This window comes from Hibiscus syriacus, unplaced genomic scaffold (assembly GCF_006381635.1).
Source record: "Hibiscus syriacus cultivar Baekdansim isolate YM2019G1 unplaced genomic scaffold, ASM638163v2 tig00111088_pilon, whole genome shotgun sequence".
Classification (NCBI taxonomy): Eukaryota; Viridiplantae; Streptophyta; class Magnoliopsida; order Malvales; family Malvaceae; genus Hibiscus; species Hibiscus syriacus.
In genome coordinates this window covers 2,087,900-2,148,847 of record NW_024062978.1, presented here as the reverse complement: position 1 = coordinate 2,148,847, position 60,948 = coordinate 2,087,900, and the positions used below count along the sequence as shown (strand labels likewise).

General features: G+C 33.4%; 3 protein-coding genes and 1 pseudogene across 5 annotated transcripts in view; 3 read left to right on the top strand and 1 right to left on the bottom strand.

Moving 5' to 3' along the window:
- The first annotated feature begins 864 nt into the window (after window positions 1–864).
- On the top strand, window positions 865–32,516 carry LOC120152185 (floral homeotic protein APETALA 2-like). 2 transcript variants are annotated; one of them, XM_039164457.1, is made up of 12 exons: window positions 865–1,442; window positions 1,562–1,587; window positions 1,677–1,707; window positions 1,801–1,888; window positions 1,987–2,132; window positions 2,237–2,281; window positions 2,384–2,478; window positions 2,566–2,717; window positions 2,797–2,949; window positions 3,026–3,249; window positions 31,410–31,422; window positions 32,483–32,516. In XM_039164457.1, the coding sequence occupies exons 1-10, from the start codon at window positions 925–927 to the stop codon at window positions 3,221–3,223; spliced, it is 1,452 nt and encodes a 483-aa protein (XP_039020388.1). In that variant the 5' UTR covers window positions 865–924; the 3' UTR covers window positions 3,224–3,249; window positions 31,410–31,422; window positions 32,483–32,516. The 2 variants fall into 2 exon arrangements, with proteins under 2 accessions (XP_039020388.1, XP_039020389.1); XM_039164458.1 differs by lacking the exons at window positions 31,410–31,422; window positions 32,483–32,516 and having other exon boundaries at window positions 866–1,442; window positions 2,800–2,949; window positions 3,026–3,316.
- LOC120152385 lies at window positions 17,528–31,373 on the bottom strand (annotated as a pseudogene).
- Window positions 32,517–34,340: 1,824 nt separating the features above from the next.
- Window positions 34,341–36,575, top strand: LOC120152384 (PI-PLC X domain-containing protein At5g67130-like). Its single transcript, XM_039164609.1, has 9 exons — window positions 34,341–34,376; window positions 34,459–34,695; window positions 34,776–34,898; window positions 35,108–35,245; window positions 35,375–35,473; window positions 35,563–35,866; window positions 36,017–36,240; window positions 36,307–36,393; window positions 36,528–36,575. Exons 1-9 carry the CDS (start codon window positions 34,341–34,343, stop codon window positions 36,573–36,575), a joined length of 1,296 nt encoding a protein of 431 aa, XP_039020540.1.
- Window positions 36,576–58,785: 22,210 nt separating this feature from the next.
- LOC120152402 (nicotinate phosphoribosyltransferase 1-like) overlaps window positions 58,786–60,948 on the top strand; it is a 7,492-nt gene continuing 5,329 nt past the window's right edge. For both annotated transcript variants that reach the window (XM_039164623.1, XM_039164622.1), the window contains exons 1-6: window positions 58,786–58,975; window positions 59,305–59,452; window positions 59,571–59,690; window positions 59,792–59,926; window positions 60,007–60,068; window positions 60,232–60,307. In XM_039164623.1, the coding sequence (XP_039020554.1) occupies window positions 58,821–58,975; window positions 59,305–59,452; window positions 59,571–59,690; window positions 59,792–59,926; window positions 60,007–60,068; window positions 60,232–60,307 (696 nt within the window). In that variant the 5' untranslated portion in view covers window positions 58,786–58,820. The remainder of the gene's footprint in view (window positions 58,976–59,304; window positions 59,453–59,570; window positions 59,691–59,791; window positions 59,927–60,006; window positions 60,069–60,231; window positions 60,308–60,948) is intronic.

Genomic DNA, 60,948 nt, shown 5'->3' with positions numbered 1-60,948 from the left:
AAACAATGTGATTATGTTTGTATTCTGCATTCAAAGTTGTTAGGTCAATCATTTATACAGGCTACGTGTTGGAGTTATGAACCACACACATAAACGATAAATTATACTAAAATCCAATATCTTTTAACTAAAAACACTATTATTTTGAAGTAGGCATATTTGATTAATTAATCAAATTATTATTTTTATTCTTTCGTGGTTTCTTAGTTTATAGGCTTTTAACCTACTAAAAATACTCGCATTATTTTGCCTAAAACCTCTGATTCTTTATTTTCTATACAGAATAAAGATTAAATATAAGATTTTACAAACTTATTAGTTATTTAACAGTAAACACGTGTATAATAGTTAAACCCTAAATATTGAGATATAATAAAGATAATAATTCTTTAAACATTAAAACCACCCCAATCAAAATAAACTTTATGACTTTGGAGACAATGTATCGGGACATTTCAAAAGAGACTAAAGATAGCTGAGGTTTATTTTCATTCGCATAGTTTTATATACGCAAAAAAAACCTGAAAGGCCTATGGGTTACAAAGCGAAGAACAAAAATAATATAGATATATATTTATAAGCAAGTGGTAAGAAAGAGAAAAAAAAGAAAGATATTTCCTAATAAAGGATGAGATTGTGGAACTACAAGTTTTAACTCAAAATTGCATCGTCTATTTTGCATTGAGCAGAGCAGCTTGAGTTTTTTTTTTTTTTACATCCTCCCCTCTTCTCTAACCCTTTTCTTAGCTATTACTATCTTTTAGCTATCTCACAATTCTCCTACCTTTCCGCAACCCTTCACTCATTGGTTTGTCTTCACTTTGTATGCACAAAAATTTTCTGGCCTTACTTTCGTTTGGTGATGATATTTGTTTGAGTTTGTTGGTTTTTGGTCGAGATTATAAGTTGAGAACAAGGAAAAAAATGTGGGATCTTAATGACTCGCCGTATCAACAACCTAGAGATGATGAATCCGAGGGCTGTTGTACGTCGCAGAAGACTTCCGTAGACGGAGATCAAGACAAGGGAAAACGAGTCGGATCCGTGTCGAATTCGAGCTCTTCCGCTTTGGTGTTCGAGGATGGGTCGGAAGAAGAAGATGGTGAGCGATTTAAAGCGGGTTTAAAAAAGAGAAGTAGCAAGATTTTCGGTTTCTCGGTGCCCCACGAAGAAGAAGAGTGTTCAGTGGAGAGTGACTGGGCTCCCGTGACTCACCAGTTCTTCCCTCTGGATCAGGACCATGAAACGGGTTCCTCTACGGGTTTCCCCCAGGCTCACTGGGTCGGTGTCAGATTCTGCCAATCGGAGCCTCTGGCACCAGAAAGATCCGGCGAAGCTTCGCACCCGATGAAGAAAAGCAGGAGAGGACCTAGGTCGAGAAGCTCGCAGTATAGAGGAGTTACCTTTTATAGAAGAACTGGCAGATGGGAGTCTCATATTTGGTCAGTTTTTTTTCTCATTGAAATCACAACAAAAAACCTGAAAATTTCCCTTTTATATTTTACAATATCTAAGCCAATCAGAACTTAAGGTGGTTTTGGGTTTGTTATTTGACGTACAGGGATTGTGGAAAACAAGTTTATTTAGGTATGAGTACTGTCCTTCTTCGCATCAGTTTTATTAGTTCTTCAGACAAATTTTCGTGTCTGATTTCTTTGTTTTCTTGGCCGAGTTAGGTGGATTTGACACAGCACATGCTGCTGCTCGGTGAGCTTTCGAGTCTCAACTTTTTTTTTCTTTTATTACGCAAAGAATAACAATGGGAAAAAAAATTAACAAAAACATCAATATTTTTGGCAGTGCATACGACAGGGCAGCAATCAAGTTCCGGGGATTAGAAGCCGATATAAATTTTAGCATCGAAGATTACAAGGAAGACTTGAAACAGGTGATCTTAAAGACACAAGTTGAAAGAATAATTGCGTAGTTTATCTTATCTTGTGTTACAAAAAGGTAAAGATTCTTTGTCTTTTTATTGCATAACAGATGAGTAACCTAACCAAGGAAGAATTTGTGCATGTTCTTCGCCGACAAAGCACCGGTTTTCCCAGAGGAAGCTCCAAATATAGAGGAGTTACTTTACACAAATGTGGGAGATGGGAAGCTCGAATGGGCCAATTTTTAGGCAAAAAGTAACCCTTTTTTTAAAAGATACATTTTCTTTGTATCTTAGCAAATAATATTTCGTAGTTTTTTTTTACGATCAGTATTGAGCCGTTAAATTGTCTTCTTACAGGTATGTTTATTTAGGCTTGTTTGACACCGAGATTGAAGCAGCTAGGTTCGTGTATATTCTTTGATGTTTTAAGTTTTAACTGAAAATCCAACTGTGTTGTTTTAAGATAAGGCAGTAAAAAAAGTGTCTGGTTCAACATTATTGTAGGGCTTATGACAGAGCTGCAATTAAGTGCAATGGCAAAGACGCTGTTACTAACTTTGATCCCAGCATATACGAAAACGAGCTTAATAATTCTGGTGGTAAGTAAATTAAATATCGTCGTATCATTCATTAATCATTATCCCTTGAAAAGACTAAATCCGACTTCATGCTTCTTATTTGTGTAGAAGCTTCGGGTGACGCCGGAGATCACAACCTTGACTTAAGCTTAGGGAATTCAAACTCGAACAATATAAAACCGGGGGCTGATAGTCAAAGTTATCAGGATAATCTACCATTTGAAGCGACTGATTGGCAACATCAGGGATTTAGGTCTAAGGTGGGTATATAATTTTGTAGTGGTGACTGATTTCATTTATGGTTGATCAATCGGTTCTAAAACCAGTTAAAATCTGCAGCAGGGACAACTTGATGAACCTCATCAACGAAGACCGAATGGATATATGGAGGAAGAAACAATGCAGCTGTTGAGTCGAACACGCATTCAGTCTCCGACTACAACCAACTATAATGGACAGCTCCACATTATTCCTCCTCCGTCAACGTATCAGGTGTGTGTTTTGACTGAAGTGGACATTAAAATTACTTTCCTTTTTTAAAAACATATTTGTGTGTGTGAATTATCAGATTCATTTTCCAAGATGCAGCAATGGAGACCGCATTGGGAGTACTGAGCTTTCACTCTCAAGCAGTGATAATCAACAGTGGCAATCAGGTCCTCACCAGTTGTTTGGAAATTCTGCAGCATCATCGGGATTCCCATCGCAGATTAGACCTTCTTCACAAACTTGGCCTCACCAAAATGGCTTCCATTCACTTATCTAAAAAAAAAAGCAGCCTACCTCACTAACAAAATTATTGAATGTTTTTTTATTACATCAAGTTCCTGACTTTTTATGTTGTAACTTGTCTTTAATGGCGATGTTTTGCAGCCTTATACAGGTGTATATATTGGTATTATTGATATAATAACAAGACCCCGTTTTATATAAAAGGTGAAACGTTATCAATAGATTTTACTGTAAAATCTAAGGGGAAATTATGAATGGGGATGAATAGTCACCATCATTTATGTCCTTTGAATCAGTTCTCTCAAGCCAAAAGCAGTCAGACGTGTGGTTATAATGACAAGATGGACTTTTGTCATCTTAACCCTTCCTCCCCACTCTACCCAATGCCATTTTACTTTAAAAAGGACATCTCGAAAGGGAAAGCAATCAAGGCAAGGGAGTCTAAATGTACTAAATTGAATTAAGAGTTATTCTCATCATCAGTCTATTTTTTAGTGACCTTTGGAATTAAGATAAAGGTTCTAAACTGAATAAAATAAGAATTTCCCATTCGTCATCCGGGTCGTCATTCTTCAAATTTTTTTGTATCTGTCTGCATACGGAGGAGAGCATAGGGTTTTACCCTATTTTTTCATTTAGAAAGGAAAAAGATTCTATATGGAGAAAGGTCACGATATATTCTTTGGCTTAAGAAGAGAAGAACTGGAATAAACCACGAAATATATATGAATTCGAGATAGATTTATCAATATTTGGTAGAGGAATATTCTAACCCTAAAATCATGGGGTTTATACTAGGTCATACATTATAAAAAAGGATGAAAAGTGAAAACATTGGATTAACTTTGAAGTGATAATATGAATGGTTGGTAAAGTGAATACAAATACAGTGAAACAAATCCTGTTGGCAAAATTCACGTGCAAGAAGCAGGAGGAGGATGAAGAAGCATCAGTTTTAGGTTTCATGTCAGAATCTGAATCATAAATTTGCATGTGATGTGCTGCTAGGTTCCTGCTGCTATATTATATACATGTGTGTGAAATGGGTCCATTGAGAAGCTAGCTCTCAGGCAAAGAATCGTCCCCTTCAAGCTGCTCTTTCAATCCCTAAAAGCAAAGAACCAATTAGTGTTATCATTTTTTTCTTTTCTTTCCCTTTATTTGTGGTTTCTGCGTTATTTTCTACATGAATCTATCTTTAATCACTTTTAATCGGAATGGATGAATATGTAGGGGGGAATGTGAAGTATCCACGCGCCAAGGTAAAGATTGGATAAAAGACGAAACAAATGCAAAAAGAAGTGGCACCGTAGCATCTTCAAAACCAAAGAGTAAAGTGACTCATAATATCCTCTCTTCCTCTGCCATAGGATCTACGAAACACTGCCAAATCTTCAGCCTCCTCTCCTCTCTCTTTGTTTTATTTTAATTTACCCATTAAAATCTTTCTTCTTCATTTTTTTAATATTTATAAATTATTTTTTTATGTTTATTTATAAAATAGAGCATAGCCTTAGTTGGTGTAGTGGGGGCAAAGTGAAAAAAGATGAAGCAAAGACCAAGGAGTGAAGGTAAAAAAAAACCCCTAATACCCGAAGATGTTTGCCTTGCTGTTCGGTGTGGGATCTAATACGAGTACTAATTTTGCCTTTCCATTTATAGAATTTCTTCAACCACTATAACTTTTTCAGTCTACTTCCTTCGCAAAACAATAAAAGAAGTCGTGCATTCAATAAAAGATATGTTTAATACATGCATGATTATGTTACACTCCATCAGCCGAGGATTATTATTAAATTAATTCAAAAAACGTTAAAATTATAAAGTATTTAATGTATAATTATAAATTAGTTGAAAATCTAAATGTAATTTATTTAAAATATAATATAATTACATTAAATTTTATAGTCTTATTTTTTATTATAATTAGATCAAATACTAACTCTTAAATTAAAAAAAATCCTAACTTGTTTTAAAGCTTTGAAGTTCATGTCGCCATAAATTTTTGTCGCCCTCGATTGAATCTTTACTATTCATCCCTCCTGACGTGGACGTTGTTCACCGTAGTTCGCGCAACCATCATGTTAAGGTAAGCATGATTAATTTTATTTTGTTTCGAACTTGATCGATCGTCCAAGCTGTCACCAACGGGTGGGGCCTCACCGACTGTCGGTGCCTTCACCGACAGTGGTTGAGGATGTCGGTGTGGGACTGTCCCCTCTCATCATCTTTCCCTAATCCCTTAAGTTTTAAATCCTAACCATAACCCTACCCCTGATGTTCTAATTAGTCTAAATATAGAACCCTAATTCTAAAAAAAGTACCATGATTCCCAAATTAGAACCCCAATTAGAACAATTGAACCTTAATTCATACCTTCAAACCATAATTTTGAAATCCAATTCTGAATTCCCAATTTGAATCAAGCATGCCATATTGGTACCTTGGCTCATGTGTACTGGTACGCGGACATTCGAGCATTGGTACTAATAGTATACCGCTACCATACTAGTACTTAGTTTTTTATTTCAAATATGTGTATCAATACACTAGTAGAGTGTATTGGTACAATATACTTGATTTGTAAATTTTTTGTTAAGTTTGCATGAGGCTTGGATTTTATCTTTTTAACTTAGATGATGGATCTAAACTTAATGCTTCAAAACAACTTAAGATGATGAAGTGTAAGCGTCATATCGATGATGAAGTGTAAGCGTCATATCGACATGAATTTAGAGAAGACAAACAACAAGGCACATTCATTATAATTAACTGGAATTTTAATAATAGTAATGAATTTTTATCAGTATATATTATTTAAGATTATTGTTTTATTTTTTATTTATTCTATATACATATAGGGAAAAACTGAAGTTGTACATGAGGAAGAGATAACTTCTTATAAGAGTGATCACAAGTTTGAGACACTCATTCATTCGATGTAAACTATTGAAAAAGAATTTGCTATAATGAATTGTCAATTTGAAAAATCAAAAGTTCAATTTGAAATATTAAATGACTAATTTGAAAAATTAGTGAGCATATTAACACCTAGTAATGTTAAAAGTTCAATACAAGATGGTGATTCAATAAAATGAGAATGTATATATTGTCGATCATTAAAGGATGATGCTTTAAATAATATATCAGAAGAGACTAATTTACATATGATTCCATTGAAAGATGAGAGTTTAGAAAATAAACCACACATGGAAGAAGGATTAAGGGTCGCATCATTGAAGGAAGAAACTGAGAGTGGTATTAAAAAACTGAGTTTGTCTCTTTTTATTAATTGTGATTGTGATTATTCTTCTCCCTCATTAGAATGTAGTGGCTAAAGAAAACTTATATTTAATTCTGAAGACAACAACAAGACTGATAATGATGGTTTCCCAAAAATTTCGATCGAGGTTTTAAACTTCCAATTTAGTCCCATCGATTTCCTAGTCAATTAGTTACGTTGAAGGAAACTCCACTGATTGAAAAATTGGGCCTAAAATGTCTAATGATCCTAAGGCTTTGTCAAAGATTAAATGGTCTCAACAGAAAAAGAGTGTGAGATGTTCGACCGTATGTTTAGATTTTATTGATGATTCAAAGTTGAAAGATATGACATCGAAAAAAAGAGTTAGAACATCTAAAGTGAATATCAAGGTATGTATAACTCATTCTTTATTGATTATTTTTCATGTTAAAGTTTGATATTATTTTAATGCAGTAAAAATGTTTTTAAGAGTTATGTTTTTCATGCAGTATAAATATGAGATAGGTGATTTATTATCATAAAATTCCAAAGAAATTGGTATGATAAGTGATGCGTACAAGCAATATTTTGAGTTTTTAACGCCTGAAGAACGTAGAATTTGTATGAATGTCGCTAATTGGAATGATACATCTAGCACTCTTTACATGGTCAAGAAAAATAATTTGAACATTGCAAATGCCCGTACTATTTTTTTCCAGAAAAATGGTTATATGATTAGGTATTATAGATTAAATTATTAAATATTTTACATGATCAATATTTATTATTTTATATGTTATTAATACAAGTGTTTGTATTATTTTCAAATATTTAATAGTTTATTGATCTCTACATGTACGATTTGCACTTGAGAGAAACGTCTATGCGAAAGAAGTTATATTTGCCTCTGTCCTTTTAGGTAAAAAATAATTTATGGGCTAGAGATCACATTATTTTTAGTTTATGATTTCATGACATTTTTAAATTTAATGTTTGTCTCAAAATATCCTTACTGAATATTTCACATATGCTCAGAAGGCGAAAAAACACTAGCATTTTCAAATTTCATTCCCGATGGATTGAGACCTTTCATGAATTAGTAACAACGTTAATCTTCATTACAAATCCTTGCTTGTTGAATTAAAGACTTCATCTCTTTATAATAGTCCTCCACATATCTTTTATCTTGTCGTAGTCTTCGAAGTTTTTGTAGGTTTTCCTCATACAATAACTTGGAACAAATTGTTATCTCATCTTAAATTTGAGCTCATCTCAAGTATTGATTGGATATTTTCTGCATATAACATGTACACTCCAAAGTAGTACCTTATTTTCGAATCTATGTATAGATATAGACATTTTTTTCTTGTTCGGAGCACTTGTAGTCGTGGAATATGAATTTCATCTTCATTTCCTACTCATAGTAGGCGTGTGGGTCTTTCAAGCCATAGAATTTTGGAATGCTTGATTTTGGAACAATTGGCTTGAACATCTTAAAATATCACAACACTCAAAGCAATATTTAAAGTGATAAAAAATCAAAGAAAACAAGAAGCCTCACAAATCACTCCAAGAAAGGAATACTCTAAGAGGAGAGGAAACCGATATTGTACTCTTTAAAACTCTCTCTCAAAGCTTTTCAATGTTTGTATAGGAGTTCAATCGCTAGCAAAGAGGATAAAATTACTTAAAATCTCTAAGAGGTCAAACAAATATATCACTTTAAGAGAACGAGAAAACAAGGAAAAAGAAGTATGCAAACTCTTTTAGTCCTACAAACACAAATATAAGAATGTGTTAGATGATGCATATGAAAAAAGAAGAAAATGTAAGACAAAGGAACCTAAGGTACTAAAAATCAAATAAAAGTTGAAAAACCTAAACCCAAAAAAACCTGAATCGCTAGATCAACTTGACCAATGTTTTTTGACGGGGTTGTCAATCTCCAAAAAATTTGAATTTTTTTTGCGGATGTTGTCCAATGAATGTAGTTGCAATTTGGAAAATTTCATCACCAAATTCTTTCTGGAAAATTATTTGAAATTTTTCAATGACCAGTGCTCAAATCCGATAAACAATATTGAATGATTGGCTTAAATTTTGGACTACTAATCTCTCTTAGAATGAATAATCTTCCTGTAAAAATTTCTGGATATTTTTTTTGGCTTTTTTTATTTTTGGCTTTTTCTTTTAAAAAAAATGAAAAACATCAAACTAACAAGAAATAATTGAAACTAAATTAAAAAAATGTAAAAAATAACTTAAAACGATGAATCTTCGTGAACTAGCTTCGTTGGGGGTACTTTGATGAAGTAAGTGTGCAAGGAGAAGCAAATTCACTTGATTCTTTCTAAGAATTATCCCAAATCTGATACCAATTGGTAGAGAAGAGACAACAGATTATGAACGTTGCTCGTCGTTCAAGAATTAAAGCTATAGACTCGTTCAAAGAATAAGAGGGAAATAATGGGAAGTTATGGGCGACGACAAAGAATGTAGGTATTTGGACACTACAACAAATTTATCAATTTATGACGAAATTTCTATATGATATTGCATATAATGTCACAAAATATACTATAATGTGACGTTTTTTTTCTTTTCGTCGTATTTATTGATTAATGGTATATTTTTATGACAATTTCAAAAATGGTCATTAATTTTCGTCACTATATGCTTGGCGCCAAAATCTTCCCACCAATATTTTTAATGGGAAACCTTTTAATGACATTTAGATAAAATAATGACATTGTAAAATCGTCTCCAATGAAAAAAATGTATTAGTGACAATTTATTATAATGACGATTCAATTTCAATTAGTGACGTTGCACATTTGTCACAAATAAATTTTAGTCATGACAATTTAATTCGTCATATTTTATAAGACATTAAAATGATGTTTTATTATTGTCACAAAAAATAGTTTTAGCATGACGAAATCAATATTTGTCAATTATTGCTATCTTTTTTTTATATGACGATTTTAAAAGACATCATGAAGTTACGTCACTTAATGTTAAAAAAAAAAGATAATCTAAAAACATTATTAAACAATGCAATTTACAGAGATTTTTTGTGCTTTTAATTTTATTGACATTATTTTGTATTAGATTATCTCATATTCAAATGTTTCTTTATAGAAAAACTTAAAATAATAAATCGTAAAAAAGAAATGATCAGATGATTTTTTATATATTATTATACTTCAATGATTTCCATGATGTTACATCAAAGTGTTAAGGGAAAAATGATATTTATATTTGATCATAGAAATACCCATAAAGCTCCAATATATTTAGATACATATAACATCAACAATCTTAAAATATAAAATATTACTCTTGTAATAAAAATAAAACAAAAGAAAAAATTCTAAAAATCAATCTAAAAATTAATTTAAGGAATTAATCTAAATCTAAAGGTTTAATTTAAAGTTAAAATTCTAGGACCGAATTTAAAATGACCATATAGCTCAAAATAATGACTAAACATAAACTAAAGTTCTAATAAACCGTAATTATTTAAAATAGAAACTATCTAGCCTAGGGATCAATTCTAAAAATCTACTAACTTAAAACATGTCAAAATTTACATAAATATATTTACTTATTTGAAACAATCTAAAAGGAAAAAAACTAATTTAATTAATTACAAGTCCATAAAAAATTAATTAATTCTAATTAATATCCAATCAAATTAAATAATTAAGAGACTAAATCAAGAAACATAAAACCAACCAGAGTTTAGGATTAAAGCAAAACCTATATTAAACTATGATGACTAAACTATAAAATAACACTTAACCTAAAGTATTTATGCCAAATTATGGCAATTTACGACATTTCAACCTAAAGCTAAAGTGGAGAGCCGCCTCTCATCTAATGATTTCCTCTCTTCACATTTGGTCTCTCGATCGAGACCCTTCACAAAACAGAACCACCAGGCACCCCTGTAAATCCCAATCGCTAGCTTGCTTTGATCATTGGACTCCGGTGACCGGGTTTCTTCTTATCATTTCTTACAACCCAAGCAAGTTCCAGAACCACAACTCTCATCTAAACCTCCTCTCCTGCTACCATCCCAAATCCAACCGGGATTAAACCTTACCTAAAATTAACATAAAACCCCAATGTCCGACCAAAACCGACCCCTCGCTCACAACTCCGATGAAAGTAACCCGATGAAGAACGAAAACGACGCCTAAGGTATGAAACTAAATCCTTCTATATTTTTTAATATTTTATTTTACTGTTAAATATAATTGATTTTTTTGGTATAGTTTAGATGGTTTCGACATTTTTTATTTTAATCTTTACTTTACATTTTTACATAGTTATATTTGCTATGATTTTAGTTTTAGGGTCTTTTTGTTCTTACCCAAAGTTGTTGCATTTTTACATAATTGAATATTTTATATAGTTGAGATGGTTTTGTCAAACTCAAATGGAGATTATGAGATTTGCTTTGTTAGCTGTCGGAATTCTTGTGCCCTCACTTCAATTTTCAGGTAAATAATATTTTAAATAAATAAAATAATTATATAATTTTAATTATGACAATTAACGTGCTAATTATTTTTGTAGCTTCAAATGATACCACAAACTCATCATCAACAGACTCGTAGTCGACACAAGATTTGGATTGAGATTCTAGCAAAAAGTTATTCCACAAGTCATATTATTTTTATTTTCTTTGAGCATTTAAGTGTTTTTATATTTATAAAAATGACATTATTATGTTTTCTAGTGAAATATTCGTATAAATTTTATTATTTTACAATAAGTAAACTATGTTATTTTTTCTTTAGATTAATATAAGTATTTTCATTTTAATATATATTGTCATATTATTGTGACAATCTTTATTTTGTCACTATATTGGAGAAAATTGTATAAGGTGACGTTATGCATAATCATCATTCAAAATACTATTAGATAACATTATATTATGTCACTAAAAACTTGACAATATCTCTTTTGTAACATATAGATTGATTTTAATGTAGTATTCGTGACGATATAAATTATTAATAAAAATATTATATAATTTAGTGATGTAATTAACTGTCATGCAATATAAGTTATAAAATGACGTTATGCATAAGTGTCATTCATAATACTATTAGGTAATGTTATATTACGTCACTGAAAATGTGACAATATCTCTTTCTTCACATATAGATTGATTTTAATGTATTATTCGTGACGATGTGAATTATTAATAACAAAATTTTATATAATTTAATGACGTAACTAGTTGTCATTGAGTATCAATTATAAAGTGACGTTATGTATAAACGTCATTTATACTGCTAATAGGTAACCATGTATTGCGTCACTAATATTGTGATAACTTTTTCTTTCGTCACGTATACAAAGAAATTATTGAGTTATTGGTGACGATATGGTTTATCAATGAAGAAAATGTACATTATTTGGTGACATAATTAATTGTCATTGAATGCAAATTATAATGTGACATTATCTATTAACGTCATTATATGTTTAATAATACGTGACGAAATCTTATACATCGTCACATTTGACATTTAGTGACACACCTAGGGTGACGTTCTCCGTGACGTCAATTTTTATGTCACAAAATACAAATAGTGACGTAAATGTATTTTTCAGTGACAATATTTCAGATACCACAAATAATCAAATTTGTTGTAGTGGGATTAGGGTTACTGAAATTGAGACAAAGAATAAGAAAATGAAAATAATGATAATAAAAGAGATGGATAAAATAATGATAAGAATAGATAAATATAAAAGAGAGATTTGTAATGGAAGGATTAAACTTAGCCAATAGAGGTGGGCGACAATAATAAAGGAAAAAGATAATGAATTTGTAGAAGATGAAGATAGATGGATAAATGTCCTATCAAACTCTCCTAGTCACAATGAAAAGCCAAACTTGATAATACGACTCAAACCAACCCTCTTAATCGTAATGAAAAGACAAACAAGGGTGTGAAGATCTGTCTCTCAAGAACTTGAAAAGAACTTAATGGAAAGAAGCTTCAAAGGCACAAGTATCGCCACTTGCAAAAGAGAAAACTCTAAAAGTATTGTATTCAAGAAAAGATGTATTTACAATGGTGGAAGGAGCCTCTTTTATATAAGGTAAAGGAGTCTTTGTTGTAGTATGACTAATGCTTAAAAATAATAATAAAAATAACAATAAGAATTCTATCCTAATTCCTAATAAAAATAAACTAAAGATAATTGTTTTAACTCTATTTTAATTACTAATAAAATAATAAATTTAATCCTAACAGATAATGTATCATCCTATATTAAATTATATTATAAATAATCAATAAAATATTTAAAATTCTTAATATTTTCAAAATCATGTATTAATCACATATAGGAATTTCTTCATGCGTTGTCTTCACTAAAATGAGAGTATCTTGAGTTCCCGACATTGGATTGATGCGATTCAAGAACCGTTGGAAAGCTAAGAGACAGTCGGTGGTAACTTCATAAGACATATTGACCAAATAACATCAGGATCCCATTCAAAAAGTAGTCGCAAGTCTATTTCTATTTTGTTCTCCTTTTCAAGGCTTGGTCGTGTGGATCAGTTGAAAGCCTAAGTCCATCTTATTTTGATGAGAGCCTTGTGATCCATGTATCATTTATTCTAATTATAATCGTTTAACTCTTTAATTTGAAATTTGCTTTCTTTTTTATCAATCATCTCGAACAAATATGTATTTTCACAAACATAAACAAAACCAATATTATTGAAATGGTTAATGACATTATAATTGCATTAACAAAAAAATTACAAATCAAACATATCATATCGATACACTCTACTAGTGTATCGATACACGTATTTGAAATAAAAAAATTATACTATTATGGTATCGATACACTACCAGTATCGATACTCGAATGCATGCATATCAGTACACATGAGCTAAGGTACCGATACGACCTGCTTGATTTAAATTGGGAATTTATAATTGGATTTCAAAAATACGATTTGAATGTAGGAATAAAAGTTCATTGGTTCTAATTTGGGAATTATGGTACTCAATTTGGGAATTAAAGTTCTATCATTGGACTAATTAGAAAATTAGGGATTTAGGAATTAGGGAAAGATGATGAGAAGGGTAGTTCCACACCGACATCCACGACCCCTTCCGGTGAAGGCGCCAACAGCCGGTGAGGCCGCACCTGCCAGTCACGGTGGACAGACGACTAAGTTCGAAACAAAATAAAATTAATCAAGCTTACCTTAACGTGTTGGTTGCCCGAATGACGGTGAACAACGTCCACGCCAGGAGGGATGAACGAAAAAGATTTACTTGACGACGGCGACAACAAAAACTTCGAAGTTGTAAAAAAATTTATGATTTTTTTAATTTAGGGGTTAATATTTGATCTAGTTATAATAAAAATAACATTATAAAAATAAATGTAATTAATATTGTATTTTAAATAAAATGTATTTAGATTTTTAACTTACGTTGAGTATTTTATAATTTTAACATTATATAAATTAATTTAATGATACTCATTGGTTGTAAACGATCTGTAAAATTTTCTGTAATATATAATAATTTTTTCTACACTACATATTATTTTTTCTCTGTATACAATATATTTTTCTCATTTAATTCTAAGTTAAAAATATAAAATATTTTTATAAAAAATATAAAATATTTTTATAAAAAATATAAAATATTAGTTGTGATTTATATAAGATCTTAGAGAAATATAAATGTCAAATGTAAGAGTGTAGGTGCGATTGCGACATGACAATGGAGGCATTGGTCCCCATGTTTGTTTTATAATATTTTAAGAGAGGAAATAAAAGGGTAGTGATAAGTGTTAGATCGCTTTCATCATTCAACTCTGACAAAACTACTCCTTTGGGGTTTTCCTTCTATGGTTCTTGGTTTGGTTTTAACCATCTCTCTCTCTCTCTCTCTCAGCTTATTATTTTCTTTTCCTTTCTGACACTTTCTAATTTTGGAATTCTATTTTTGGGTTTGTTATATATCACTCCTCTTTGATCCGCTACTGTTCTATTACCTTTCTTGGCTTTCGTTTTTATTTATTTTCTATTTCCAACATTCCTCTAACACAAAATACTTCCAACCAAAATTTGGATTTAGTCCTTTATAATATGCTATTTTATGAAAACAATAATTATTTATAAGAATAATATTAATTATTTAAAAAATAATGAATTAGAAAAACTCTTCTACCATGTCAAATATTTCGTTGTTATATCATATTCTAAATCAAGATCGTATATGAGATGAGAAAGGCTGCAAATTAATTGAGTATGATTTAGATAAGATTTAGTTAATCTTTAAATTAAATAAATTCAAACTTGAATCAAGTTCTTAACGAGTCAAAACGAAGTGTTTGACATCCGATTTGAAAAATTCAGGAGTAACTTAAAAATTATTATGTTGGTTATATCCCATATTGAGAGGATAAATCTCTTGATAAGGATATTTAAAGTATCTTTCTTGCTTTACTTTATTGAATGTGGTTGGATAATTCTCTCGTACACGCGTGCCACCGTTGTCTTTTCGGTTGATTTTAATAAATTCATAGCTCAGACTTTGGATGTTATTAGTGAGAAGACTTATGAATTTATCAATCTATAATTGAATATTTATTCTTAATAAGTTCACAACCTAATGTTAAGTGGGTCGTTTTTCTACACTTATATGTATAGATACATTCACTAGTGGTTAAACAACTAATCTCGTGATTGTTCTTCTCTCATTTGTAATTAAAGTTGTTCTTTTAAAGGATTTTTATGTATTTGTGGGAGAATGTTAGTTATACCCCACTCTAAGAGGGTAAATCCCTTCGGAATGATATTTAAAGTTACCCTCATTTGTTGAACGTGGTTAAATAACTCTCTTGTACTCGCACGCGCTGTTGTTGTTGTCTGGCCGACTTGACTTAACTCAGACATGGACGTGGAAATTATATGTGTCTTCGATACTTTCACGTCTTTTTAGAGAAAATCTGAAATATTTTTTTTTGGAATTGTCTTCGACACATATTTTTCATCGTGGACAATTTTGAGGTCAGGTTCAACTATTAAATTTGAAAATTAAATCAATGTTTATGACTGATTAATTTTTATGTTTTTAACTCCCGTAGAGAGCTTTTTAGAATTCTCAAATCATCCAAAAATCAAAAAGTATTTTTCTCATTGACAAATCCTATTAAAGTTACCGTGGTAACCTCGGGGAATATACGTCTATTGCATCAATTACATTTATCGAGGCAAAATCAATTCTAAGACAGCGGTTTATACTACGACATAATTATTTCTTTGTTGTTTAATTTTGTTATTATAATACAGTCAGTGCTAACTGATCAATTTTGTAGTATTCATTCTAATGTATTATATTAATTTTTTTAAAATTAAATTATTAACAATATTAATATTTGTTAGAGTTTGATTCGAATTCGAAGTGACACAAATAAATTAATATTTAAATTTGGGAAAATAAGAATTATAGTTTGATTAAATGTAGAGAACTTTATCAAAGTATATTTCTACTCTATTTAGTTTTCTTTTGTGATAAAGTCTCTATCCCTATAAGTAGATACTAAGGGTAAGTGCTAGATATCAAGTTTTTTCAGCAAAATCCTCTTGTATTTTCTTTCTTTGTATTAGTGAAATTATTCTCCTATGCCCGTGATTTTTTCATTTTGGGTTTTTCACGTAAATTTTAGTGTTCTTTATTTTTCTTTTTCAATCATGTTTATTTGTTTGTCGATAATCATTCTGATATTATGATAATATTTAAAATGTTTGTTGTTTTTATGCCCATGTGGTTTAAGTTTAAATTTGAGTTCGAGTTTAAACTTAATTGAGCTAAATATGAGAATGTTCGAATTCAATTTTTTTCTAACTCTAGTCAAACTTAGTTTTTGATTTTATTTTCGAATCAAACTCAATAATTTTAAATATTCAACTTGACACGTTTACAATCCTAATCAAAACAATAAAAAATACGGATGAGCAGATTTTTGTTGCCACGTGTAACAAGTTGCACAGCCGAATGAATGGATTCTGTTTTATCTCTAGCCAATAATACAAAGCAACACTGATGCTGTGAGAAAAAGTTTACTGGTTCTGTCTCTTTAGCCTGGTATAGTTTTAATATTATTACCGTTATGTCCCTTTTGAGGCCACAGGGATATGTATAACCACATTAATGTCCTGTTCCTTTCACTACCAAATAATTTTTGGCTCATTAAATCCACTTTTTCTGTCGGCTGGATCATTCAATAACCTAAGCATCTCAAATTGTAATCTCATCCACGTTATAATAGTGTATTTACAATATTGATTTATTAAATTTAAAATAATATTGTATAAAATATATTTATTAAATTCGAAATAACATTTCCTTTTGCAGAAATATGAAAAAGAAAACGTGGTTCATATTCTCTTCGTTGGACTTGCGTTGCCCATTCTTTTCATGAATTCATTGCTCAGTTTCTGTCAAGTTGCCGAAAATGGAGCGTTGTGAGCTCTGGTCCACCAAAACAAACGTTGAACATGGCTGTTATTTTCATCTTTTTCAGTGAAAAGAAAAGGAAAAACCTTTGCAAAATCAAATAAACAACGGATTATATACATTAATCATGTAAACCTTTGCCTTTTTTATTTTCAGATGGGTGGCTTTCAGTTTTCGCCATAAAAGGGTGGCTTTCAGTTTTCGCCATAAAAGGGTGGCAATGGCTAAGGGCAGCTGACCAAGAAAAATCTTAATCTAATATGGCCAGTTTGTTTATTATCAACTGATTCTCAATTCGATTGATATTTGAAGAATCTTTATCAAAAGACAACTTTCTAATTTTAGAATTTATTTATCAAAAGACAAAGTAAGCATCTCAACTTTAAATGAAGGCAAACTCAATGAACCAGTTGCCATGAAAGACCCAAAATGATAACACCAGGTTGACACTTGTACTAGGGAATAAAACTTTGAAACACTTGGTAGTAGGTCTTCCATATGCATGCACAAAACACAGTTATGAACACTAATATATATTCTATGCTTCTAAAAGAAGCAAATGTTACCGGCAAGTTAGATAAAATTTTAAACAATGAAGAGTAGCATATTTAGACAAGAATATATACCATGTCTGTTACTAATCTTTTCACCATCATCATTCTATGTTTGCATAGTCTCATGTTTTGCCAAAGCTACATAAGAACTATTTACATGGAATCTCAAAATAAACTTGGGAGTTGAAAAGCAGAAACTGGTTATCCTGCTTGCCTGCTTAACATGTAGATGGATAAGGATCCCGAGAATAAAGGAGAATCTGACAGAGGCCACGGAGCACTCAGATTCATTTTCAAGAGACTGCCTGGCATTGGCATGTATGAGATCTCCAAAGCAAACAACAAAATAATCAGCAAGATGTACTTATCTAAAATGGCTTAAATTTTCTATCAGAAGTTCTGTTTCTTCCTCAAGTAAAATGAGAATAAATTCTCGTTGGAAATTAGAATGAATATATATATGCAATTATGCATCAAAGTCATTTAGGATAAAAATTGTGGCAAAACACTCACTAACTAAACTCATATGCAAAGTGCTCCCACGTCAGGAGGCCCTCCATCAGATCCAGGAGATCCCGCAGATTTAGCAGATACTCCTGTCTTGCCTTGTTTCCGCTCCTTTTTACCCTTTCCGACCTCATTTGTTTGGTTACTATACAGAAAAAGGTGTTCAGGAAAAAGGAGTGAGAGGGACTCAAGATCCAATGTCCGATATCATGTGCTACAAGAAAAATGTCCAGCACATGCCAGTGTTTATCTAAATTCGAAGAACTAGTATATATTGCATTTAGCTCAGATAGCACAAATAGACGCAAAAGCAAACTAGAGTGTAAGAGGTATACACTATAAGCTTATTCGAGGACCTCCTTAAAACAGATCCACAACAAGCCTTGTACTTTTTCCTTTGATCCACAAGGACATAACTTGTTTCTTGGAATCTTCTGCAGTTCGGAAAGTTAAAAGAGGGAAAAAGTGTGAAAATTTTACTTTTAAATCATACATGTAATTTATTTAAGGAAAAATATTTATTATTTTCATCACTGCATTGAACCTTTTCATCTGGCCGATAGGTGTTACCATCAAGAGTTTTAGTGCCATCACTAGATGGATCCTGTTCCGTGGTCTTCTCTACAGCTTCTTCCTTGTGTTGTTCATTGTTTCCATTTTCATCATTACCTGGATAACATATTTAAGGATAGATAAGTACACCATATATGTCAAAACATTACCTCTTCAAACATCATAGAAAGCAAAACCTCCCCAAATGTCAAGCAGGTATCAAGTAAAAAGAATCAGATTTAACAGAGGTAATAATAATAATAAGAAGAAATCTATTGTTTTAATCATCAAGAAACTATAGGCAAAGGAGGGCTTCAATATGAATATTCTACCAGTTAGCGTTGTTTCATTTGAAGTAAAAATATGAATTTCCTAATCATCTCCGAAAATCTTCACATGAGACAGATCCATAAATCCAATAAAGCTAGGATGGTGTTGAATGGCCACAACTGATAAAATTGTGGCCCTGCATTTTCAAAATTTAGGACCCATATATTGCGAATAGGATTTTCATATTGCATCTTGTAATGATCTTTCTATATTCATCAACAACTGTCTTACCGACTAAAAAAGCCTACACAAGATGTTATAAAAACAAAGTGGACTTTTTCATTATAAAGAGTAAAATGAAAAAGTAATGAAGGGAGAACCCTAACAATATATCTAGAATTAGCCTTAGTACTGAACCCGCAATTACCATAAGAGCCATTTGCATGGCAAGCATGTGAATCATTTAAAGCTGCACCTTCTTCAGACCAAGTTGTTCTGCTACCAGAAACTCTATAGCAGCTTCAACATTACCATCTACTTGTAGTAAAACCTAAAGAAGAATGCAAAGTAAGCACAGAAAAATTCCAAGCATATCAAGATTCTTGAGCATGCGAAACAAGGGACTTGAGGCCCTAACTTACAAAAGACACAGACATACAGGAACAAAGACACTATATATATGTGTGTGTGTGTGTGTGATAATTCATCACCTCTTCAACTTTTTCAGCGCTCTCACAACCACTTTCAGCCACTACTAATTTGATTGATCCTGTATTGATTTTTTGATACTGTCCTTACCAGATGTCTTCTTTGGTTTACTAACTGCAGGTTTTGCTTGATTAGATGACGGTTAGATATCAGCCTCCGCCTTTTGACAAACTATAAGTAAGTAGATTATAGTTATCAATTAAGACATTCAAACTTAAATCAGAATAAATATATGAGCTATCACAGTGAAAAATTATTAAAGAAAAATTAAAAAGCAAAACCTCAAACCTTAATTATAATTGGAATTGCTGGCCCATTACAGGGATCTTCTTTTGATCTTACACTATTGCAGTGTTCCTCATCATGATATGATCTGATAAACATTTGTATTTCGTACAGAGGAATTAGATGCTATATTTAGTAATTTACCAGGATGAAGAAACAATCAACCGTGAAAAGCATTAAACTGAAGTATCATTCAGTTATTTGGTTTCTCTTCTATCAGTAGCATTCACAAGTTGCAAAACCCAAACCCGTTTAAAGCACACAAAAGAGGAAATCAAATATCATATAAAAAATAGAAGAAAAAAAAGTAAAACTTACTTGGGGATGTTGTTTATTGGGTTTGGGTTTTTGTTGTCTAGTTTTAACCATTGGTTCACCTGATTGTTCTTCTTCGATGAATTAGTAGGAGGATCTGTGTCCTCCAGACAAAAGAGGAAATGAGGGGGAGACGATGCCGGTGATATGGTATCGAAAAGCTCGATGATGCTTATTGGGTTTAGTGAATTGCAATTCTTATGGGCTTTTAAAAGACTATCATTAAGGCTTAATCAAATTAACCCTACTAGCGTATTTGTTTCCTCGCCTTATTTTCTTTTTATCTTATTTTGAGCACTTTAGTATAATTTTTGAAAATCCAACTATAAAAGTATCGTAGAAACGAACTTTTAAAATTGATATATGAATGTGTAAATTACTTGGGATTATTGTTAAAAGTAAGTTTATAAAGATAAAATGTCTATTATAGATATTATGTTGTGAATTAAAAATATAACATTTAAATTATATTTACACTTATATATGGATCAAATCAATTTAAACTATAATAAAAATATAAAAAATACATATAAAAATATAATTATAATAAAAATCTATTTTATATAACTCACTATTAATATTTTAACATATAAATAATGAATTTTATTTATTTTTAAATTATTAAAAATAAAAATTATTATTTTTAAATATGTTAGTATCAATTTATTAAAATAAAATATAAATATATAATTGAGTGGAGCCCATGCATCAGTAAAGGTAAATTATAATTTGCTTCCAAATGCAAAGTTAAAAATTAAAAATCTAGAAATCTTAGGTCCGTTTGGTTTTAGAAAATATTTTATGTTTTTATTTACTTCTTTTATTTTTCATAAAATAATTTTCAATTTTAAAAGAAAATAGAAAACATGTTTGATTAATATAATGAAATATGGAATTCAAAAATAATAAAAATATATTTTGTAAGTATTTTTTTAAAAATAAAGATGAACAAATAAATATTAAATAATTAAATTAAAATATAATTATTTAAAAAATTATTACATAAGAACATGTGAGTTATGTAAATATAAAACACAAAAAAATTATTTAAATTTATAATAAGGATATAATGTTGTTGTATGTTACACATCAATTAAATCATAAAGTATAAAAAAGGCAAAAGGCTAACTTTTACACCTATAGTGGATCCAATTTATCACTCTTGCCCCTATCATATTTTCACATCAATTTAGCCTTCAAAGTTGCTTAATTGTATCATTCTATACCCCACCTCTAACTTAAAATCCTAAATTATAAACCCTAAACCTTAAACCATAACCATATAACCTTTAAACCCTAACTTAGGGTTTATAATTTAGGGTTTTAAGTTTAGAATTTAGGGATTAGTGTTTATAATTTGAGGGCTAAATTGATGCAATTAAATAACTTTGAGGGCTAAATTGATGCGAAAATATGATAGGAGAGAAAATGATAAATTATGTGTACTATTGGGACAAAAGTGACCCTTAAGCCTAAAAAATATTATTGTAAGCAAGAGCATACAAAAATGTCATTAACATAAAAAATATATTTAGCGGTATTTAAAGCCTCAAACTTAATGAACTAGTGTAACTCTTAATTTTTTATACTAAATGTGACCCTTAATCTGAGAAAAAAACTAATATAATCTTTTGACCAACAAAACCAAATATTGATCGTCATGCAACTTGCATTACAATTTATAAAATTTACATGATAATATACAATATTGATATGATAGTTCACAATGGATTATGATGTGATAGATGAACTTAATTGATTTTTGACTAAATTTAAGAGCCTAATTAATTGTTTTTGTAAGTTTGAGAATTTATTTTTTTGAAAAATTAATAAATTATTTAAATTTAAATTTAAATTTAAAATATATAGTATTAACAAGTATTAAAATATTCAATACATTAAATATTAAAATACTACAAAATTAAATTATTTAAAAAAAAATAGTTTAAGGATAACATTAAATATAAAAAAGCTCATGACCATATTGATTTTTTTGCAAAAGTTTAAAAGTTTAAGATACACTACAGCAAAAGTGGCTTATTGCGGCGTTTTTTTACTTATAGCGACGTTTTTAAGCGCCGCTAAAAACACCTACGGCGTAAAGACAAACGCCGCTAAAAATAGCGCCGCTAAAGTTTGCGGCGTTTTTCAACAAAAAAACGCCGCAATAGGTGACAACATATAGCGGCGATTGTTCAACAAACGCCACAAAAGGTATTGATATTTAGCGGCGTTTGGCATAAAAACGCCGCAATAGTCGTTGATGTTTAGCGGCGTTTTATTCACAAACGCCGCAGTAGATGTTTATTTTTACCGGCGTTTTTCCTACAAACGCCGCAGAATATGTCTTGAGATTTCGCGGCGTTTTTATCACAAACGCCGCTAAATAACACAGAATTTAACAGTTCTAAAAATTATACTTAATACCCCAAATCTGTTTTTTCAACCTGTTCCATTATCCAACAAACAAAACAACAATAACATCAAATCCAATATAATAAATAAAAGTTTTCATTAACGTAATATAAGTTAAGTTAAACACGGTTCAGTAACATTAACATAATGCTCATAACATAAATGAGGCTACGATGGTGGATTTTGAGGTTGCGTTTTTTGTATCATCAACATCATATCATTGAGTCGTTTTTCAAATTCTTTACATATCTGCTGATATATTACTTCTCTCTGTTCTGCCGCTGCCTCTCTCTGTGCTGCCGCTGCTTCTCTCTCTGCTTCCGCTGCTGCTCTAGCTGCTTCCGCTGCTGCTCTCTCTATTTCCCTTGCTTCATTTTCCGCTTTCAAGTTAGCCATTTGTTGATCCATCTCAGCCAACTTTTCTTTTAAACGACCAACTTCTAATTGGGAAGATCGAGACTGTGATGACATGTACTGTGATGAACTGGATCCAAAATATTTGGTGGGAGTAACGAATGATCCTTGACAGCGCACCCGACCATATATTTCAGGACCCAAAACGTCATTAATAGCTTGGTTTTCAATGTCATCATCATTAACAATACCTTGACTCGAAGCAGTAGCATGATACTCTGTCCTTTTCTCCCTCAATTTTTCCTAATAATAAAGTGAATAATTAATTAAAATAAAAAATGTCATGGTACAAATATAAATAAAGTCAGGTAAATTTAAAACATCTACCCAATAAACGTACCATAATTTCTGCAGCGTCAGCAGTCATAGGAGTGCCATCCTTCTTCGTATGTGTCATGTCGAAGAGTTGGATTCGACCAACTTTAAAACCGGATGTATTTTCCTACAATGTACCATAATGTAATTACTATGAGTTAGTATGTACATGGAATACAAAAAAACTATTTAAATAATCTATAATACCTCCTCATGAGCTATACAAGCAAAGCTCTTCGATCCAGCCGTGTGCGTAAACTTTTGTTGTTGCCTGCTAGCAACACCAACATGCTCTCGGTCCTACAATGTCAAACAACCACTTATAATGATGATTTAAATTTTGTTGCAAGTATTTATGAAAAATACATCATACCTGTCCTTTTTGAGAACTCCAAAATCTGACTGCATCTTCCCATTGGTACCTGAGCATTCCTGGTGGGACTGTTTGCAACTTCTCTTCAAGGCTGAGATCATTCTTGAAGTATTTCTTCTTTAAGGAGCTCTTGTGGTCCCTTCATCTATTCCCTAACGCTTGCTTCACATAATCGTCAGAGATCTCTAAAACAAATTTCTCCTATACAGCAAATAAGTGTGCACCGTAAGTATAAATTAGTATTAAATTTATATAGAGTATCTATTATAATGACATTATTACCTTAACAAAATCCAACGCTTGATTTTTGTTACTATTAGGCATTTTGCGCCATGAATCATAATTGATCGGTAACAGATTCGCATTACGTCCAACTATGCCTAAGTAACCTGTTAGAAGACGTGATTCTGGGCCAATAGGTTGACCGGCATCGTTTCTTGAAACTTTGACACGATGCCCAGGAGGAAGTTGGTATAATTCCTTTAAAGTTGTACGTCCTCGAGTCTTGCGCGGTCCAGCATTTTCAACTATATAAGAAATTATTAAATGTCAGTTTTGAAAATGAACAAAGTAGTAAATAAAGTTTCGAAGATTACCTTGAATTTCTACTTCTTCAACAGTTTCAGGAACTTCGGAAGACTCATGTGCATTCGTTTCCTCGTTATTTCTTTCTTCATGGTCTTCAGAAGCTCGAACAACCCGCAAATCAGATATTTTTTTCCTCGGCATTATATATGTAATAAACAAACATGAGTAATAAAAAACGATTTAATTAATGAATACATTGAAAGACAACATGTTAAGGGTTATAACATTATAAATAAATAAATGAAGATATAAAATCGTATAACAGTCTTATGTAATGTCATTTGTCATAAATATCTTCATCAACGTCCTCCCGAACCCATTGAAATTGTGTTGTATTACTGATAGTTTCATCTAAGTTTTGTGGTAGTAGAGGTAAACACTCTGATCTTGTTTCAATGTCATCTTTACTTCCATCCCCGATGTCTATCAAGTCTCTGGGAGTATTTCGAAGCACAACATACCAACCGTCATCCATTGGATCGTGACAATAAAATACTTGTTTCACTTGAGAGGAAAATACATATGGTTCATCCATAAAACGTTGACCCGTGTGAATTAATCGAGAGAAATTCACCATTGAAAACCCGAATTTATCTCTTTTTATACATCTGTTTACATCAACCCAGTCACACCGAAACAACACAACCTTTCGTTTTCCATAATAATCTAACTCAATAATGTCCGTAAGATTTCCATAATAATCGACCTCTCCATCCTGCGAATTATTGTCCCTTACAGTAGCATAACTTGTAGTTGATGAAGTAACTACGACTCCACAATTTTGTGTCCTCCTTAATCTTTCACGAGATTTCGTGTGAAGCCTGAACCCATTAATGAGAAAGGCATTATATCTTTTAACTATTCTATTCGGACCTTGAGAAAGCCATTTAACTTCTTCACTAACTTCTCTCCCACTCCAAACCTATTACACATGAATGGTGAATTAATTTGCATTGATGTCGATATAAAAAGAAAGACATATATTATTTATAAGTGTTCCGTAAGATTTAGTTGCTTACCGTCTGGCCTAACCATTCATGAAAAGTTTCTGTGAATAACTTATGTAGCTCTCGCTGATTTAATCTTCGGGAGCGTGTTCGAGATCTCAATACTTCTTTAAACTCACTATAAAGAATATTATGTCGTTAAAAATTGATAAATATAAAAGATAAAGAGATTTCATTAGGATTGGGTCCGAAAGACTTACGTGCGAAAGTGATCTATTGAATCGTGATGGAAAAGAACATATCAGTGTGCTTGTACCCAAGACGTGTCATCTAAATGTGCAATTTCAACTTTCCCTAATGGTTGACCATAACTTCCAAACAAATAATGTTGAGTTAAGTCATCAGTACCTAACTCATCATTTCAATTTGGTCTATTCCATCTTGTTTCAACATGTTCCAAATATCTAGAGTAAAATGTCATACATTCCTCTGCCAAATACCCTTCAGCAATTGATCCTTCCGGATAACGCTTATTACGACAATAAGACTTCAACTTGCCCAAGAACCTATACAGAAAACAACATACTACGTAAATACATTTTATTCAAATGTATAATCAGTAGTAATTTGAAACATGTAATTCAATTAACACCTCTCTATAGGGTACATCCATCAATAGAAAACGGGACCACCAACTCTTGCTTCGTGAGGAAGATGAATTAACAGATGCACCATAATTGTGAAGAATGAAGGCGAAAATATCTTCTCCAAGTTGCATAAAGTCAAGGCAACTCGATCTTGTAGTTTATCAAGTTCTTCAACCATTAGAACTTTCCCACATATGGCTTTCATTATATTAGAAAGTTCAATGATACAAGACGTCACCTTACTCGACATGCAACCGCGAACAGCTACTGGTAGTAAATCTTGCATTAATATGTGATAATCATGAGACTTTAAACCATAAAGTCTTCGATCTTTAACACTAACACATCGAGAAATGTTTGATGCATACCCATCTGGGACCTTTATATCCTTCAACACCGTGCAAAACACTTCTTTTTCTTTCTTCGAAAGAGAAAAAATAGAAGGCGGCAAGAAATTTCTTCCATTCGGACGTAATTACGGATGAAGATCATGTCGAATTCCCATGTCCACTAAGTCAAGTCGACTCTTAAGATTATCTTTAGATTTTCTGCCATCATTCAGAATGGTCCCGATAATATTCTCACAGACATTCTTCTTAATATGCATTACATCAAGATTATGTCTCAAAATCTGTTTTTTCCAATAAGGCAACTCGAAGAATATACTCATCTTTTTCCACAAGTCTACCTCATTTGGATCATCCTCTTCATCAGACTCATCATCAGTTTGTTCGTCAACTTCAAGCTCTTCATTGACCTATTTTGCCTTTTTCTTTGATCGTGTACTAGTTGGTTGATTCATCTTTCCATAAGTAAAATTGATATTTTTCAACATTCTGAATATTTCAGAGCCGGTTGTTTGGTCAGGAGCATTTCGAAACTCTTCATCACCATCAAACATATTCTTTATACATTTAAATCTATGATTATCAGGTAACCACCGACGATGTCTCATATAAGAGAACTTTTTTCCATTAACCAACCACTTCGAACATGTTTGTGCAGCACAACATGGACAAGCATAACGACCTTTGGTACTCCAACCAGATAAATTTGCATACGCAGGAAAATCATTAATTGTCCATAATAAAGTAGCGCGTAAATTAAAGTTCTCCTTTGTCAATACATCGTATGTTTCGACCCGTTCCCATAACTGTTTCAACTCTGCAATTGGCGGCTGCATGTAAATATCAATATCATTTCCGGGGCCTTTCTCGCCGGGGATTATCATGGATAAGATGAAAGATGATTGTTTCATGCAAATCCAGGGAGGCAAATTGTATGGAACAAGTACAACAGGCCAAGTACTATACGAAGTACTCATGAGTTTGAATGGATTAAACCCATCAGTTGCAAGACCGAGCCTGACATTTCGAGGATCTCTCGCAAAACTTGGATACTTGTTGTCAAATGACTTCCAAGCTAAAGAATCTGCAGGATGCCGTAATAATCCATCATCGGTTCTGCCATCATGATGCCACCTCATAGACTCAGCAATCTTGGAGGACATAAACAATCTTTGTAGCCTAGGTATGAGAGGAAAATATCGCAGAATCTTGATCGGTTTCTTTCTTGATCGTGCTTGAGCTTCATCCTCAATAACATTTTCTGTCTCTCTAGTCATCCATCGAGATTTTCCGCATACATGACAAGACTCCTGATTTTTTCGATCACCCCAATATAACATACAATCATTCGGACAACTATGAATTTTGTCATATCCAAGACCCAAATCTTTGATCATTTTCTTCATATCTTTGCATGATTGAGGGATTTTTGCAAAAGGAAACACTTCTCCTAGTAACTCCAACAATTGCGTAAAGGAGTTACCAGTCCACCCTCCCAAGCATTTTAAGTGGAAAAGACGAATGCAGAAAGAAAGCTTTGAAAACTTTGATCCCTCATAAAGTTGTTCATTCATTTCATTCAGCAACTTGTAAAACTTTGCCGCTTCTCCATTTGGCTCTTCATCACATCCACTTCTTCCAATCTCAGTGAAATCATTAACATCATCCTGACAATAATTTTCTGTATCATACGACTGATGATTGTGCATATTAAATGCATCTCGTAACATCCCTTCCATGTCATCTTCTCTAAAAGTTGGATGGGGAGAAGGAGCACGATAAGTCGAGTAACTCGTGGAAGCAGATCTACCTGATACAATCTCTCCATGAAAGATCCATTTTCTATACCCCCGAATAAATCCAAAAATTACTAGATGCTCGTACACAACTTCACGAATGTGCCAATTAATGTTCACACAATTCTTACAAGGGCAAAGAATCATATTTTCTTGGCTTGCATTCAGAAAAGCTAAATTTAGAAAGTTTTCGACTCCATTTCGATATTCGACGCTTACCCTTGAGAAATCCATCCAACTCTTATCCATTTCGTATTTCTGGAGTTTCAATTTCAAATGTTAATTGGTAATAATATAGATAAAATTAGAACCTAAACAGAAGCATTAAATTATCATATTTAGTGCATAATAATATTTGCATAGTATAAAACTAATCACTCATAAATTATACAACTTTTAAATTGATAAAATTGTATGGGAGAAAATGTATCTCAGTTAATTTATAAAAATTATAACGAGAATTATATACAACTGCATACTATAGAACTAAATACTTACACATGTTTCATCGAAATGTAGCATTTACATCTAAACAGACTCATGTTTCATTGTTACCGAGAGAGGCATTAAGAACTTAGAACGAAATATAAACCCTTCCCACAACCGTGTTAAGATCTATAAAACTTTTTACTTACATTTTGAGCAAACAAAGCTTATCATGCAACCAAAAAATCTTTGTTAACAACAATGCAACAATAAAATAATTAGACTTTCCAGTTTTCCATGAAACATTAGCTTATTAGCAGCAAAATCCGAAAAGAAGGATGTGTTATGTAGGAGGGTGGGTGAACAAACTACAATTTTGCATTCGTTAGTCATATTAAGTTTATACAATGTGCCCTTAATAAGCTGGAAATTAAAGATAATGAACATAGTAAAAACCCTAATACATATGGCAAAAGACTATGTATTTATTTGCATTAATTTCGATACATAAGCTGAAAATTAAAAACCACCGAGTTTTGTAGGAGGAAATTCAAGATACAAAAGCAAAATTCACTAATCACCAAGTTTACAACATCGGGAAAAAAATAAAAGAAAGACTATGGTTTTTAGAAGGTCAAACGAAAGGTTAAACAAACTATGATAAGAACTAGGTCACAACAAAGATATTAAACTAAATAAAATTCAAAATTGGAATCACGTACTGAAAAGAGAAGGGTTAGAAGAAGCAGTTCCAACTTAAGCTTCAAGAAGATCCAAACGACGTTTTAGACTGTCGAGCTTCTCGTTCATTTAATAAACATCATATCCAAGTAGCTCGATATCTGCTCTTTACCCCAAGGACTCCCAAACTTAGAATAATGAAAAATAACACAAGCAAGAATCAACACCCCAACCAACAGTAGAGACACAATGCTTCATAAACCAAAACACCCTAGAAGTTTGACAAAAACATTGAGCAAGAATCTATATCACCAGGGATACAGAGATTAACGAAACCACTCTAATCAACCATCCATGATAATATGAAAACGCTCAATTAACTGCACTAATACCCTATTAAAATCAGCATAGACCACCTTCTGCACAAGAATAACTCAACAATGCGCACACATGCAAAGCTTCAAACTAGAAAGCCCAATAACACTCCACCCTGGAGAAACCCAGGGTATGAAAGCAAAGAACACAGCATCAACAACAAATTGAACCCATAAATTTGCTAAAACGCTACTCCATTACCATGATCTGGTCTAATGTACCTCGACCAAGTAACACTAACTTTCAATACTTTTCTCCAAAGAACACACTATGCTTTCCATATGAGGAAACCCGTAACAAATCAACACTTATCCATGATACACCAACGCTCTCTCCTAAAACAAGAAAAGAGGGCCACTTAGCAGCTTGTTTGAAAACTCTTTTTAATGTTGTTGGCAAGAAGAGAAACTCGATTGAAACTACATCACACGAATCGCTTGAGATTAGGTAATGATTGTACATACCTTGTTTCAAAGCTGAGATTGAGATGGTCGGAAATTTGTGAATAGAAATTGACGACAACAGCTTGATGCGCCGCGACGTTGATGATTGGTGGTGCAACAGTGGTCACCCGCGGCGTGATGGTGGCGGGTGGTGCACCGATTTGTCAAGTATGCACTGCTAATTCGAGGAAGAAGATTTGGGGATAAAACAAATAAGGGATTCGGGCTGCAGAATTAGGGATATCTAATAAATTAAAGGACAATTACGACGTTTATATTAAAAACGCCACAAAGGAACTATTCTATTACGGCATTTATTACGAAAATGCCACTAAGGGACACACTATTGCGGCGTTTATGTCAAAAACGCCACTAAAGTACAACTTTTTAGGGGCGTTTGTTACCAAACGCCACTAAATTCAAAGTATTTTACGGCGTTTGCTTAAAACACGCCGTTATAAATGACAATATACAACTCTATTGCCACTACAATATTACTATTTAGCGGTGTTTTTGGATACAAACGCCGCAACATGTCAGATCTATAGCGGCGTTTCTGGATACAAACGCCGCTAATTACCTTTTATTTAGATAATATTAGTTGATTTTACATATTTCATTTCTAATGTACATCAACTAAATTGACTGATATATGTATAAACATTATATGGAGAAACATTAGTTGATTTTACATATTAACAACAACCATACATTTTAATTATAACATAAGTTATTCATAAAAATACTTAACAACAAAATATTACAATTTAGAAACATTAAAGTTATGCATAAACAGTCTTCACCATATTGTTCAGTAGAATTTAGTTGTGCTCATTCATGGGGAAAGGACGTAGGAAAGCAATTTTCCTTGTTTGACGACGTATCGTTAAGTTTTTCCTCTGTGTAAACTCTATATGCAGAAACTCTTCATCCATTTCACCAAGAAGAGTCCTTGCGCGCTTCAGTGCTTCACTTGAAACAGATAACGACCTTTCACCTACAGTATGAAACTTGATTGTAGGTGGCTTGCGAACTAAATAAAAATTAAAATAAATTTAAATAGACGATATAAATGTTTACTTGGAGTAACAGTAGAGGCAACTTCATCTTCATTGAGGATAGATACTGCTTTTGCAATTGAAGATTCTTTCAACACCACAGAGTTACCAAATTCAGTTCTAAACATCGGGTATTTATCCACTCCTCTATTATCATTCTCAATAAGCTTCGAAGATCCTATATGCATACAATCTATTAAATTTGACTGAGCGTAGAAAAACAAATTATAGCGGCTGAAAGATGCATAGATTATTACCTTCAAGAAGGTGATTGGCCATGGAAGGGTGTGGAGCAATAGGAGTTCCTTTCGTGTCATCATCCAGTTTCGACGGCGAGACCGGACGATATCCTCCCAACGATAATTTGATCCATCATCAGAGCAAATACGCCACTTAGACATTCCGTCGACGATAATTTCTCTTACTCAAGGCAACACCTGCTCTCTTTTTCTCAAATACGTTAGCTTTTTGGGTTTTCCCCATTTTCAGAATACCAAAAAAATGAAAAAGATCATTAGTGATAAGAGGGATCAAATCGTGCAGTTGTGTTATAGTTCGTCGGTGAGAGGACCGATTTGGTCGCCGGGACATACAAACGATGGCGTTGGTAGAAATCGTTTGAGAGCTATTGTTGTTCCAGAGAAGAAGCTTTGAGGGAAGAAGAGTTTAATTGATTTTAGGGTTTGGGTAGGAGAAAAAGAGGACTATATATTTAACATTTTGCGGCGTTTATACAAAAAAACGCCACTATTGATTACAATATTGTGGCGTTTGTTAAAAAATGCCACTATTGATTAAAACTATTATGGCGTTTATCTAAAAATGCCACTATTGATTAACACTGTTACGGCGTTTGTGGTATAAACGCTACTACTTTACCGATATATTGCGGCGTTTTTTGTAAAAACGCCGCTAAAGTATCAATTTGTGGCGCTACGATTGTAAACGCTGCTATATGTTTAACTTTTGTGGCGTTTTCTCTCCAAACGCCGCTAAAAACGCCACTACATATCAGTTTTGCTGTAGTGATACTATTAAGTAAAAAAAATTGCTGTTAGAAGGATTTGAATCAATGTAAGTTAAATTAAAACCAAGATCTCATATTTTCAAATTTTTAAAATAATTTTAATGAAAATACTGAAAATATGTTTTTATATTTTCATTTAGTTTTGTTTTCATTTTCTAAAAATTATTTTATAATTTTACAAACAAACTTATTTTTTCAATGTTTTTTTAAGAAAATGAAAATAGTCTATATTTCTTAGAACCAAATGGACCCTTAGCTTTTGTGATTGATTTTAAACTACTATTTCTACTATAATTTTTTTTAATTTTTATTTTTACCCGTTTGACGTTAATTTTGAGATAAAAATTAACTTCTTAATCAAAAGTAATTTTCATTACAAAGGGACTCTAAGTGTTTTATAACATTTAGTAAAAAAATGTCGCGTGGCAGATGATAAGAACAATTCAAAAACTTGGATTTCAGCTCTCATTTTATATTTTATACTTTTTTTTAATATTTCAATAGTTATTTATATTTTTTATGTTTTAAATTTAGATAATTTTAAACTTTTTCTTAAATATTTTATGTAAAAAATCACAAAAATATATGTTTTAGAATAATGTAATTCATTCAAATTTAGAATTACGAGAGATTTAAAATATATTTCAATTAATTAACAATAATTTAATAATATAAACCAACATATTAATTTTTTAAATGTACAAAATTTAAATATTAATTTATTAAATGTACAAAATTTAAAATAATTTTTAAAATTAATACATAGATTTATAATAAATTTTAACTTCAAAATATTACTATTTCAAAATTAAAAAATAATTTTTTTTTTGGATAATTCAAAAAAATTTTATTACCCAAGAACAAAACCTGATTACAAAACCTCAGAGTTCAGATTACAAAAGAAGACTACTTACAGAAGAATCAAAATCAAAATATTTCCCAATGTTCAACAAGAGAGATATTAACATTGTCATTCATATTTATAGTCCTATCCCTCAATCGTAACCTCACAGTCTCTTTAATGGCATGGAAAAGGTCTTGGGCAGTTCTGGAACGATTTTGGAACTGACGTTTGTTGCGTTCGTCCCAAAGGGTATAGATAAGAGCAGAGAATGCAAGCTTCATGATGGAAGAAAGCAGGGATTTTCCCTTCTAAGTGGAACATGCCCACATTAAAAGAGCATCCCAAGAGTTAATATTAAAGGTAAGACCAGCATGAGAGAAGACATAATGCCATAGTTGATTAGCCATAGGACATTGGAAAAGCAGGTGTTCCCTTGTTTCAAATAGATTATCACAGAAATTGCATTTACAGTCAGAGATTAGACCCATTCGAAGGAGTTTAACTTTCGTAGGGAGACGATCAAGCAGAGCTATCCAAGTGATCAAGCTATATTTGGGCATGTGGAGAGGAAACCAAATGATTTTCTGCCAAGGGACATGAGGACGTCTTTCTCGTAATAAATCCCAGATCTCCTTCGTTTTGACAGATCCAATAATAAGAAAAGGAAAGGCCTTAGATCGAAGTTTCAAAATGCGCCGAAGACTCCAGCTATAATTAGGCTGAATATCAACGTTCCAGAACTCACTGTCCTTTAAAACATAGAATTTAATCCAAGCGACCCCAAGAGAACCCTCGCCTGCTAAAATGCTTTTGATAAGGTGGATCATACATGCTGTGTTCCAGGTCTTAAGATCTTTGATTCCTAGTCCTCCTTCAGATTTGAGAGAACAAATAGTCTGCCAGCTCACTCTAGCACCAGATGCAGATTTGTCAGTTCCTTTCCAGAAGAAACGAGAGCAAAGTTGCTTGATCTTGTTTAAAACAGAATTCGACAGAAAGATCTGCCTGCACCAGTAATTTGAGATACTAAACAAGGCTGTTTACCGTCATTTAGAGCCACATCAATAAATTTAGGATAAAAATAATTTTTTATTACACAATTAAAATTCAGAAATATCAAAAATGATATTTACTGTCTATTTACTTAATAATTTTAAAAAATGAACATGATCTGAATTTCTTAGGAAAAAAGTCCGGTTCACCGCAACCGGTGGATAACGTTGACCCAACTAAAAAGCCATGCGCTGAAGCAGGGTTCATGAAGTTAGTAATAAGAAGAGGACAATGTCAGAAACGGAGCCTTGTTTATATCTGAAAAAGAGAGAGAAATATGCCTTTGTTTGCTTTGTGGGGCCATCCGATGGAGACCGTACCGATTGGCGTTGCCCTGGGAGGTGACCATGCATCCGTCGTATCGCGGTGGACGTTCAAGATTTCGCAGCTGTACCAGCATGTCCTGGACAAGACGGTCCCTCACATCGTTAGCTGTTGGATCGGATGTCTGGCATTGATGGTGATCTACGCTTTACGCATGTATTTTCTGCATGGCTTATTCATCACGTGCGGCCTCGGCATTTACTTGTTGAGTCTGCTGATGGGATTCATTTCCCCTCAGGTGGATCCCGAGACGCAGGACGGCCATTCCCTCCCTACCAGCGGATCCGATGAGTGTCGGTTTCGCCCTTTCCTTCGCCCACTCCCCAATTTCAAATTCTGGTTCTCCATTTCCCGGACGTGTTTGACGGACCACCGTGACTTATCCAGAGCCACTGCAGTGGGGTACTTGTTTCTTCTGTTGCTCACCTCTTCCTTCATCAACGTTTCCTCTTCTTGTTCTTGGGGAGCTTGCCAGGTGTCTTTCTTCTTCTTTTTTTCTTTTCACATTCTCTCCTATTTTCCTTCTTCCAATGAAAATGTTTGATGATTTTGCAGATTTATGATTCATGTACCAAGGCTTCAGATTGTGGTCCAGGTCTTTATTGTGAGAACTGCCCTATTTTGGGCAAGATTTATCCTTTTTGTATCAGAAACAAAGCTACCATTCCCACTTCTATTGTAAGTTTCTGTTTTTTTTTTCTCGTGGCTTTTGGCTAACATGATGCAGATTTGTTTCCTTTTTGGTAAGGGAACTCTTTTCTTCCTTTTCTGCGAGTTATTTTGTGATTGGTTTTGTAATCCTATGCGTGTATATGCTTTCATCTGGTGATTTCAGCAATTAATGACGGAAATTCATTCCTTTTTTGGTGTGAATTGTGGTGTGGCAGATTAATGGATTACCTTTCAACAGATATTCGTGGTTGTTAACTCACAACTCGTTCAGCATGCTGGCTGCTCCAACTTTACCAGGTGTTCAAAGAGTGACAATTTACAATCAAGAAGACTCTGTTACTAATCAACTGGTGGTCTGTATTCCTCGTCTTTCATCACCTTCTTAATCTTTTAAAAACTATAAGAGAATGAATAGTTGGAAAAACTAAAATAAATTTCTTCATGTTTCAACTAATTTGCTTTACGTTTTGTTCATTGTTTAGAATGGAGTTAGGGGGCTGATGTTGGACATGTACGATTTCAAGGGCGATATTTGGCTCTGCCATTCATCCGGAGGGCTATGTTTCACTCACACTGCCTTCGTAATATAACATTTCCATCTTAATAAATCATCAATAATGACAATATATATGTTCTAATTTGCATTATTCACATTGGTATTTCATTTCAGCAACCTGCAAGTAACACATTGAGGGAAGTGGAAGGATTCTTGAGTCGAAATCCAACACAGATTGTAACCCTTATAATTCAGGACTACGTGCGTGCACCCAAAGGCTTAACTAAGCTTTTTGCAACCACCCGTTTGACCAAGTATTTGTTCCCATTGTCCAAGATGCCCAAAAATGGTGGGGATTGGCCTACCGTGAAAGAAATGCTGCAAGCAAATCACAGGTGTTTGGTCTTCTCTTCAGCTCAATGGAAGGAAGCGGATGAAGGAATTGCTTATCAGTGGAATTACTTTTTGGAAAACGAAGGTACATAACTTTGTTTATGCATATTATCCACGGGGTACGAGTTTCGACTACTTGATCCGTATAAACTTAGACTCGAAACCCTAATCCCGTGACTGTATATACAAGCTATGTATGTAGTAATGGGTTGATGGTGTTTTTTGGGGGTTTCAGCTGGAGACAGTGGGGTACAGCCAGGCAAATGCCATAACAGAAAAGAATCACAGCCGCTTTCTTCAAAAAAGGCTTCACTTTTCCTAATGAATTACTTCGCCACTTTACCAGCTGAAGATGTAGTTTGCAAAGAGCATTCAAAACCACTAACTGACATGGTCCAAACCTGCTATAGAGCAGCTGGGAATAAGATGCCCAACTTCTTGGCAGTCGACTTTTATCTGGTATTCATCTGTTTTGAAATATGCAAAGTTAGTACTAACCCACTAAACACGGGATAAATCATGCAGCGGAGTGATGGAGCTGGTGTTTTTGGCGATCTGGATACCATGAATGGCCGAACATTATGCGGATGTAGTACTATTAAAGCCTGTCAGGTTTGTTTAAGTAATTTCAGAGCTTATTTTGCCATTCACTCATACCTTTTTTCCAATGCCTTTTTTGGTTCCAAATTTTCACCAACTTTTAAAGATGAAGTTTGTTGAGATATCTGTGTTTTGTTCATATGCAGCCTGGGAAACCATTTGGAACTTGCAGGAATGTTTCATCGCGTGGTTGATAAAACCCCTACCCGGACATTCGTCGACCAGGCGCTGCTATTCTCTATTAATTGAATAACTCTCCATTCGATTAAACTTAGATCCGAATTTATACATCCTCAATGTAATATCTTTGTCTTCTCGAATCGGTATTTCTTTAAAATCTGATCATCGATTTTTTTCTCTTAATCCAACAATCGGATTTTTCATAAATAATTATTATATTATTTTAGTTACTCAAAATTTGTACCATTCATTTCAGCCTTTCAAATTGATCCATCATCATTTTGTAATTTCGAATTGATAATCGAATGGTAAACTAGAAAATAGAGGATTAAATTTAAAAGTATGGAAAAGAAAGGGTTTGCATGACAATTAAACATTTTGTAAATGACAGTGGGAATTAGTGTCATTTAACAAGAATGGTAAATATATGTTTCATATATGTCTTTTTATGAATTAGTCATTAGTGTAATCTATATATATAACATAATGAAACACCCCTCAACCCACTGAATTTCATTGTTCGTCGTCATCTCTATTTCTATTTCTTTCCCAAAATCTAATGGTTTAATGTTTGGTGTGTTGCATAGCGAAACTTCAAATTTATCAAAAGTTCTTAATGCACGCTGAAGATACTATTTTTTATCCATTTTATTATTATTATTATTAATATTTATTATTATCATTATTAATATTATTATTATTATTATTATTATTATTATTAGTATTATTATTATTATTAGCATTATTATTATTATTATTATTATTATTATTATTATTAGTATTTATTATTATTATTAATATTATATATTATTATTATTATTATTATTTAATAAATAATTACAACTGGACCGGCCCAGTTACAAACCAACCGGAACCGGTCCAGACAACCAGAAACCCTAAACAATTAGTAAGGTTTCAGCTAGGGTTTCTAAACCCTAGCCACACCCAGCCGCCTCTGATGCTTCCAGAATCCCAGCCGCCGCCTCACTGCCAAGTGGTCCAATGGCCCACTGCCGACGCCTCCGCCGCTGCCACGTCCCGAATGAAGGCTCCAGAAGATCAACGCCGGCCGTCCACGCCAAGGCTACGGGGTGAGTCACCACTGGTAGACCGGTGACTCACCGAAGCCCTCTCTTCGGACCGGTCCGATGACCGCACCGGTGGTGGCTATAAAAGCCACCACCCACCTGCGAGACAAAAAGAGAGACAGAACGAGACACAGAAACAAAAAAAAGAAGAAGAGGAGACAGAAAGAAGAGACAGAGACTGAACCAAAAAGAAAAAAAAAAAGAAAGAGATATAAAACTACCAACGATCCCAACAGAGCAAATACAAAAAGAAGAAGAGAGGGGAGAAACTTACCAAGGAAGCCTTGACCGTCGCCGGAAACACTGAACATCGCCGGAGAACCAAAAATACCGAAGGTATATTTACAGATCTGCTCCGATTGGGAGCCATTTAAGGAAAAAGAACATCGGAACCGTCCTTAGGACGGTCCGATCTATTTATTAGTATAAGAATAATTTTTTTCGGCCACCGGATGCGGTGGCCGGCGGTGATGAACACGGCGGCACACGGTGGCCGACCGGTGACCGGCTTCCCTCCGGTGAGGGAAGCTAGAGAGAAGGCAGAGAGTTTAAAACTCTCTCGGTTTAGAGAGAGAGAAGGAAATGAGGAATGAAATGGTTGGCCCTTCGGGCCAGCCGATTTGGACATTTATAGTCCTTCCCGAACGACGTCGTTTCGGGAAGGACTATGCGCGTAATTACAAAATAATTAAATCCCTTCCGCAGTCCTTCATATTTGTAAACTTTACATTTTGGTCACTAAACTGAATTTATAAGAATTTTAATTCAGTCTTTGAATTTTAAATTTATTCATTTTAGTCCTTTTTATTAAAATAATATATTTAGGATAAATGACAGATTTAATTCCTTAATTTTAATAAATATATTTTTTTAGTCCCTAGTTCATACTTTTAATTTATTTTATTATAAAATTTGAATTTTAGATAAGTTTATTTTGGTCATTAAATTATTAAATAAAAAAAAAATATATTTAAACCCTATAATTTCAATTAATTAATAATTAGTAATTAGTTTTATTTTTATAATTTAGTTATTAATTTTATATGTCTTTATTTATTTTATTGTTTTTAAATATATTGTTTAATAGAATTATTATTTTATTATATTTTGATATATATTCATAAATATATATAATAAATATTAACTTTTAAATATTTATTTTTAATATCGAAGAAAAGGACAGTCTTAATACAACTGGATGTCCTATTCTGATATTTTAAAATCAAACAATATTATTTAAATTAATATTTATCAATATCAAAGAAAAGAGCTGTCTTAAGGCACCTAGAAGTTCTTTTCGGATATTTTTAAATAAATATTTTTTTACAATTTTGAAATTATAAGATTATAAATTAAATATATTTTTGAATTTTTAAATTTTTAATAGAGACAATTTATAATTAAAAAGTACCAATTTTGGGCGTTGTAGGGGTGCTAATCCTTCCCTAAACGTAACCGACCACGAACCCCTTTTTATTATTAAAAAGAACAAATTTTTGGTTATAAAACGCAGATCAGTTCATCTTTTAAATATGGTTTTCTTAAAAACTATTTTAAAAGAAAATTTTTAGGTATTCGACCTACCTGATCCAAAAGGTCGATGGCGACTCTCAAATTATTTTCAAAATTATTTATTCACATCAATTTCCCTGCCAAAATAAATATTTCGTGCCCGGACGAAAACCGGTTACGACAGCTTGGCGACTCCACTGGGGATTGGTCAAACTTTTAAAAATTAATTATAAATTGTCTCTATTAATTAAAAATTCATATATTTAATTTTTAATTCTTTCTTTTCAAATTTTTTATTTATTTATTATTTTTATAATATTTATATGTTTTTATTTGCAAGTATTTTATTTCAGTATTTATTTTTATGTCAAAAGTTTAACATTTCTCCTCACACACACAACACTTGCATTGCATAACATAAAGCTCTATAATTGAGTTGTCCCTTTTAAGTGAAAGTGAAAGCAACGTCTTCGTGAGAATTTATTCTCCGTGTCAGACCTAGCAAGTAACTTTCGGGGTTCATATGCTCTCTGTCTTCGTGAGAATTTATTCTCCGTGTCAGGCATAGAGAAATGTATCCCCTCGAATTGAACTCGATCCACTTTAGTCTGTAATGGACTAGGATTGAGGGTTAGCAACCCAAGGGGGCACTAACAAGGACAATTCGGGTACCTTTACTCCTAGTTCTGAAACCCTGCATATAAAAAACCTTAGAAACTCTTCCAATCAGAAGTCATGCCGAAATTTTGTCCAAAATAGGTGTACACACAGAGAAATGAATTATGTCTTTCCTGTTAATTTATTTTACATGTTTATTTAAATTATTTAGAAAAGCATGTTTAAATTAAATAAATGTTATTATCCTTTAAACTAACTTATTTTCTTTTTGTGTGTTCTTTATTTTTCTGTTTGCATAGCATCATACAGGATAAAAGACATTGATCCTTGTGTTAATAGTCTCATTGGAAAACCTTCATCCATGGATAAAAAGGGTTCAAGTCAAGTAATTCTAAACTCAGAAGTAAGACAGTGGGCTGAAGATTTACAAAGACAAGAAGGAGATAGTCTGCAGGATGATTATGTATCTGACTTGGCCAGTTATGCTTCAGTTTCACTAAAAAGAAATGATCTGCAAGATTTGCGAGGTATTTGGGAAAGTTGGGATTCAAACAAAAAATTGCAGTTTTATCAGACTTACGGAGACATCCCATATTTGCTCTATGTTGAAGTTGATGATGAATTAATCAGAGCCCTAGTTCAATTCTGGAATCCAGGGTACAATTGCTTCACTTTCAATAAGGAGAACTTGGTCCCTACTATTGAAGAATATGAAACTTTGTTACATCTTGAAGGTGCTTTGGAGAGTCGAATATATTCAAAATCAATTAAAACTCAGCCCTTTCGAGTTAAATTAGCAAAGATTGCTGGGGTACGAGAAGAATGGGTAGCATCCCGTACAAAACAAAAAGGCGAAAGCGAAGGCATTGCTTGGACCAACATCAGAGAGCTTATTCAGAGTCATCCAGACGCTAAAGTACGATTCGATCTATTTGCTCTGTGTATATATGGTATGGTCATCTTCCCAAGAGCATTGGGATATGTTGAAGCTGCAGTGGTAGACTTGTTTGAACAACTACCGAAGAAGATTAATCCTGTTTCTGCCATCCTAGCAGAGACCTTCAGATCATTAAATGCTTGCAGAAGGTTAGGAGGTGGACGATTCTCAGGGTGTACTCAATTATTATATGTTTGGATCCGTAGTCATTTTTGGAGAACAGAAAAGGTTTCATACCGACGCTTCAATACGGGTTATTCACCATTAAAGGAATTTCTGGAGCAGGAATGGCCGAAAGAAATTAAGAAAGATATGTGGATTAATGCCTTTCGAAATCTGCAAAGCAATGACATTGTTTGGCGAGCCCCGTGGCAAATACAAAGGGAATTCTTTTACAGGTGTGGTGATTACAACTGGGTAATGCTGCTCGGATTATGGGGAGGAATTGGATATGCACCACTGCTGGTTATAAGACAGTATGAAGGTCGTCAATTTGTACCTGTCACTGTTGGATTACAGTCATCTGAGTTCGCATTCTACAGCAAAAATTATAAAAGAAACATCATGGAAGCCGTTACAGCTTGGAAAACAACTTTTTGTATTCGAGCTAAAGCAGCAAAGGAAATGCTAACTCCTGATTATGAAGAATGGAGATCTGTCAGAAAAAACGAAAATATTCCTCTACCAGATCAAAATGAGGATATTTCTATGGATGATCGCATCAAGGTGATTCCATCAGAGATTGAAATCCTGAGAGCTGAGTTTGAAGCAGAAAGAGAAGGTTGGTCGAAAGAGTTAGATCAAATGAGACAAGATAAAGCTATGTTGGGGGTTGACATTGACTTTCATTCATCACAATGTGCAATGTTGAGAAAAGATAAAGAAAAAGGTGAGGATGAGTACAGAGCCTTACAGAAAGATTACCAGGAGTTATATAAATCCCGAAAAGCATCAGGACCCAGCCAATCAACGGTACAGATAACCAGAGAATTGAACATTGAGAAAAGACGAGTTGAAGATCTTAAAGAAAAGAATAGCCGTCTACTCAAAAGCCTGGAAAAAGGAAAGCAAAAAATGGAAGATTTTGAAGTCGACAGACGAGAGCGAATTATAAAGCACAAGGCTGAGCATCGCGAGATCATGAATGAAATGCAAAGAGAAAGAGATCGAGCCAAAGATTTAGAAGAAATGAAGAATGATGTCGTTGATAAATTTGAAGGTGAGAAAAATAGCATGTTCAAGGGATTTGAATCTGAAATGAACCAGTTGATTGCTGAGCTTGAAGTCAGAGGCCAAAAGATGGAAGAATCCAATGTTGAAAAAGAAAAATGGGAGCTAGAAAGAAAAAATTTCAACACCAGACTTGAGGTAGAGCAAGAAGTGGCTAGCAATTGGATGCAAAGATGCAGAAACAAAGATGTTCAAATCCAAAAGCTTAATCAAAGAACGCAAGAAGCACGAACAAAACTTGAAGAGGATCTGGATCAGTCTAGAAACAAAAACTCAGAGTTTAATGCTTACATTTTGCAACTTGAGGAATCGTTGTTTCAAGAAAAGGTTCGTCTAGGACCTAATGATCTCAAGGAAAGTAATGAAGAAAATGCTTCACTGCGAAGACGCATTAGAAATCTTGAAAAAATTCTGCACAATTGTCAAGTCAGAATCACTGAGTTAGAGCAAACTCTTGAAGGAACAACTGAACGATGGCAAAAGTCAACTGAGTTCTATGTCGAAAGAAGTGAAGAAAGAAGCAATATGGTGTTCGAGGCCATGGTGCAAATGAGCGAGGTTGCCAGATATGTTGGGGAACTAGCTGTTGAAGCCGAAATAATTGAGCATCACGTTGATCCAGTTTCTAAGTGTGGAAAGAAGGTGTCATGGTTAATGAAAGAAATTATAGAGCTTAATAGGAAAGCTACGCCTTATCTGTAGTTATGAACTATTATAAAGAAACTTTTGTATGCCGATGAAAGTTGTTCTATGACAGTTAACTTTTTGGGATCAATATCTTTTTGCATACATGCATTTTGCATACATTCATCATTCATTTCACAATTTTCGCTATGAATTGTTATTTATTAAAATTCATTAATTAAAATTTGAAAAATAATATTAAGAGATTTTTCAATCGCAGTTATTCTGGCCAAAAGAGAAATTCTACATCACTACGGTACTAGACAAGCTACTAAAAGAATTATGGAAGATAAAATACAGCGTATTGAGGAACAGCATCATAAAGAACAAGAGGAAATGAGAATGAAGTTGGAAAAAATTGAAGCCAGCATTGCAAATTCACAAGACAGTATGATGAAGAAGATAGAGGACATGTTTAAAAGGCAGGCTATCAGTGGAAAAATGCATGAAAATCCTGTATCTGTCGACCAAGAACCCATATATCCTCTAGGTTTTTCACCAGAACCAATTTATCACTCTGGTATTACCCCTATACAAATCAATGCTCGTACATCTGCATTACAAGAAGCTAAACCACATGAAGATCAACAAGTGGATCCAGCATCTTCAAGCAAAAATCCGCTTATATCAGATGTGAAAATAGGGGATCTTAATACTGATCAGTTGATCCCAGATTTAAATGAGCTGATTGAGAAACAAAAAGTAAATGAAGAGCTGACCAGACAGATCAAGAGCTTAGAAGAACGAATGAAATCCGTGGAAATAACTGAATCATTCTATGGATTTGATGCTAGTGAGTTAAGTTTGGTTCCAGACCTAATCCTCCCTATCAAGTTCAAAGCTCCCGAATTTGATAAATATAACGGTACTACATGCCCTTCATCCCACATTACTATGTTTTGTCGAAGAATGGCAGGATATGTGAAGGACGAAAAATTGTTAATTCACTGCTTCCAGGATAGTTTGACAGGACCGGCTTTAAAATGGTATACTCAATTGACCAAAGCCAACATTAGATCCTGGAAAGATTTGGCTAAAGCATTTTTAGAGCAGTATCGCCATGTGACAGACATGGTCCCTGATAGATGGACTCTCCAAAACTTGGAGAAAAAGAATAATGAAACATTCAGACAGTATGCCCAGAGATGGCGTGACACTGCGGCTCAAGTTCAACCACCTTTGTCAGAAAAAGAGGCCACAGTTATGTTTGTCCATACATTGAAGGCCCCTTATTTAAATCATCTAATGGGGAATGCAACCAGAAATTTTGCAGATTTGGTCATTTCTGGAGAATTAATTGAAAATGTCTTGAAAAGTGGCAAGATTGAATCGAATGATGGGTCTAGTTCCAAAAGACCTACGTACCGGAAAAAGGAGAATGAAGTCAACAATGCCAATTCTTACAGCAAAGATTCATCGAAAAGTGTTACAATAACCCAGCCAAGGGTTAAGAAAGAGGAAACAAACACTAATCGAGCAGATTCCAGAGGATCTCGAAAGGAAAATGAAAGGTTGTCTTTTACACCTTTACCAGTACCATATGCAGAGATCTATGATTCGCTGTTAAAAGCAGATGTTATACGGCCCTATCCTTTGGTTCCCATGCAACCACCATTCCCTCCTTGGTATGATACAAAGGCACACTGTGTTTACCATGAAGGAATTACAGGACATTCTATTGAAAACTGTCTAGCATTCAAAAGAGTGGTTCAAAATTTGATCAACACTGGGAAGTTGGAATTCAATACACCATCCGTATCAAGTCATCCATTGCCAAATCATGGAGATAAAAACGTGAATGCAATTCAGGAAGAGAACAAAAAGAAAGCAAAGACTGACATTTCTGAAATTAAATCTCCATTTGTTTGGATATTTCAACAGCTTTCTTTAGCCGGTATAATTCCACAACAATTCAGGCCAAAGCAGAATGAAGGCAAGAATTATTGTGAATATCATCAGGAGAAAGGGCATAAAATTCAACTATGTCCTGAGTTTAGAAACTTGATGCAAAAATTGATGAACAACAGAGAAATACAATTCTTTGAAGAAGAACCCGGAAAAAAAGAAGATGATGTTTGCTCATCAGAGGATTTTAAACCAAATCAAAGAATAAATGATCCTGTGATCATTAATGTGAAATCATCCACGGTGATTCCGGCACCAATAAGGCCAAAAGTAGTCATTACCACTCCTCTACCATTTCCATACAAAGATACCCGCAGGGTACCTTGGAATTATACTACCCATGTTTCAATGGTAGGAGGATCTGATTCTCTAACAGAAGAGAAAAAACAGAGTTTGAGTACAACATCGACATCTGAAGCAGTGAGCGAAGTCGGTTTCTTTACAAGAAGTGGTAGATGTTACTCTCCCGAAACATCTAATGCTTCAGAACAAGTGAAAGCAAAAGGAAAAGCCATGGCAATACCTCAGAAGGTATTTGAGGATGAATCCCTTCCAGCATTCAATGAACCTGTGACAGAAAAGCAAGCTCAAGAATTTTTGAAATTCCTGAAACATAGTGAGTATAGTGTGGTTGAACAACTACACAAACAACAGGCGAGAATTTCTATTCTTGATCTTTTGATGAATTCAGAAGCGCATAGGAATGCTTTGATGAAAATCCTCAATCAGACATTTATCCCCGAAGATATATCCCTCAATAAACTTGACAGAATTGTGGGACATATAGCCGCCGACAATTACATAACCTTCACAGATGATGAAATACCAGAAGGCGGAATGGGGTCAGTAAAAGCTTTAAACATCACGACACATTGTCATGGTCATGTGTTGCCAGGAGTATTGATTGACAATGGGTCTGCCCTCAATTTGATGCCTCTAGTTACACTTCAAAGAATGCCTCTGGATCAATCACACATGAAGAGTTATCAGAATGTGGTACGAGCCTTTGATGGTACCCAAAAAGAAGTGCTTGGGAAAATGGAAATACCTTTGTTAATTGGCCCAGTCGTGTACAATATTGACTTTGTGGTGATGGACATCCACCCCACATATAATTGTCTATTAGGGAGGCCATGGATTCATTCAGCAGGAGCCGTTCCTTCTTCATTACATCAGAAATTGAAATTTGTTGTGGATGGACAACTAATATGTGTCAGTGCTGAAGAAGAAATCATTGCGTCTATAACAAGCAATGTTCCATATATCGACACCAATGATGAAGCTCTTGAATGCTCTTTTCGAGCTCTTGAATTTGTAAATACAACCTTTGTTGCAGAAGGAAGGAAAATTCCATATCCCAGATTGTCTGATTGCACTAAGATGACAGTACAACAAACTTTAGGCATCGGAGCTAAAACTGGGAGAGGTCTAGGAAAGAATCTTCAAGGGATTTCAGTTCCTGTCAGTATAAAGATGAAAAAAGACCGTTTTGGGCTGGGGTTTAAGCCTAATTTTCAGCAAAAGAACAAAGAGATGAAAAGAAGATGTGAAGACAGAAAGGCAAAATTGAAAGGAGGAGAAATCCTTTGGAAACACATGTCTTTCCCACAGTTGAGGACAACATTCAGATCAGGGGGAACAATTAATGTGGAACAGCAGTTTGTTGAAGCCTTTAAAGAAGAAAAGTTGACGAAAGATCAAGACATAGTTGAAGAAGCTATGAATGGATTATTTATCAACATGATCACGAATAACAACAAGACTGGCAAGTACTTGGATATGATTCGACCATGCCTTCCTGGAGAAACACTCTCCAATTGGACCACTGAAGATCTTCCTATAGTTTTTAATATTAATGCAGAGTAATATTCAGAACTAATCTTTATGTTTAGATCAAAAATATGAAAACTTTTTGTTATCTTGTAAAAGAAATTATGTTAAATATAAGGAACTTTCTTTAAAATTTTCAGATGGCAATCATTCTTTACATTTTATTACATTTTTACATTTCATAAATTTATTATATTCTTTCGTAAATATGTCCGATTTAAATTTGCAGGTGTCACCGTGTTAATAGCATGTGTATTCCTAAATTTAATCCAGTGATAAATTTAGAGCAGCCTATATGTCTGGAAGAAATCAATGGTTGTGAAGATGAACTGGAATGTGATATTCCTACTGAACTATTAAGATTGGTAGAAAAAGAAGACAAACAAATTCTACCCCATAAGGAAAGGGTTGAGACTGTGAATTTGGGAACAGATGAAGACAGAAAAGAGGTGAAAATTGGTACCACTCTGACAGTCCAGATAAAACAAGAATTGATAAATCTCCTTCAAGAGTTCAAAGATATCTTTGCATGGTCTTATCAAGATATGCCTGGTTTGAGCACAGATATAGTGATACACAAACTTCCAATCAATCCAGAATATAAACCGATTCAACAAAAGCTCAGAAGAATGAGGCCAGAAATGTTGTTGCAAATCAAAGAAGAAGTGATGAAACAAATCAATGCAGGTTTCCTACAAGCATCTAAATACCCAGAATGGGTAGCCAACATTGTTCCCGTACCAAAGAAAAATGGAAAAGTTCGAATGTGCGTGGATTACAGAGATCTCAACAAAGCTAGTCCAAAAGATAGTTTTCCATTACCCCACATAGACACATTGGTGGACAATACTGCAGGGCATGCATGGTTTTCATTTATGGATGGCTTTTCAGGATATAATCAGATAAAAATGAATCCTGAAGATATGGAGAAAACAACATTTATAACCATGTGGGGCACATTCTGTTATAAAGTAATGCCATTTGGATTGAAAAATGCAGGGGCAACATATCAAAGAGCCATGGTAACTTTGTTTCATGACATGATGCACAAAGAGATTGAAGTATATGTGGATGACATGATTGCCAAATCCCGAACTGAAGAAGAACATATTCAAAATCTGAGAAAGCTTTTCCAGAGATTGAGGAAGTATCAATTAAAGCTTAACCCTGCTAAATGCACTTTTGGGGTAACTTCTGGGAAACTTTTGGGATTTGTGGTCAGCAAAAAAGGAATCGAGATTGATCCAGATAAAGTAAAAGCAATTCAAGATCTTCCACCACCCAACACAAAAAAAGAAGTTCGAGGCTTTTTGGGAAGATTAAATTATATATCTCGTTTCATTTCTCAATTGACTGACAAATGTGATCCAGTGTTCAAATTACTTCGAAAGAATAATCCTGAAGTCTGGAATGAAGAATGTCAGGAAACTTTGGATATTATTAAGAAATATTTATCCAATGCCCCAATTTTAGTATCACCAATGCCTGATAGACCATTAATTCTCTATTTGACGGTCTTCGAAAATTCGATGGGATGTGTCCTAGGACAGCATGATGAATCAGGAAGAAAAGAAAAAGCTATTTATTATCTGAGCAAGAAATTTACCGATTGTGAAGTTCGATATCCACCAATACAAAAATTATGTTGTGCTTTGGTATGGACTACTCGAAGACTCAGACAATATATGTTATACCATACTACTTGGTTGATATCAAAACTTGATCCTTTAAAGTTCTTAATGGAATCACCAGCTTTGACAGGCAGAATGGCTAGATGGCAGATGTTATTATCTGAGTTTGATATTATCTATGTCAACCAAAAAGCGATAAAAGGAAGTGTCATAGCTGATTTTCTCGCCAGTCGTGTATCAAATGATTATCAGCCTTTGAACTTTAATTTTCCCGATGAAGATCTGTTGTGCATATCCATGAATGAAGAAGTCAGAACAAATGATGAATTTGCAACTTGGAAGCTTTATTTTGATGGAGCATCTAATGCTTTGGGACGAGGAATCGGGGCAGTGTTAATTTCTCCAGAAAATATTTATTATCCCTTTACAAGCAGACTGGAGTTCTTTTGTACCAATAATATGGCGGAATATGAAGCTTGTGTCATGGGGTTAAAAGCAGCTATAGAAAGAAAAATCAAATTTCTCGAGATATATGGAGATTCATCGTTAGTGGCGTATCAATTGCGAGGAGAATGGGAAACAAAAGATCCCAAATTGTTGGAATACCGAAATTTTACCCTCGAATTAGTGAAAGAATTTGAGAAAGTTACATTAAATTATCTCCCTCGGGAAGAAAATCAAATGGCAGATGCTTTGGCTACATTAGCTGCTATGTTTCAGGCAACTAAGAAAGTTGATATGATGCCAATCAAAATGCAAGTATATGAAATTCCTGCACATTGTTATAGTGTGGAAGAAGAGGTAGATGGTAAACCATGGTATCATGATATCCTGCAATATATCAAAAATCAAAGTTATCCACCAAATGCATCAGAAATTGATAAAAGAACCTTGAGAAGAATGGCTGCTGGATATTTTCTTGATGGAGAGATTATGTATAGAAGAAGCAATGATCAAATGCTATTGAGATGTTTAAATACCAGCGAAGCTCGAAATGTCGTTGAAGAAGTGCACAGTGGAATATGTGGAACACATGCAAATGGTCTTTCCATGGCCAGAAAAATAATGAGATATGGATACTATTGGGCTACCATGTACACAGATTGCATTGATTATGCAAGAAAATGTCATAAATGCCAGATATATGCAGACAAGATTCATGTACCCCCATCTCCTTTACATGTAATGACAGCACCCTGGCCATTCTCTATGTGGGGAATAGATGTCATTGGAGCAATCACACCAAAAGCATCGAATGGACATTGCTTCATCCTTGTGGCAATTGATTATTTTACCAAATGGGTTGAAGCTGCTTCATATACCAATATTAAGAGATCCACAGTCTGCAAGTTCATAAAGAAAGAGATAGTTTGCCGGTATGGTTTACCAGAAAGGATCATTACAGATAATGCTCTGAACCTGAACAATAAAATGATGACCGAACTTTGTGCACAGTTCAAGATCAAACATGCAAATTCAGTGGCATATCGTCCAAAGATGAATGGGGCAGTTGAAGCAGCAAATAAGAACATCAAGAGAATCATTACAAAGACTACTGAAACTTACAAAGATTGGCACGAGAAGTTACCTTTTGCTCTATATGCATACCGAACTACTGTTCGAACATCTACTGGGGCAACGCCTTTTTCTTTAGTCTACGGGATGGAAGCAGTCTTACCAATTGAAGTTGAGATTCCATCGCTCCGAATATTGAGAGAAATAAAATTGGATGAATCTGAATGGATCCAAGCTAGAGTTGATCAATTAAACCTTATTGAGGAGAAAAGATTGAAAGCTATTTGCCATGGACAGATGTATCAGAAACGGATGATGAAGTCTCATGACAAAAAAGTACATCCAAGAGAATTCCAAGAGGGTGATCTAGTATTAAAAAAGATTTTGCCTATACATAAAGATTTCCGTGGGAAATGGATGCCTAATTGGGAAGGACCATATGTTGTGAAAAAGGCCTTTTCCGGAGGAGCGTTGATCTTGGCAGAAATGGATGGAAAAATTCTGAGAAATCCAATAAACTCGGATTCTGTCAAGAAATATTATGCTTGAAAAAAAAAAAAAAAAAGAAAAAAAATAGAAAATGAAAAAAAGAGAAGAAAAAGAAAGGGGGTCAAGGTGAAAACCCGCAAAGGGCATCTTGTAACCAAAGGAAGGATCTGAGTTGAAAACCTGAAAAGGCGGCTCAAATACAGTTTGATATTAGGCATTTGGCAATTGAACTCTCTTAAGATTTTGATAGTTTGGAAGAAGCTTCACATTTACAAGCATTTTGACAACGATTGAGATCTTCCAGACAAAGGCTTACATCATTACTCTAAGTTGTGTCAACTTGATTAATTTAGAAATACTTATGCTTATAATTTGTTGAGACATTTGAATTTTTATTATTCTTATGATTGCCAGAACTTTGAATACAATTCTATCTATTTCAAGTTCAATTTATTTGAGATTCAATTTATTTTTGGAAATTCAATTTATTCTTTTCTATTGAATTAACATAATTTTGAAATAATTTAAAGATTTCTGAATATCACTTTATGTTAATATTTTTGAATACATGGAATACAAAGTAAGCAAATCATCACTAGCTTAAAGCCATGAACATCAAGATTGTTACAAGTGGTGCTACCGACAACAAGGTCGAATCCGCCAAATCTATTCATCAATTGCTCCAACCGATCACCATTCAGTTCTTGCACATCTGTTTTCAAAACAGTAGAAGATGATCTTTGCATTCCTGATTCCAGCAAAAAGAAACAAGACATTGATATCACTGGGAAATACGTTTCTATACAGATCCTTGTGTATGATCTTTAAGGAAATCTAGAAGTATTTCCACCTCATCAGGTTCAAGTGGAGCAACTTTATTCCTTCCAACCCATACTAGATTCCATTTTCAGCACTCATCAAGAACATACTTCTGGACACTCTAAGGTGGCTCATTGTCATAAGCTTCAAGAACCTTACAGATCCTTTCTGTCAATTTGGCACTTCCTGTACATGTTTATAAACAGTTCAACTTTGTTTTTGGATTCCAAGAAGGCCATCATTTCTTTGTCAATGGAAAAGCATCAGCACATGGAGGAAACAGAATAAGAAAAACTCTGTTCTTAATTGGCAGATTATGAATATAGCCTATTTTCAGTGTGACAGCATGAAAATGCTTCGAATCTACAAATTCTGGCTTTACATCGAATAAGTACAGTGATATCCTATTCCTGGAACAAATGAATATGCTCAAGCATCTTCTGGAAGTGTTCTTTGAGTTATCTGATCTGGTTAATCAGAACAAAGCATCTTCTGGAAGTGTTCTTTGAGTTATCTAATCTGGTTGGACAGAACATAGCATCTTCTGGAAGTGTTCTTTGAGTTATCTAATCTGGTTGGACAGAACATAGCATCTTCTGGAAGTGTTCTTTGAGTTATCTGATCTGGTTTAACAGAACCAATCAGTGAATTTAGAAGATGAATTTGCCAATAGCATCTTCTGGAAGTGTTCTTTGAATTATCTGATCTGATTAGACAGAACATAGCATCTTCTGGAAGTGTTCTTTGAGTTATCTAATCTGATTAGACAGAATAGCATCTTCTGGAAGTGTTCTTTGAGTTATCTGATCTGGTTTGGTAGGAACTACAGAACCAATCATTGGAGTTAAAAGATGAACTGCATGATCGTCTTCATTAAGAAGTTTCTTTTCAAGCTTCTTTTGCTTATTCCTTTCCCAAAAATCATAGCACAAGTTTAGCCTTTGCTTGTAATTGGGATCATCACGTAATGGCTTCCCATTTTTTACTGGAAGAAAGCTATTTGAAGTTTCAGCCTTTGAGAATCCCATTTTTGTCAAGTATAACAGTTTATTCTCCTCATCAGAATCAGAATTCAAGATTTTCTCGGTATGAGAAGAACTATCGATATCTGTGAAATCATCCTGAAAGATTACTTCATAATCAGATGAGTTGCTATCAGGATTAACATGTTGCCTGAATACAAGCTTTTCAAGAGCCTATACTATTGAGTTTTATTCTCGAGAGGTTCTGTGACATTATACCTACATCTACATTTGTCAAAGATGATAGATTCTTTGATTCGAAGAAGACAGATATATTGGGTTTTTATAATTAAAGAAATACTCAATTCACCAATCTGAAATCAAATAACTTCACATTCATGCATCATATTTTAGGTGTTTACAAAAATAGATGCATTTTCATTCATTTTTATTCTTGTTGAATTTTTAACAGGAATTTCAAAGATTTTAGCAAAGATTCAAATCTATCATTTGAAAGATTAACATTGCAAGGTAGAGTTCATAATGAGAAGAACTCGTCATCTGAAGAAGGAAGAAAAAGTTCATAATGAGAAGAACTTGTTCAACTTTTTGCTTGAATTCATCACTTGATGGATCATTCTTTTCCAGAGGAAGAGTTCATAATGAGAAGAACTCGTCATCTGAAGAAGGAAGAAGAAGTTCATAATGAGAAGAACTTGTTCAACCTTTTGCCTGAATCCATCATTTGGTGGATCATCTTTTCCAGAGAAAGTTCATAATGAGAAGAACTCGTCATCTGAAGAAGGAAGAAGAAGTTCATAATGAGAAGAACTTGTTCAACCTTTTGCCTGAATCCATCATTTGGTGGATCATCTTTTCCAGAGAAAGTTCATAATGAGAAGAACTCATCTGAAGAAGGAAGAAGAAGTTCATAATGAGAAGAATTTGTTCAACCTTTTACCTGAATCCATCATTTGGTGGATCATCTTTTCCAGAGAAAGTTCATAATGAGAAGAACTTGTTCAACTTTTTGTTTAAATTCATCATTTGATGTATCAACATGGCCAAAGAAAGTTCATGAATGAGAAGAACTCATCTGAAGAAGGAAGAAGAAGTTCATAATGAGAAGAGCTTGTTCAACCTTTGTTTGATATCATCTGAAGAAAGAAGAGAAAGTTCATAATGAGAAGAACTCATCAAGAGTTTATTCAACCTTTTGAATGACTCTATCACAGAAAGGAGGTCATCATCATCCCCAGCAGAGAGTTCATAATAAGAAGAACTTATTTGGAGAGAGAGAAGAATTTACTCAATATCTCCATTATAATCAAAGTAAAGTCAAATGGATAAAAAATTTTATTATCTTTTCATCTTTGCCCTATTCTTGTTAACACAAGAATGAGCAAAGAGGGGCAGCTGAAGATACTATTTTTTATCCATTTTATTATTATTATTATTAATATTATTATTATCATTATTAATATTATTATTATTATTATTATTATTATTATTATTAGTATTATTATTATTATTAGCATTATTATTATTATTATTATTATTATTATTAGTATTTATTATTATTATTAATATTATATATTATTATTATTATTATTATTTAATAAATAATTACAACTGGACCGGCCCAGTTACAAACCAACCGGAACCGGTCCAGACAACCAGAAACCCTAAACAATTAGTAAGGTTTCAGCTAGGGTTTCTAAACCCTAGCCACACCCAGCCGCCTCTGATGCTTCCAGAATCCCAGCCGCCGCCTCACTGCCAAGTGGTCCAATGGCCCACTGCCGACGCCTCCGCCGCTGCCACGTCCCGAATGAAGGCTCCAGAAGATCAACGCCGGTCGTCCACGCCAAGGCTACGGGGTGAGTCACCACTGGTAGACCGGTGACTCACCGAAGCCCTCTCTTCGGACCGGTCCGATGACCGCACCGGTGGTGGCTATAAAAGCCACCACCCACCTGCGAGACAAAAAGAGAGACAGAACGAGACACAGAAACAAAAAAAAGAAGAAGAGGAGACAGAAAGAAGAGACAGAGACTGAACCAAAAAGAAAAAAAAAAGAAAGAGATATAAAACTACCAACGATCCCAACAGAGCAAATACAAAAAGAAGAAGAGAGGGGAGAAACTTACCAAGGAAGCCTTGACCGTCGCCGGAAACACTGAACATCGCCGGAGAACCAAAAATACCGAAGGTATATTTACAGATCTGCTCCGATTGGGAGCCATTTAAGGAAAAAGAACATCGGAACCGTCCTTAGGACGGTCCGATCTATTTATTAGTATAAGAATAATTTTTTCCGGCCACCGGATGCGGTGGCCGGCGGTGATGAACACGGCGGCACACGGTGGCCGACCGGTGACCGGCTTCCCTCCGGTGAGGGAAGCTAGAGAGAAGGCAGAGAGTTTAAAACTCTCTCGGTTTAGAGAGAGAGAAGGAAATGAGGAATGAAATGGTTGGCCCTTCGGGCCAGCCGATTTGGACATTTATAGTCCTTCCCGAACGACGTCGTTTCGGGAAGGACTATGCGCGTAATTACAAAATAATTAAATCCCTTCCGCAGTCCTTCATATTTGTAAACTTTACATTTTGGTCACTAAACTGAATTTATAAGAATTTTAATTCAGTCTTTGAATTTTAAATTTATTCATTTTAGTCCTTTTTATTAAAATAATATATTTAGGATAAATGACAGATTTAATTCCTTAATTTTAATAAATATTTTTTTAGTCCCTAGTTCATACTTTTAATTTATTTTATTATAAAATTTGAATTTTAGATAAGTTTATTTTGGTCATTAAATTATTAAATAAAAAAAAATATATTTAAACCCTATAATTTCAATTAATTAATAATTAGTAATTAGTTTTATTTTTATAATTTAGTTATTAATTTTATATGTCTTTATTTATTTTATTGTTTTTAAATATATTGTTTAATAGAATTATTATTTTATTATATTTTTGATATATATTCATAAATATATATAATAAATATTAACTTTTAAATATTTATTTTTAATATCGAAGAAAAGGACAGTCTTAATACAACTGGATGTCCTATTCTGATATTTTAAAATCAAACAATATTATTTAAATTAATATTTATCAATATCAAAGAAAAGAGCTGTCTTAAGGCACCTAGAAGTTCTTTTCGGATATTTTTAAATAAATATTTTTTTACAATTTTGAAATTATAAGATTATAAATTAAATATATTTTTGAATTTTTAAATTTTTAATAGAGACAATTTATAATTAAAAAGTACCAATTTTGGGCGTTGTAGGGGTGCTAATCCTTCCCTAAACGTAACCGACCACGAACCCCTTTTTATTATTAAAAAGAACAAATTTTTGGTTATAAAACGCAGACCAGTTCATCTTTTAAATATGGTTTTCTTAAAAACTATTTTAAAAGAAAATTTTTAGGTATTCGACCTACCTGATCCAAAAGGTCGATGGCGACTCTCAAATTATTTTCAAAATTATTTATTCACATCAATTTCCCCGCCAAAATAAATATTTCGTGCCCGGACGAAAACCGGTTACGACACACGCGACTACAAGATTTGGGTGAGCAGGAGCCATACATCATTTTAGTGTACAAAGTTGTGAATCCATGGGGCAAGGAAAACCCTAAACCATAACTTGATTCACATATCATGGAAAGCAAGTTTTAATTAAGTTATTAGTGGTAAAACTAGTGTTCTGATGATTAAATGATCATGTTTATATAATTTTAACTCCAGAAGAAGTTCATACATATAGAAGAAAGAAAAAAAAAACCCTACTAAATAAATTGACAATGTTAAGATATGCCATAAGTTTAATATAATCATAATTGCGTAATATATTTATATATTATATCATAATAAGACATCTCTCAACCCCTTAATTCAACTATCCATCGTCGTATGTGTTTCCATTTTATTCGCATGTTGCATAGAGAAATTTCAAATTTATAAAAAAGTTTAGTGAATGCAAATTATAGTTAGAGATTTGGATGACCATAATTCACACATCATTTTAAATAACTTAGACGGTGTATTGATAAGGTAATGGAAACTTAAACTATAACTTATTTCACATGTCATATTGTTCGGCCTTAAGTGAATCTGACATGCGAGCTTATCCGTAAAACTTTCAATAGGATCGAGAAAATTACATTGAATTATTATCAAAATTATGCTCTCAAATAATTAAGGTTAGTATTTGTACTTTTAAAAAGTTTGAGATTTAAGCTGTATATTTAAAAAAGTTAATTTTTTTTTATTTTTCTCATTTTAAAACGGTAATATTTAACATTATTATTAAAATTAAAAAATAATTCTCTTATATTTTTTTTTTCGTTTAAAGATGTTAATCCAATAATTTTGGTACCTGGGGGCTATGCCCCTGAATTTTTTTGGGTCTACATATTAAAAATCTTAGTATGCTAGTACATAATTGATGATCTTATTAGTGACCCATATCCCAAAATTGATATTTCTACTTTGATATAAAACTAAATCGTTGATCCACTAAGTCGTCGCGCATGGTGACATCAGATCAAGAAACCTCACTGAAAAAAAACAATAAATTACAAAAAAATATATTAAATTCTCTGTATCTAATAAATTTTATATATTTATTCTAAAACAACCATTCAATATATTCGCAATATAAATTATAATAAACTTTTATTTGGTTACTAATTAGAATTTTCTGGATCAGTGGCCGTCAAGTTGGACGCTCCATTCTCATTGTGACACGATAACAATTAACATCAAGTTTTCTTATCTATTGCCGTCTACCAACCTTTTATAGACGTTCGATGAAGAAAGCTTTGCAACGTGGACAAATGCAAAGAGACATCCACTTGTCACCAACAATAACATCACCAGAAAACTATGATATGAAATGTAAACAACCACTTTAGTTATATTAAGGCTGAAAAATACACTATAAGACAGCTGTGGGAAGTACTAATCTTTTGATTAAATTAATTCCTTTAGGAACAAAAACAAATTAATGTTAATTTGGGACAAGGAAGGTATTAGAAAACAACATAAATATGGTTTATGTCATTATATGTCGTGTCCAAATGCAGAAGACTACCAAGTACCATGTTCGGTCGGTGTTTCCAACGGAGCATATTCCTATTATAATGTATCAACCCATAAAAAAAAATCTCATCAATCACCGTTCAAACACACTACGCTTGGGGGAGTTACTAACATATTTAAATGTCACAATACAAAAATATACTTTAAATGTCAAATTATGAATTAAATCTTCCAATAATGAAATATTTTTTTTTGCTAAAGTTCTCAATGATAGTAATGAAGACCGAGTTAAGTTACTGAGCTGTGAGCTAATCTATTTCGACATATACGTTGGCATAGATGAAATAAATACGAAAACAAATAGCTGGCCCCAATCCCAAAACAAAATAAAAGGGGAAAAAAAAAACCTGCATTACTATTCGGATTCGGTATTTTTCTGTATTTGGATGGAGTTCAATTCTAACTATTTTTATTTCAGGGTAAACTGTACAAATGATCATTAATATTTGAGTAAACTTTTGTTTTCTCATTAAAGTTTTAAAAGTAATACATTGGTCACTAACGTTATCGATTTGTAACAAACTGACCACTCCACCATATCTCCGTTGAGAAATGTTAAGAAAAAAAAGTTAATATATTGTTTTATCCTTAAACTAGTGCTAAAACATTAAATAGATCCTAAAAACATTAATTTTATATCTAATTTACTCCTAAAAGTTTTTTAAATTTTCAATGTTTTCCAAATGCCCACCTCTACTATATTCATGTGAACCACCCTTCATGCAACACCAACAACGACGGCAGCATACCCAAACAAAAACGGACAATGCAGTACAATTTTATTTTTGTACCGCGATGAGAATTATGTTCAGTCTTATTCTAGAATCTTAGAAGCAAGAGGTAAACCTTTTAGGCTGCATCTTAAACAACCCCTATTCAAAAAAAAAAATCTTTTCTTTCCGAATCGAATGAAGCATGCAAAATTGATCCTACATGAGAACAAAACATGACGTTTTCAATGCAACGGGTGCAATAACATTCATGGCCTCATGGGATCACAAAGTGTCATTTCTGTGAGACCAATTATAATAGCTGAAAGAACGGTTGTTTACGAAGAAAGAGTATAGATCGAAATCCCATATACTATGGCTTAGGTTGCCATATATGGAGTTGTAGTGTATGCAATGATGGGTTTTCAATGGACAGCTTCCAAGTTCTTCTTAAACACATTCTTTATGTTCATGACGATTCTCCTTTATATACTACAGAAGCATGGTCGTAGCTATTAGCTAAGAGTCCTGATCAAGCAGCTGCCGCGGAGCTTTTCGGTGTATTTTATACAACATGGAATCTCTTCTCAAACTTCATAATTCCCCGAAATGTAACTCGATTTCCATCTCTTTTCATTCAAGATTCTTGTTTGGTTAATGTATATGATTGCTTGGTATTTTCATTACTACCTTGTCATATGTCAATACAAAGTTATAGATTGAATTATTTGGGTCTTCTATCGTCATTGTTGGTGCTGCGTATCAATATAGTGGAAATAGTAAGATGTTTAGAAAACATTGAAAATTTGAAAACTTTTAGGGTAAATTAGATATAAAATTATTGTTCCATGACCTATTTGACTTTTTAACAGTAGTTTAAAAATAAAACTAAAATATTAACGTTTTCATGTCATTTATTTAATGTAGATAACGGTAGAATGATCATTTTGTTATAAATCACTAATGTAAGTGACTAATTTATTACTTTTAAAACTTCAATAAGAAAGACGAAAATTTTCTCAAAAGTTAGAGACCATTTGTATACTTTACCGTTTAATTTATTTGTTAATTTTCCTCATTTCTCTCTCAAAAAAGGAAAAACGAAAATGGCTTCCATTTCAACGATCCCATCAACTTTCTTGAGCCACACACGCTTGCATTCCTCCACGAATATATAAGTAGGCGGGTCGAAAGATATAACTTATTTAATGATGGAGGCTAAATCAAATAAGGCGACTCGACATGCGGGTCGGGTCGTGGACGGTCCGACGAACCCGATGGTCACCCCTCTCCTCACCGATCTTTATCAGTTCACCATGGCTTACGCTTATTGGAAAGCCGGCAAACACAATGAACGAGCCGTGTAACTTTCCAACTCTATACTTCTATTTCACTTCATTTTGATATTTTTTGTTTCTTATCTATGCTCTGTTTGGATACCACGAAAATCGGACCGGAAACAGATATACTTGTTTGATTGTAGTTTCTGTGTGGTTATTAGTTAGTTTGGTAGTTTGTTAGTTCCATGTTAGATTTTTAGTAGATTCGAATCTATGCTTTCTTCTAGTAGATTTTTTTAGTTCTTTTAATTTTAGTTCCATGTTAGATTCTGAAATGGAAGATTGAAAGTGTTTCCATTTTGAAAGATTGAATGTTATGAGCTTTGACTTATCATTTAAAATATGCATTCAGGTTCGATCTGTACTTTCGGAAGAATCCGTTCGGTGGAGAATTTACAGTGTTTGCTGGTTTGGAAGAATGCATAAAGCTAATTGCAAATTTCAAGTTAACCGAGGAAGAGATATCCTTTATCCAACAAAGCTTGCCTGGTTATTGTGAGGTAAACCAAACTAATTGTATAGAGGATTTATGTGATAATACTCTGATTGTCGTTCTCTTCTTTCTCAAATTTACTTATAGATTTGATGGAACTCATTCATTGTCTCTGCAAATGACAGGAGGGCTTTCTGAGTTATCTAAGAGAAATAGACTGTTCTGATGTTGAAGTATATGCTATTTCAGAGGGAACAGTTGTTTTCCCGAAGGTTCCCCTTCTCCGACTTGAAGGGCCAGTCACTGTGAGTACCATCTAACTAATTTTTTTGTCTGCATCAGTTTGTTTGAATTTGGGGTTTGTTTTCAGCCTCATTTTATCTGAATTTGAATCTGTTGTTTTTAGGTGGTTCAATTACTGGAGACTCCAGTTCTTAATCTTGTGAATTTTGCATCCTTAGTGGCTACAAATGCGGCTAGACACAGACTTGTTGCTGGAAAATCTAAAATGTTGCTAGAGTTTGGGCTTCGAAGAGCTCAGGTTAACAAAAATTTCCTCTTATTTTAAGTGTTAATATTTCAAGTTTCTTTCTGAAATATTTCCACTCATGTTAACTGCAGGGACCTGATGGTGCTATAGGGGCATCAAAGTATTGTTATATGGGAGGTTTTGATGCTACAAGGTGATTTGCTTAATATTTTTATCCCGTAAAATTAATGTTTGTCCTCTGCTGATCTTGAAGCTATTCAGAGCTTATAATTCTCATTTCTTTGCTGATGTGGATTCTTGATCTAAGCTAATACTTTGTTCTATTTGTTTCTGTTTTTATGTTATGTTTCGACAAGCAACGTTGCAGCTGGGAGATTATTCGGTATACCTCTTCGTGGGACGCATTCTCATGCTTTTATTAGCTCATTTATGGTCAGTAAAAACTTCTGGACATTAATTTGAGATTTTTATGTTGTTTATAGACAGACTTGCCAGATGGATATGCTGAACTGTTTGCTTTTGCTTTATGCATCAACATATGATATGGGAATTTTGACTTGTAGAGTCATAACAAGATATTTCCACATGAATAATTGGGCACGTTTTGAAGTCTAAGTAGTTCCAGAATAGCAAGCCTAATTAACATTTGCATTTGTTGTTGGCCCCGTTTATTTTTGTTGATTAGTTTATTAATATATGTACTGTAATGCCTATTTGCGTACGTATGACATGAATTGACTGCAAGAGATGGGATTTGAATAACAAATAAAGTTTTCCATCTGTATAAGCTTTTAATTTGATGAACATATTTATTAGTTTCCTATAATGTGCTTGAGTCTAACCCTTGCTATTGGGTATCGCCTATCAGTGTTTGTATCTAAACGTTTTTTTATTGATACTTTGGTTTCTTCTCTCTTATTGAATGGATCCATGCTCCATCAAACATAATGTTCGGGACAGAATTATTTGATACTGACTTTTGAACTGCTTTTCATTTCTTCCAGTTTTCTTTATTTCATTCTATTGACCATTGTCCTATGGTTGTGCATTGAATATTATGAGTCTTCATTGGA

Coding starts and splice junctions, on each gene's coding strand:
- LOC120152185 (XM_039164457.1), top strand. CDS start 925: ATGTGGGATCTTAATGACTCGCCGTATCAACAACCTAGAGATGATGAA. Junction 1,443..1,561: donor AGATGGGAGTCTCATATTTG/GTCAGTTTTTTT, acceptor TTTGACGTACAG/GGATTGTGGAAAACAAGTTT. Junction 1,889..1,986: donor ACAAGGAAGACTTGAAACAG/GTGATCTTAAAG, acceptor ATTGCATAACAG/ATGAGTAACCTAACCAAGGA.
- LOC120152384 (XM_039164609.1), top strand. CDS start 34,341: ATGTCTGGCATTGATGGTGATCTACGCTTTACGCAT. Junction 34,377..34,458: donor GTGATCTACGCTTTACGCAT/GTATTTTCTGCA, acceptor ATTTCCCCTCAG/GTGGATCCCGAGACGCAGGA. Junction 35,246..35,374: donor CTGTTACTAATCAACTGGTG/GTCTGTATTCCT, acceptor TTCATTGTTTAG/AATGGAGTTAGGGGGCTGAT.